The 60,948-nt window shown below is 41.7% G+C and overlaps 1 protein-coding gene across 2 annotated transcripts; it reads left to right on the top strand.

Moving 5' to 3' along the window:
* Positions 1–16,183: 16,183 nt before the first annotated feature.
* Cwc22 (CWC22 spliceosome associated protein) lies at positions 16,184–56,866 on the top strand. Of its 2 annotated transcripts, XM_075984766.1 has the most exons (21): positions 16,365–16,446; positions 22,633–22,767; positions 23,995–24,093; positions 26,087–26,154; positions 27,251–27,361; positions 29,433–29,672; positions 31,787–31,915; positions 34,971–35,139; positions 35,462–35,515; positions 36,472–36,607; positions 36,697–36,903; positions 36,984–37,046; positions 41,284–41,391; positions 42,519–42,600; positions 47,312–47,372; positions 50,623–50,700; positions 51,494–51,646; positions 53,190–53,317; positions 54,063–54,164; positions 54,245–54,462; positions 56,078–56,866. In XM_075984766.1, the coding sequence occupies exons 2-21, from the start codon at positions 22,753–22,755 to the stop codon at positions 56,641–56,643; spliced, it is 2,787 nt and encodes a 928-aa protein (XP_075840881.1). In that variant the 5' UTR covers positions 16,365–16,446; positions 22,633–22,752; the 3' UTR covers positions 56,644–56,866. The 2 variants fall into 2 exon arrangements, with proteins under 2 accessions (XP_075840882.1, XP_075840881.1); XM_075984767.1 differs by lacking the exon at positions 23,995–24,093 and having other exon boundaries at positions 16,184–16,446.
* The last annotated feature ends 4,082 nt before the right edge of the window (positions 56,867–60,948 follow it).

A 60,948-nucleotide genomic window follows, 5' to 3' on the forward strand; every position in this document is an offset into this window, starting at 1 on the left:
ATATATACCTACCTGCTGTCAAACCTCCCCAGAGTGATGGGTTCTTATACCTTCAGAACAGAAGTCCAGATAAACTCTTCCTTCTACAAGTTGCCTTGTTCATGGTAATTTCTCACAACAGAAAAGTAATGTCTATTCTTGTCTCTCCTTTCATTATTTTTCTACTTTTTTGTTCATTCATACATTCATTCATTCATTCAGTAGGTATTGGTTACGAAAAGTAAGACTTATATAGATTCTATCAGGTCTTAAACACTTTAAAATGTCAGCAAAATGTGAAGCCATCCTAGTTGGCCAAAAATCCTGGTTTACATTAAAATTACAGAATGAATGCCACTGTGGAAAATGTTTTGATTCCCTGCTGCTATGAGGAAATATAACTTGATGATGTTATATGTATGTCATTTATTATATTGTGGTTTACAACTTTTAGACCTGAGGTCCTGACTTGGACAACTTATTCAAAATCGTACAACCTATAAATGAGGTATAGGTCATCCAATCATAGGACTTGTTGTATACAAAGTATCTCCTTTGCTATCTTTATCACTGGCCAAATTAGAAACACTAAGATAACCAAATTAAAGAATAATTTTCTATACCAGATCCCATTTCCCAGACATCCACATATTTGCCCCTTAATTGTTCTTTCTTGACACAAAAAAAAAATGTTTTCTCTTAATAAGAACTTAATAAAAATGTGTTAATTTCTCAGTGGTTTATCCTATAATATCATCCTTATTCCTTCATAAAGAAGTCCTCAGCATATAGCTGGTTTCAAATAAAGAATTACTGTTAGGAGCTTTGAGATGAAAGCTGGAACCAAAAGTTCTAAAAAAAAAAAAAAAAAAAAAAAAACACCAAGCCAGGTGGTGGTGGTTCACAGCTTTAGTCCCATCACTGGGGAGTCAGAGGCAGGTGTATCGCTATAAGTTCAGGGCCAGCCTTGTCTACAGAGCAAGTTCCAGGACAGCCAGGGCTCTCTCTCTCTGAGAAAGAGAAATTCTGTTTCAGAGTTCTTAAAATCAAGATGTGAGTCCAGACAAGTATACGCAAGCCACTGATGCTTTCTTTTTCTTTAGTCTTCTTTCATATAACACATTCCAACCACACCCTCCCCTACCTCCCTTCTTCCTCTCCTCCCAGCCTCTCTCTCCCCTAGATTCACTGCTCCTCTGTTTCCCTTTGGAAAAGAGCAGGCTTCCCAGGGGTACCAACCAATCACGGCCTAACAAGAAGTAATAAAATTAGGCACAAACCATCATACAAGAGCTGGGCAAGGCAAGCCAGTAAGAGGAAAAGGGTCCCAGGAGCAGGCAAAAGAGTCCGAGATAGCCCCATTCCCACTGCGAGGAGTCCCACATAAAACCCTAAGTCAAAACAACCACAGCATGTTTGCAGAGGGCCTAGTGCAGACCCATGCAGGCTGCATGATTGCTGCTTCTGTCTCTGTGAGCCTCACTGATTCTATTTACTGAAAGTACTGTGTATATGTCTGTGGGCAAGGAATGATAATCAAGAGACAATTGAAACCTTGGACCCCAAACACTTACTTTAGAAAGTCTGCTATATAATATATAAAAGTCAATTAAATGCAGCTCCATGCTACATTAAATGCAGCATATTGGCCATGCACAGAATACAAATGCCTTTTTATGGTTTTGTTTTGAAATTATTTAAATTATTGGCCTTGATTTCTAAAGGATTATTGTGGATCCTGGGGAATTATCTTAACATGAGAATAGCATATTCATTTCTCTCCAGAGTGATGAAATTGTTGTTGATATTAAACTTAATGATTAATGAAGCAAATGTAAGATTGCTTTTTAGATATTTAGTTGTGTTTTATGCCTATAACTTTACTTTTGAAGACAAAAACTGATTTCTAAATGCTGCTCTCTGAAATATTGCCGCATACCACACAACACTCTCATCCTGAGTGTTTACGTGTACAGTACAATGGTTCATAGCACACCCACAGGAGATTTGCAATGATGATAATGGTCAAATTTAGGTCAGTGTTGTCAGGAGAGAAAGCAGCACTAGTGCTCTAGCTGGTAACCCTCCAATCCTGTCGTCTATTTCCCAGCCCTAGGCCACCACTACCCTACTTTCCATTTCAACAGATTCTCTCATTTTCAATCTTTCATTTGAATAGAATAACATAACAGCTTTCGTAGGTGGCTCTGTCTCATAGTGCCATGTATTCAAGATTGGGCTGGGTTGGGGTGTACATCAGGTTCATTACTTGTGCTTGAACTATGTTCTACTGTATGTGCATACCACGTTTCTGCCAGTTGTCAACTGATGGGCCTTTGGTTGTTTTCTCTATTTTGGTTACTATGAACTATACTGCTATACATGTCTCTAGCTATGTGAATACTGGCTTTTTGCCTGTTTGTTTGTTGATTTTTGTTTTTCAAGACAGGGGTTCTCTATGTAATCCTGGTCTGGCCATCCTGGAACTCACTCTACAGACCAGGCTGACCTCGAATTTAGAGATCCACCTGCCTCTGCCTCCCAAGTGGTGGAATTAAAGATGTATGCCACCAACGCCCAACTTGTTTTCAATTTTTTGAGGGGTTCATACAAAGAGGATTACTATATTGTTATATCCCTGTGTTCAAATGTTTGAGGAAATGCTGGAGTCTTCTAAGGTAGCTGCTTAATTTTCTATTCTGGCAGCAGTGTCAGAGGGAAAGATTGCTAAATCTTACCTCGGGCAATACTTCTGATTCTAATCTTGAGTAGATGTAAATTGGTACCTCATTCTGGTTTTGATTTGCATTTCTTTGATGATTAATGTTGTTTTGCAGCTTTTCAAGTGTTTACCAGCCACTTGTACATCTTTCTTAGTCTACTTAAAAGCAGGAAGTATTTTATAGAGTTGCAAATGTTCTTTGTATATTTTGCATGAAAGTCTCCTATCACATATATGAATTGCAAAATTTTTTCTCCTATATTGTCACCTTCTTAACAAAAGCCTTTAAAGTATAATAGTTTATAATTTAGTAGTCTGTATTATTTTTCCTTTCCTTGCTTGTGTGTCTGAAGTCAGAGCCAAGATTATTTGCCAAATTCAAGGTCATGGAATTTGCCCTTTGGTTTCCTTTAATACTGTAGTTCTTGGACTTCATAACACTGCCACCTTCTAATTCAATTTCTCATGTTGTAATGACCCCAACCATAAAATTATCTTCATTGGTGCTTCACAACTGTAATTTTGCTACTGTTATGAATCGCTGTAAATATATGATTTACAACCCCTATGAAAGGGTCATTCTAGCCCCCAAGAGGTCATGACCCCCAGATTGAAAACCACTGCTCTAATAGTTTTGTAGTCTTAACTCCTTGATGCATTTTAAGTTGATTTTTGTATGTTATGAGGAAAGGATGAGGGTTCCGTGTGGGTCTGTGGTTCCATAGTAAACCCAGTACTGTCTGCTGAAGAGGCCACTTTAAATGGTCGCAGTACTCATAAAAAGTCACTCAATTATGGAATATTATGTTTTCTGGACTCCAATTCTATTCAGTCACTATCAGCCCCCATCCCTACATCTGTTGAGAAATTCTGATACATTTATGATAGCTCTGTTGTCATAACAGCTTGAACTACAGATACTTAGGACTCTCTTCATATGGCGCTATGTCATCTGTGGCTTTTCATTTCTTTTTCATAGCTCTTTTTCTTGACTCAGTGACTGTCTTAGGGATTTTATTGCTGTGAAGAGATACCATAACCACAATAACTTGTATAAAGGAAAACATTTAATTGAGGTGGCTTACTTACGGTTTTAGAGGTTCGGTCCATTATCATCATGATGCATGGCAGACATGGCACTGGAGCTGAGAATGCTACATCTTGCAGACAGCAGAAAGTCAACTATCACACTGAGGGAAGCTTGAGCGAAAGAGACCTCAAAGCCCACCTCCACTGTGACACACTTCCTCTGAAAAGGCCACACCTCCTAATAGTGCCATTCCTTTTGGGGGCCACTTTCTTTTAAACCATCACAGTGACCTTCTTGGAGGCTTTTTAGTCCAACATTGAATAGATGTGTCAAGTCTATACACTCTTTGTTTTTATCCTGTCTGTTATAGCTTATTATCGTAAAAGGTGAGGTGTATATATACATATATATTTTTTTTTCCTGACGTCAAGCTCCTAAAACCTCCTCTAGATAAGGGTGGTAAAAGAAGCTTCTCTTCTCTTTTCTCTTAACTTCAGTTCTCAAAACAGAATTCCCGAGACCTGCATTGTTTCCTCATAGCAAAGGATGCTGTGATTTGAATGCTGGTGTTCTCTCCTAAAACTATTTTAAAACTCAATCCTCAATGAAACTGTAGCCACGGGTGTGGCCTTTGGGAGGTGACAAAGACAGAGGTTCCACCTTCTTAAGCAGATTGGGAGTGTTTTAAAATGTCTGGGGTTGAAGGGAAATGTTCTTCCCTTGCCTGCTCCTTGGTTCTTTTGTTTTGGGCCACAGAGGATACGGTAAAAACGTGGGTGACATGGCTATGCTGCTCAGTGACAGGGAACATGTTTAGCAACATGAAACCCCAAATGGGAACCCCAGCAGCACACATACAAAATAAGGCCTTTACCAGACATAAATCCTGGTGTCTTCATCTTCGACTTCCAGATCTTCAGAACTGTGAGAAAATAGTCTGTGGTATTCTGTGATGGTAGAACAAGGGAGCTAAGGCCAGACAGCTGGTACAGGTCTCCTAATCTCTTGGGAGTTTTCTGGTGATAGGAGTACATTCATGCAAGGCTTCGGGTGCTAAAATTCATCCCTATTTTAAGTTATTATGAGAATTAAAAAGGGTTTCTGATAATGGTGTGTTTAAGAGGAAGAGCCTTTGGGAAGTGATTAAGTTGATATAAGCTCATTAAAGCAAGATCCTCATGATTGACTCCTAGTGGCTTCATAAAATGAAGGAGAAAGCTAAGAGACCGACACATGTGACTCTCTCTCTCTCTCTCTCTCTCTCTCTCTCTCTCTCTCTCTCTCTCTCTCTCCCTATCCCTATCCCTCTCTCTCTCGCTATGTGATGTTCTCCATCACTGTGGACTCTATCAACAAGAAAGCCATCATCAAAGAAGGTCCCAACAGGTAGGGAATCATGAGCAAACTCAATCTATTTTTATTTATAAAGTAGCATGCCTCAGATAGCTCATGTATTCTAGTTTTCAAAACTTTCACAGAGTATCTCATTTGCTTCTCACAATAACTATATAACTGAAGTACTGTTATTATCCTTGCTCTGAAGGTTAGGATGCTTGTTGTTTGAATGTCCAAAGTAACCAATTCAGAGTGATACCAAGTAGCTTTGACTAATTAAAATTGAATCATAAGTGGCAGAGGCAAAGGCTGAATTCTGACAGCCTTGCTCAGGCCAGTAGCCTTAGCCTCTACCTATCCCACAGGTTTTTATTCCATAAGGCTTTTCAGAACTGGTAGGCAACCTGATTAAAGATTCAGTATGTCAGTCTTGGGCCATGCCTACTGTCAAAACTCCCAACTATACAGAAACTGTGAAAGGAAAAAGCAATCCCCTCAGTTTCATATTCCTTATAGTGCCTCTCTGCCCTGTGCCTAATGATTTCTATATATAGGTCAAAACCATAACATGTTTTTTTTTTAATCCTGAAATGTCCTGATATACAAAACAGTAATGCTTTAGCGAACATTTCCGAGAGCAGTCTGACAAAATCTTGTGATCTTCTAATATAGAATTAATGAGTTTGCTGACTATAGATGCAGGACTTAAAACACACTACCAAATGATATTAAATTTTGACTCGATCTAAGCCTAAACCAGGTATCAAAATCCCCATTATTGCTTTTTCTGGATAAATTTATGTGACTTAATCCAAGGCTTACAGAGCACATACTGCAGGATCAAGTGAGATTGTAGGCATTTTCTCTCTGTGATATAGTCTGGTCATTTTCTTACGTGGTCCCAATTCTAATTTCTACCAAATTGCTTATTTAAAAAAAAAAACCCAACCCACAGGTCTCTTTTGTATGCTGTTGTAGTTTGAATGTAATTAGCCCCAATAAGCACACAGGGAGTGGCACTATTAGGAGGTGTGGCCTTTTAGAGTAGGTGTGACCTTGTTGGAGGATGTATGTCACTGTAGAGGTAGGTTTTGAGGTCTCATATATGCTCCAGCCATGCCCAGTGTCCCAAACCACTTCCTGTTGCCTGCAAGTCAAGATGTAGGACTCTCAGCTACCTCTCCAGCACCATGTCTGCCTGCATCCCACAGTGTCCCACCATGAAGATAATGGACTGAACCTCTGAATTATAAGCCACCCAAATAATTGTTTTCCTTTATAAGAATTGCCATGGTCATAATGTCTCTTCATAGAAATAGAAATAGCTGAGACATACGCTGTATCTGGTTTGATTTGAGCAGGGAGAATTCATAGTTTATCCAGTTCTCCTTTCTAGGGACTGGTCCTATACAATTTCCTCCAAATATTACACCTCTCCTTGCCTTCCATTTTCTTGTGGATCTGAGGAATGGGAGTCAAGGGGAAGAGATGCCTTCAGCTTCTCGTTCTGCCATATTTCTCCCCCCACAGCAATGATCAAAAGAAACAAGTTGTACGAGGGAATTGGAAAGACGATCTCTGGGGGGAAATGGTAAGTATTTTAAAAACAGCCTTGGAAGGGCCACGCTCATTATTTCGCAACCATTCTGTTGGCTCTGCTGTTGCTTCTTGTGCCTTTTAATGTCGTCGAAGCTGTTGTTTGCCTTGTTTTGGAATAAAGGAAATGAAAGCTTGGTAAATTTGTAGACAGCTTTTTGGACCACCAGTCCCCAAATTTTATGACATGGAGACTTATTATTAATTATGAATGCTCAGCTTTAGCTTATGATTGTCTCATCAGCTCTTATAACTTAATTTAACTTGTTTCTCTTCATCTGCATTTTGCCATGGTGTTTTTTACCTTCCTTTTTTTAAAAAAAAGATTAATTTATTTATTATGTATAGTGTTCTCCCTGCCTGCAGGCCAGAAGAGGGTACCGAATCTCATAATAGACGGTTGTTAGTCACCTTGTGGTTGCTATAAATTGAACTCAGGACCTCTGGTGAAGCAGCCAGTGCTCCTAACCTCTGAACCATCTCTCCAGCCTCCTTTACCTTGCTTCATTGTGTATGTCCTATTTTCCTGCTTCCTCCGTGTCTGGTTTGCTGGCAGCTGCCTGCCTGCCTGGTCCTTGGAGTCTCCCTCCTTTTTCTCCCTTGTTCTCTCCGAAGCCTCAATTCCTCTTCCTACTTATTCTCTCTGCCCAACATCCCTGCATATCCCTCTACTCTGTATTAGATGTTCAGATTTTTATTAGACTAATCAGGTGCTTTAGGCAGGCAAGGATAAATGAAACACATCTTTACATAGTTAAACAAGTATAACACATCATTACAGAGTTAAACAATTCTTCTGCAATATAAACAAATGTAACACATCTGTACTTAAACAAATACCCTATTCCACAACATGTTTCCTTACGTTTGTGGTAGAGGAGGCACCTGAGGGGCCATTCGAGTGGCCCTAGTGTCTTAAAGACTAGAAAAAGGAGAGGAAGGAAAAAAAAGAAAGAGGAAGGAAGGAAGGAAGGAAGGAAGGAAGGAAGGAAGGAAAGAAGGAAGGAAAGAAGGAAGGAAAGAAGGAAGGACAGAGAGGAGAGGAGGGAAGGGAAGGAGAGAGGAGAGGAGAGGAGAGGAGAGGAGAGGAGAGGAGAGGAGAGGAGAGGAGAGGAGAGGAGAGGAGAGGAGAGGAGAGGAGAGGAGAGGAGAGGAGAGGAGAGGAGAGGAGAGGAGAGGAGAGGGAGAGATGATGACAATGAGGATGAGGACACTAACTGGCTTTACTTACAACTCTAGAATCAGGGAACACGTTATCCCATGAAACAGAATGAGTACAGTGCTGAACTGAGCAGAAGAGGGCATCTCCGGATCAGGAAGGGCTGAAGAAAACAGAGACAAGGGGGAAATGAATCAGTCCTTTCAAAGTCCCATTCCTGTAAGGCTCAGACAGGAAAACAGAAGAACAGAAAAGTAACTGACTGCTTAACATCAGGTTGCTTCAGGTTCCATGAAACTAACACGTTGGGAAATATGAATGTTTCTTTCTTCTAAAGGTCGGTCAGTGGACAGTTTGACTTTGGTTTGGTTTGGTGGCTTCTCAGTATGAGTGACTTCATTTGCACTGTTTCACCAAGTCTGTCAAGGCTTTCTGGGGGAGCCCAGACCTAAACAAGAGCATGCTTTCCCTGTCATTTAATACCAGAACTCAGCACCAGCACACGGGCGTGCCAAGACTCCCGGAGCTGCCACCTTCAGTAAAGGTCCTGCTGGTCTCCTCTCCTTCGCTCCAGCCCTAGGGAGGACTTCTCTCCAAAGTTCCTACATCTGACAGAGAAGGCCTTCTTCTGAATAAAGGCAGCAGCAGCAGCGATAGCAATAAAGTTTAAAGATAAAATGAAAGCAGTTTCCTCCCCAAAATCTCGTCAAAGCCCAGAAAAGGATAAAGCATCCGAGAGGAGTCAGACTACATAGCATGGCCTTTATTCCACCGTGAGTTCCTATCCATGTTTCTCCCACAGCAGGCCAGCACTACCCTGGGAAGTACTGTAACCCACTCCTCCCAAGCATCTGTTCCTTCCTGTGGCTTGAGAAGATGTCTCCCCCTCACCCACCTGCCCGCAGATCTTATTTGAAGGTTTTTTCCATGCTGTGGGTTTTTCCCAAAGCATGTTTCTCCTCCTATTCTGCCTGCTGTGAGCTCATTACTCTTTAGACAGGGAGGGAGTCCTTTCACATACACCCCTACACCACCATAATCCTAACACAGACCATTGTAAAAATGGCAAGCTATCTCTGCTGAGGTTAAGCGACGTCCTCCCATCCTTTTCTACTGATTCATTCTGAGGAAGCGTCTATTTGGAATTACCTAGTAAGGGTTCTGCATTAGCAGCAGGGAGAAAGACCTTGAATAGCAGCCAGTGAGGGCCTAAGACCTGCCAACCAACACAGGAGGGAGCCCAGGGATGTGTCTTATTAGTCTCTGTGGTCTGCCAAAACCAAAATACCATAAGCCAGGGCATTTATAAAGAATAAACCAGTGAAAAGCAAAAAGAAACATTTGTTTCTCACAGTTCTGTCCAGCTTGTCGATCTAACATCAAAGAACTGGCCAGTCTTGTAGCCAGTGAGGGCTGTTCTCAGAGATGACACATTCAAGCTGTGTCCTTGGATGATGGAGGGGCAAACAAGACACCTCGGGCCTCTTATATAAGGTGTTAACCCCATTCCTGTGTGCTCTACTCCATGACATAGTCATTTCCTAACCGGACCAATCCATCTTCTAATGCCGTCACCTTCTGGGGTGCAGAATTTCAGCCTATGAAGTTTGTAGACAGGCAAAGATTCAGGCAATAGCCAGAAGCAATCTTCTACCCATCGGGCCTTGTGTTTATTGACACCCTCACTGACGCATTGATGGCAACCTTGGAGTCTGAGATGAAGACCCAGAGGACCTAGATAGGGTGTTTCTTGATTCCTGAGCCACAGAAGCTACAGTCGGTGATCGTTTTGTGTATCATGGGATAATGAGCCGTACAAGTGACAAAGTGACAACTCTGAGTTTAGACATTCTGGCCGTAGCCATCAGTAGGAACCACCACGCGCCACTGGCCCCTATGTCTTGAGTTGCTCCCCTGCCCTTTCTGTACAGAGGCCAACATCTGCAGACAGGCTTGGTTAGTAGGTTTCCTCCGGTTTCCAGTGACCTAACCGCTGCTGAGAGTTTGCATTTATCAGATCAACTCCCCGAGTCCTAAAGAGATTCCTTTCATCTCGGCACCGCGGCGATCAATCCTATGGCGATCATTGCAGCTGGACTCCTGCTCAGAGCTCCACACCGATCCTTCACTACTTTCTCTCCTCTCTCCTCGCGTTCTTGGCTTCTTTGAGCTCACCTTTGCTCGCGGGTTCCATTTTCCCTTCGCCTCCACTTTGCCTTCTTCAAACTTTTCTCCTGCCTCTGCTTTCCCTTACAGGAAAAAAAAAAGGCCCTGTTTACTTTCTGGAGACATCGGCATTTGTCTGCAAAGAACAGCCTTTTGGAAATAACATCAGAAAGCAAAACACAAGTGGGGGCAGGTTTTGGGGAGAGTTCAGAACCCTCTTCCGTGAAGCTTTTGTTTTGTTTCCACCCACTTCCCATATCAAAACATCCCCTGTGGCAGTTAAAAGCTGCTGCTGGCTACCCCAATTAAAGTGTTTTTGTAGAAGCTGTCAAAAATAGTTCCAGAAGCACTCTTAAGTTATTACATGGGGGTTACATAAGCACTGAGCACTTGTGAAAACATCACGCATGGGAGGTGCATTGAGTCACTCAACAGTGAGGCGAAGCTTTTGCTTTTCGGCGTGACTAATATGTTCATCTGAGATTTAGGCAGCCTGGACAAAATTATTATAAAAAATCGATAGAAGACTATTCGCTTTCAGGAATCTGTACTTGCTTTTAAAAACGGGACTATAACTATTTTGTACTTAGATTAAATGTGCTCTTAGGTGTAACCGTAATAGGACCAGACATATTGCAAAGTGGATTTGGGAAGCAAGGGTAAATCCTTTATGTGCTTAAACTTATCTTTTTCATGAGCCCCACACACTGGCTTGGGTAAGGGGGGGGTGTAGAAATCTATCCCTCTAAACCAAAATGGAGACCATAATTTAAATTTCTCATGGTACTCCAGAGGCATTAGGTTGGAAGGCATATTGATCACCCTTTGCCCACTCCCTTGCCCATCTCCTCCAAACAACCCACATCAGTCTCTTGGCATAGAGACAGTTTTAACTACCCTTACACATTTCCAGACCCCCATTAGTGCGTCGACTCTTCCTTCCCCTCCTCCCTCTGTAACCAGAGAATCTAAGTTTTGCTTGGATATTTAAGTTTTACAATCTGTCTACCTTCTATCTTCTTGACAAGCTGGAATCCAGCCTTCACTGGAGAAGAGAATACCGTGGATCTTCCTATCAGTTTAGCATTCTAAGGCAATGATCGTTCCTCATCTCTCTGGCCTTCACAGTGAACGTCAGTCAATAAAGTCATCCATGCGTGCCCTCCGCAGAAAACTCCCCCCTTGTTGGCATGTGTTTACATGAGACCTATTCGCAAAGGTAACCCTTCACATATAATTTCACTGCAGTATTGATTTGTCAAATTATATCCTGTCTAAAAAGGAGAAATGATTCATATGGATTTATGCAAAGATTATATCCCTGTGAAAGTAAGGAAACTTGATAAAAATAGCATTTTCTTGATTCGTATGTGTTAGAGAGAATTCAGTTCCTAAGACATGGTGTACTAAATTAAGGATTTGAGATAAATTGAAAAGAAAGAAAGAATGAGCTATCATGTATCTTCATAGAAAGATAGAACATTAAGGCCGGAAGTTGTCTGGATAAACAATCACATTGAAAACACACTTGTTTAAGTCGGCTATAATTGTTCTTTTCTTTCACTGGAGCTTGGTTCATATAGTAGATTCGATTAAATCTATCATCCACTTCAGGGCAGAACTGAACCTCAGAAGTCCTGGTTTCTTTGGGACAACCTGACATTTTTAAGTGACCCTATTACACGACATAGCCCACAGGATATCCTTAGACCAGAGGACCAAGTGGAGGTCTTACTGGGTTCTGAGACAGTCTAGGAAAGGAATACCAACACTACCCTGCTGCCCAAAGAAGAGTTTTCATTTAAACCTTAGAACAAAACAAATTTATTCAGAAGGAGGCCAAATGGCTGTGGTCAATTTAATACACTAGCAATAATATCAGAATGAAGTACAATTGTCTTTGCTGTTTCATAAGGGCTTTATCAATGTCGTCCAGGAAATAAGACCTTATTATAATTAGTTATTCTTCCTCATAGGACCACTCCACCCCCTCCCATCCCTGATCCCATTTAACCCTTCCTGTTCCGTTATTCCCCTTTCTCCCTTCATCTCCAATGTGTTCTTTCCCCCTTCCCTTAAAGCACCTCCTATGGCCTTTTAATAGTTTCCTGACTTCTGTGGGGTACCCCAATTTAGCATACAAATCTAAAGTTTCAAATCTAGTGCCCATGTATGAGAGGGAATATATATTTGCCTTTCTGGGTCTGTGTTACCTTACTCTGAGGGATGGTGTCCAGCTCCATCCACCTACCTGTACATTTCATTTTTCTTTACAGATAAATAATAGTCCACTGCGTATTCTGCATGTTTTATAACCCATCCATCAACTGATTGGCATCAAGGTTGTTCTCATTCCCAGGCTTCTGTGCATACAGCAGCGATTACATGGATGACCAAGCATCTCTGTGGTAGGAGGAAGAGCCTCTGGATATATGCCCAGAAGTGGTATAGCTAGGTTGTGTAGTAGATCTATCCCCAGCTTTCTGAGGAAGCTCCGCACTGATTTCCATAGTGACTGTACCAGTTTGCACTCCCACAGCGATGAATAAGGGTTCTCCTTCCCCACATCCACACCTTGTCGTTTGGTTTTTGGATCTTAGCTGCTCTGACTGGGATAATGTCAAATTTTTGAAAATGCCATATGGAAACTTACTACTGCAGAACCTTCTTAAAATATATGCATATACATGGGGTGTTGGTTAGCTAATTGTTACTTGACACAAGCTAGAGTCGTCTGAAAAGAGGGAATCTCAACTGAGAAGACGCCCCACCGGATTAGCTTATAGACAAGCCTTCGGAGACATTTTCTCGAGTGATAATTGATGTGGGACTGGGGGCAGTGACACCTCTAGGCAGGTGGTCCTGGGGTGTGTCGGAAAGCAAGATATATATAGGTAGCATAAAGTATGAGAGAGAATACGGAAAGCTGGGAGGGAAAAGTGCAGGTTGTTAGGGTTCAAACCTGGGACACACAGCTGAAGGGACTGCTTAACATATCAAAGCAAACCTCATCCAGCACCCTTCAGCCCCACCTGTTACAGGGTCCTCCTGGCATGGATACCCCATCTCCTACTCTAAATGTCTCCAGCCCAGATACTGGGCTACTTTCTCCCAGTTGCCCTTCCCTATATAATCCAACCAGTTTGGTTACCTAGTTTTTTGTTTTGTTTTGTTTCCTCATCTCTCTTTGGGGCCTCCTGGCTGCTGCACCTACCTGGTTTCCCCCTCTCCTCACATGGCTCAGGGTCCTGTCCACTCTGAACCCTCCCAGATGTCCCTGTCTCATGTCCACACGTCCCTGTCTCTTGTTGCTATGCTCCTCTCTCTCTCTCTCTCTCTCTCTCCCCCCTCTCCCCCTCTCTCTCCACACACACACACACACACACACACACACACACACACGCACACACACATGTATGTATAATGAACTTTCTCCTGCACCATACCTAGTAGCAGTCATGTTCTTTCCATTTTATTTATTTATTTTTTCAGTCAGGGTTTGGTGTGAGAAATATTGGAGGTGAAGGGATGGAAGTAGAATTGATATTCATGTGTGAAACTCACAATACAATACTAAGGCATGGCAGAGGAGTGGGTATGGGGAAGAATAACTATAATAAGCTCTTGCTTCATGGGAAGCATTGATAAAATATAAAATTGATAAGATAATTCTATATTCACATTATATATTTTTATTGATTTTTATTGAGATCTACCTTTTTCTCTGCTCCCCTTCCTGCCTCTCCCTTCCCATTCAATCATCTCCCAAGGTCCCCATGCTCCCAAGAAAAAGATCTTGTCTTTTTCTACTTCCCATGTACATTAGATGTATGTTTCTCTCAGGGTCCTCATTGTTGTTTAGTAATGTGAGAGTCCCCTCTGTATGCTGTGTTTACCATTAATGAATAAAGAAACTACTTTGAACCTATAGCAGAGCAGAACTTAGGCAGGCAGGGAAAACTAAACTGAATGCTGGGAAAAAGAAGGGCGGAGTTAGAAAGAAGCCACGTAGCCCCGCTGGAGACAGACACCACCGGAACATTAGCTGTGGCCATATACATTAATAGAAATGGGTTAAATTAATAAATGAGTTAGACAAGAAGAAGCTAGAACTAATAGGCCAAACATTTATTTAATTAATACAGTTTCTGTGTGATTATTTCAGTTTCTGGGCAGCCAGGAAACAAACAAGCAACCTCCTCCAACAAATTGGCACCCACGTGGCCAACTAAAATCTACTTAAAACTTGAGAGGGTTTGCAAAGGAATTCTAGATACTAAAAAACAAAGTTTAGCCACATTTTTTTTTCTTTTCTTATTTTGGAATGGGCTTTGCTTGCTGACGGCATGCTGCATCTCCTTTAGGAGAGGTTTTCCTGATTCAACAGTATTCAATAGGTATTCTTCAAACCTTTCAAAGACTACAGAATATGGCGTTTAAAATGTTTTAAGGAGTTAGGATTTTTCATGACATGAGACACATCTGTTTCTGGCAGCACAAATCTACTTCAAGAGGATGATGGGCACCAAAGAGGATCCTTATGGAGTTGCTAGGCATTTGGGCAAGAAACTGTTCTTGCCTGGACTGCTTTATGGTATGATGTATGAACTGGACATGCTGGACCCACAGAGAAATGACCACTGAACTTGCCTAAAGGTGAGACTGTCCTTTGGGGCTCCTGCTTCATGAAAGAGTCTGCTAGACATTCTGCAGGACACAGAAAAAAATGACTGACAAACTGCTAATAGAAGTGGAATTGTCTTTGAAATTTTGTGCTTCATGGAAAAGTCTACTGGATACCATGAGCCTGTAGGCTGAAGATGGATGCTCCATTCATACAGAAGAACTTGGGTAACTGTCCAGGCAGCGAAATGTCTCTGTCATTTCTAGAGTTTTGGAAGTTGCTTACAATGTGCTTCCTGTTTACTTAGGTAATATTATATTCTTCTGGAGTCTTTGATGGAGGTGAAGAATAGTTATAATAATATTTTGTTATGATAAAAGATAAAGTAGATTATCTTATAGCTGTAATTCTTGCTTGATAAATGTTTTATGTAATTTTATTTTGTTAAAGTTAAAGCCTTCTTTTTTATTTAAACAGAAAAGGGGAGGTGATGTGGGAGTCCCTTCTGTATGCAGTGATTACTATTAATGAATAAAGAAACTGCTTTGGATCTACAGCAGGGCACAACTTAGGTAGGCAAGGAAAAAACTAAACTGAATGTTGGGAGAAAGAAGGGAAGAATCAGAGAGAAACCCTGTAGCCCCACTTGAGATAAAGGCCAGAACTTTAGCCAGTAAGCCACAGTTATGTGGAAATATACAGATTAATAGAAATGGGTTGAATTAATATGTAATAATTAGCCAATAAGAAGTCATAGCTAATAGGCCAAGCAGTTCATTAATTAATACAGTTTCTGTGTGATTATTTCGGTTTCTGGGCAGCCAGGAAACAAAGAAATGGCCTCCTCCAACAGTCTAGGTTCTTTAGGATTGTGATTTGTAGGCTGGTTTTCTTTGCTTTATGTTTAAAAACCACTTATGAGTGAGTACCACCATGTTGGGCCTTCAATTTTTCTCCTCATTACATCATGTCAGTTATGATTAGATTGTCTTCCAATCGCTTGATTTTAAAATCTTGGAACTTAATAGATACTAAACATTTTGTCACTTACATTTTTTTTATTGCTAAACAGACTTTTGGCAAAGCTTTTGTTGAAAGCCTGAATGGGGTCTTTATTTTTTTTTCTTCTTTTTATTTTAAATCTTTTCTTCGCGGAGTGGAGGGAAGTTGAGACAGGGTTTCTCTGTGTAACAGCTCTGGTTGTCCTCAAACTCACTCTGTAAAACCAGGCTAGTGTCAAGCTCAGGAGATTCACCTACCTCTACCTCCTGAGTGTTGGGATTAAAGGCATTAGCCACCACTACCTGGCTGGGATGTCTAGTCTTTTTAAGATCTTTATGCTAACGCACTATGATAGAGTACTTGCCTAGTATGTATATCAACGTTAAGCATTAACACTGCTTAAAAAAAGTGACTATTAAAAGCTATGTTTTATGGTAATAGAAGATGGGCATTGTTAGAATAAGATGCATGCCTTGGAACCTAGTTCACAAAAAAGTTTCTCTATTGTGAACGCCTACCCCCATACGAACTACAATTCCCATGAAGCATCGCGGTTATCTTTGCTAGTTTATTCTCATTTCCGTCCGCGCTACCAGAGGGTGCTGGACTTTGTAGTTCACACGGACTAATATTTTCTCATGGTCTTGATAAGGCGGGACGGTGTGTTTAGCAGCATTGCTTTGCCTCTGGTATTGATATACGGTATTATAATTAATAGTATCGCATACTAAATAATCCATTTACTCAGGTTTTCACCAATTTCTCGCACTGCCTTCACCCAGGAAGGGGAAGTAACGTACTTCCGGTGTGATGGCGGCACGGTGGCGCTTTAGGTAATTACCGAACTCTGGAGACTCGGGATAGACAAGGAGCCAAAGTGGGGGCTGCGGGTTACCAGATCGCGTGTAGAGGACAGGGGCATGCGAGTGGGTGCTGGCGGGGTGGGTCTCCTTTTCCGCGCGTGGCTGCGCTGTCTCCACCCGCGGCCCGCGCGGTGCGGCGTGAGCGGGCTGGGCCTGGCGCCGGTGGCGGGGAGTGCGCGGTTGGGCTGTGGTCCAGGTTCTCGGGGCGGACACCTGACCTCGCAGTCCTGGTATCTGGAGTCCCCTGCTCATCCCCGTGCGTTGCTCCAGGCACTCGTCTCTTGCGGCCCTCGAAACCGCGGGACTTTCTCTGTCGGCTCCCCAGGACTTAGGGTTGGCAACAATAAACTGTAGTAACGCTCTTGCCTCATTATAGCTTAATAGCCCTCTGGCCAACTCTATTACGTTTTCATTTATGCTTCTTTCTCATTGACTTCACTGGAACTTTGTCGTGTGCCTTAGCCCTAGTGCTCCATGTTTCGCGTGGTGCGTGTTAATCCTAACTCTAAATGCCTGTGCTATTCTTAGGTCCCAAACTATAGATCCTCAGCCACTGCCCCTGGCAAGCTGCAGGCCCCATGGTACACTTTAACAAACAGCAGTGTGCCAGCTATTTTCACCTACTGTAATCGCGAGACGGTTTTGTCCATTACAGCCGCTAACGTTTATTTGACGTACGTGGAGAATGATTTTTGGAAAGCGTGAATCGAGTTATATAAAGCACAGTGAGCCGCCGGAGAGATAGCCCAGAGGTTAAGAGCACTTCCTTGCTCTTGCAGAAGACCCTGGTTTGGTTCCAAAAACCCTCATGGTGGATCACAACCATTTGCAAAACCAGTTTCAGAGGACCCGATAGCCTCTTGCTGAGTGAGCTCTGCTGGGACCAAAACCCTTACATGTAAAAATGAGCTACATCTTCTGTGAATTGTGCACTGTATTGCATAGACTGCATTTTATTTATTTATTTATTTATTTATTTATTTATTTATTTATTTATTTATTTATTTATTTATTTTTACCATCTTCAGCATCCCTATGTTGCTCATGACTGGCCTAGTTACTCAGTCGGGGTATAGACTAGTTCCAAAAGGAAGTGGCTAATAGTAATACAGTTGGTCGGAACTAGTGTCTTTGAGGGCTGTTCTGTCCGATTTCCCTTGTTTTCTGAGATTGCTAACGGGAGGGCGATGGAACACAAAGGCCTCTAATACAGATTTCAGCAAAACCCCCACCCCCGTTTATTAAAACTTTTTCGTACATCTCCCAGGTGAACATGGGATTAGGCGTTTGAATGCTTACCATAGCACAGACTTTGAAAGGATTTTCCTAAGAGTGAGCACATGGCCACAGGAGTGGGTTCAAAGGAACCTTTGCCTTTTGCGACACATCAGTAACTCCTAGTGAGCTAAAACAGCAAAGCAAGTATGGGGTGTCCTTTTCTAGGAACGCTCTGGTGATTGGAGAATTAATCAGCTAGGATGAGAGACCCAGAGTGAACTGATGTTCAATCTGTCTTTGACCCTAACTCATTAGTGGCTTAAGCTGGACAAAGCTCTGCCATCCCATGAGTTCTGTATCAGTTTATTAGAGTAGATCCTTCTAGACCATAGCTGCTGTGGCAGGTGGTAGTACTGTGTTTCTAGAGGCTACGCTGTAAGTTTCTCTACGGAGAGATTTCCTTTAAGCCGGACTATGCTGGAAAAAAATAAACAACTTCCAGTGATCAGAAAGTTCATTTCAGTGAATTCTGTAAGAGCTGGCAGAATGTATTCAGTCCTGCATTTAATCAGCAAAGCTGTGGACCAGTTGTGATTTGGGGGAGGGGAGGACACAAAATAATATCAAGGTAAGATGAAGGCCTTATACCACACTCCTGTACTTGTACCATCGGCATCCAGTTTCCTCTTGTAATGCCTCCTTGAAGGGCACAGCGCCTAAGAGGGCTGCCTTGGTGCAGATGATGACAGCTTGGTGGTGCCAAGAATGAGGGGTTTGATACGTTGTCAAAATAGCTTGAGGCCTTTGTAGAGCTAAGATAATTTTAAAAAAACATCCTCCCCCTTTCAAACTTAATTTTAGAATTGGAATCTGTTAAAGTGTCTAGTACTGTCTGTGATTGGGAATTTCACAGATCTGCTGGCTGTATCCATAAAAAGCCTTTCATGGTTTAGCTTCATGGGTCTCTATGGCCCATCTCAGTTTATCAGTTTATGTCCAGTTTCTGTGTGTTCTGTTTACTCGAGTGACGCGAAGTCACCGAGCCTGTATGCATGGAATCCCCTATCAGAATAACTTTTTTCTTTTGCTGTATAGCTAGTTCCTACTTGTGTTGCATATCTCAGGGATTGAACACACCCAGGTAACAGTGACAGAAGCGTTGTGCTCGCGGAGAGTCTAGTGGCTGTGCAGGCTCTCCGTTGGAGTATTTGCCCATGTTTTGAAGGTGTAATTACTGGATAGGTTGTGGTTCACATTTGGAAGTGCATCTTACACATGCTACTCCCTGTTGGCTAGTGGGCTGGAACAGGTACAGGTTGCTGAGGAAGGAAAGGAAGTAAGTACTCAGATGTGAATCCTACAAACTTCAATGCCAACCTGCCAGGTAGGATGTGGCCACTTGTGTAATAGTGACACTACTGGTATGGGTGTAACCAACCACTTTCGATTGTTTGAAGCCCACTGCAAAGGAGGAAACTCATGCATGAATGTGTAAGCCCAGTCAAGTAGCTGGCTGGAGAAGTCACGGGCCTTATTGGGGAACTTACTGTTTAGTTAAGCAGGTAATGTCATAATGCCTTCTAAATAGTTAATACTCATAGACAAATGCTACCGTCTACCGTCTCAGTTAGGGTTTCAGTTGCTGTAATGAAATACCATGACCAAAAGCAACTCGATAAGGAAGGTTTATTTCACTTAACATATCCTGATCACAGTCCACCGAGGGAAGCCAAGACAGGAGTTCAAACAGGGCAGCAAGCTGGACACAGGAGCTCATAGAGGGGCCTTAGAGGAGTGCTACCTCCTGGCTTGCTACTCATGGCTTTCTCGGCTGTTTGTTTTAACAAAATCTCAACTGTTCGATTTTCCCAATAAAGATCGGGAACCAGATGCTGAGGTGAAAGCCTGCTGGCTCAGTAAGAGGCAGAGAGAGCACCCAGTTGACCATTGTCCTCCACCAACACCCCAGAAGCCTCTCCCTTCTTTTATGCCATCTCAGAAAACTCAAACCCAATGATTCTGCCTTCTCCTTCCTGCGCATCTCTCTCTGTCCTGCTGACTCCCTGCTATTTTCTTAATAATCCTATGTTCACTACCTGTTAACTGCTTGCTTGTTCTGCCTCTTGATGTGTGATTGGTTTTATTTAATCCTGTTTGCAATAAATAGAAAGCTCTTGGATTAAAGGTGTGTGTTAGGGCTGAGCCAGAGCACAACTAGAACCAGGTTTTTCCGGTAAATAATGCAGTCTCAGTGTTCATAGTGTGATCAAATATCCTGTAACACTCAGCTTGCTTTCTTGTAAAACCAAGGATCACCAGCCCAGGGATGACCCCATCCACAGTGGGCTCGGCTCTCCCCTATCAATCACTAAGAAAATGTTTTACATTGCGTGCCTATACCCTAATCTTGGGAGTCATTTTCTCATTGGAAGTTCCCTCCTCTCCGATGACACTTGCGTGTGTTAAGTTGACACAAAAACTAGCCAGGACACCTACTTTTGGTTTTAATGAAAATACTCTGTATAATGAATAGGAGACAAAATCAGATCCTCGTGGCTTCCAAAGGTGCTGAGAGTAAGTGATTCTTGCGTACTGAGCCCTAAGGAAAGCATTTATACCTTCCCCTCTAAGACTTAGGAGCCTAGCCATCACAGAAGGGAGGTGAGAGACCATGGAATGCCGTTTCGTGCGAAGGGTGCTGGAATGAGTTACCTTTCTGTGCGCTCATGTTGGAAAGAGTGTTAGAGCAGATAACCTCTATTTCCAGCACTCACATCTTTTTCCAGTTGTATTCACTTATTTTAATACTGCTACAGTTGCTTTTACTCCTTGCATCTTTCAATTCTTTCATTTTTCTTTATTTCATTTTATTTTTGTGATTTCATTCTCATCACAAACTGAGTATGTAATTACAATAAAATTTTGATTGGCAGGTCTATATGAACATAACTACCAATTCTGTGTTGTAAGAAATTACTAAAATATTTTCAGCAGAAAAATAATAGAAGACATTAGCAGCTGGGTAGCTCATCAGTAAAAAACAAAAAAAACAAAAAAAACCCACTTGCCTTGCAAGCAGAAGGCCCTGGTTGACTTTCCTAGAACTCCTGTAGAAAAGCCAGGCACCATTCCCGCCTGTAATCCAACACACAGGAGGCAGAGACAGGCAGCTCTCTTGGGATTCACAGGCAAGCCAGCCTTACCTCCTTGGCAGTTCCTAGGCAGTGAGAGATCCTTTTTCAACAGGGTGGATGACGCCTGAGGAAAGACACCTGAGGTTGTCTTGTGGCCTCCACAGGCACGTGTGTACACATGCACGTATACACACAGAAGACATTTAGAGCAGATATCGTTCTTTTAGAATCAAATACTTGGTCTTTAAATGTGCATGTCATATTTGGAGCCCTATGCCTTTAGTAAAGCAGGTTAGGACCAATCTCAGTTTACCAAGTTATTTCCATGCGGAGTGCACTTCAAATGATGGTTCTGCACAAACATTGGCTCTTTCATTTGTAATTGATATGGAAACACTGGGCATTGTTTCCTTGGTTTATTGTTTTATATGTACAACACTTGATTATATAAGCGTAAGTTTTCCTTGCTGAAGCATTTCAATCATAGTGTTACAAGACCTCTGGTTTTAAACTGAGTTTGGTCCCTACCAGAATAAGACCTTTGTGGTGACATTTTGTTTGTGACTTTTGTGTTATTTTGTTTGTGCTATAATACATAAAGCCAGGCAGTGGTAGTGAACGCCTTTAAACCCAGTACTCAGGAGGCAGAGGCAGGTGGATCTCTGTGAATTCAACGCCACTCTGGGCTGCATAAGATTGAATTATTCTGAAAGAGAAACAGAGCCAAGTGGTGATAGCTCACACCTTTAATCCCAGCACTAGGGAGATGGAGACAGGAGTGATATGGCTGGGTAGAGAGAGGAATATAAAGCAGGAGGAGACAGGAGCTCATGACTTTCAGTCTGAGGATTTGTAGGGACAGGATTGCCCCTTTGGTCTGAAGATTCAGTAGAGGTAAGAACTATGGCTGGCTGTCGGGGACCAGCCCAGACATAAAACATTTCTCGTTCCAGAGTGGAGGTGTGGGAACAAATGAGGCACATTTCACAGGCTAGCATCGGGAGGGAGTTTTCAGGGATCATCCAAATCCTGAATTCACATTCTGAAAGTCACCCGCGTTTATTTTCCAAACAGCTTTTATATCAGGGTTAACTGAGGGGGCAGGTAACACGTCCTTAGGTCACATCTATACTTGTTGTCGTGCCTATGCCTAGTTTGTCACGTAGACTGAAAACACCTCTTCCCCAGGTGACCTCCTAATTTACAATAGAAGGAGCAGAACGACATTAGCATATCTGTACCAATTTTTAGGTTGGCATCAGGTTGTTAAACTATCAAAAAGCTAGGTGGCCACCTTCTGTGTGGCAGGTGCAAATTGCACCTTGTAGGTTGCTCAGAATTCTCTGACTACCAGACAGTGTAGGAATATGGACCTGCATAATTCGGCGCCTACAACTGGCTGCTCTTTCTTTGATTTTTCAACCTTAATCCCCTAATATCTGACTCCGGGATTTTATTAATAAGACCAATTAGAATTTGTGCTCTCTTGGTTTTGGACTCGTTTACTATAATACATGTTAGATTCACATCCTTTTGTGCTGCTATTTAAAGATTAAATTTTATAAACTTACTATGTCTGCTTTTTACTAATTAAGGACAATGAAGTGGTCGAGGCCTGACGTGTAGAGAGAACATGCCGTTGTACTGTTGACAATGAAGTGGTCGGGGCCTGACGTGTAGAGAGAACATGCCGTTGTACTGTTGACAGTGAAGTGGTCTGGGCCTGACGTCCACCTGACGTGTAGAGAGAACATGCTGTTGTACTGTTGACCATCATTAACAAGCTCTTGTTACTGTTTTTTAGGTGATGCGTGAAGACAGCAAAAGGAAACTGTCAAGGAAATCAGACCATTGAGTGTGTTTGTCTTGAACCAACTGGAGGAGTCGTTTATTTGGTCAGCTGACACTTGCAAATAAAAGTAGTATGGCCCACGTGAAAGTAAGTGTTTGAACCTAAGCTAAAGAGGTCAGCTATGGTCAGCCAGCCCTGCCCTTTAAATAACAGTGCTTTTGTAGAGCTAGACAGTCGTGTGGTAGAATGGTACTGTGCACACTGACACAGTTTTAGCGTGGAACAGGTATTGAGCAGAGGGGCAGTTGAGAAAACATGCTGGCTATCGTGTATGTGTGTGTGTGTGTGTGTGTGTGTGTGTGTGTGTGTGTGTGTGTGTGTACAGATATACGTAATTGCATACATCCAATTCTCCATGAATCACTTGACTGTGTACACCTGTAAAAAAGGATAACAAATAATGCAAACAGTGCTGACTAACATCGTTCTCAAGGAGCGTGCTTCCCTGAGTGATGCGCAAGGCAAGTAACTCCTTCCTTCGCTCAGTCTCGATTCCTTCATGACTGTCCAGTTTGTTCATGTGTGGACGTGGGCTTCTATGTTCTTTACTGTAGGCATTTGTTTATTCATCAAATGAAGCGTGAACTGAATGTTACAGTGACTCCTCCACGTGCTTTTAACAGAGTAGTGTTACACACCCTTCTTATCTGGGTGTGAGGAAGCAGTAAGCAGATCATCAAGTGTGATGTAACAAATGAGCGATGCACCGCGTTAGACAGTTGCTGTAAGGTTGGAGCTGTGGAGAGGAGACGCAGGGCAGGGTAAGGAGGTGGGTGTGCTGCAGCTTTTAGTAGGGAGGCAGGTAGGACGTGCTGTGAAGCAGGGCAGTCATGTGAGGGGTCTTCCTGGAAGCAAGAGAGTTAACCGTGTGCATATCCAGGGGAAGAAAGTGCCAGAAAGTGGGGACAGGAAGTGAATGGCCAGAGTCCGGTGTGACTGGAGCAGGTGTCGAGGAGAGAGTTGCAGAACGCGAGGTCAGAGCAGTGACAGGAACAGTAACTCACGAGCTTTCGAAGTCGGCCTGTGAGTGGTCTTGGAAAGACAGCAAATCACTGGACATCTTTCCCATGTGTGCCTGAACAACCAGTGTACTCTTTGCTGGGCTATGGAGTCAACGGGAGGATATATTTTTAATTATTACAAATACATGCACATGTCCCTTCCCTACTCCATTGTGTACCCCTAAACTTTCCTAAGAGAAAAGTGGCCTGACTCGTAGGCCTGTACAGGGCATGTGCTTGTCAAAGCGGCCCCTGCCGTCCTTTCCATCTCGGTGTAAGACCCTCTGGCCTCCTTACGCGTTTCCATTGCCAGGGCTGGACTAAGCTGACCCTGTCAGTAGATTCTTTCCTGTGGCTGTCTGCCGTCTGCTGCTTTGGGATCTGTGTTCATGGCTGCAGCACTCGTCTACAGGTAACTTCCTGAAGCCTCAGTAGGTAGTTGACTGAATGTTAAAAGCTGGCGTCAGCAGGAGAACGGGGACTCGTGAGAACTGTCTTTGAGCCTTCTGCAAGCACTCTTCTTTAGACTGGTACTCAGATGGGGAGAGAAACATGTAGCCATTCTCAGATGTTTCCTGCGTTCTTCAATGGACAGTAGACAGCATGTCCTTTAGGCTCAGTGGCCAGTTGTATTCTGTCTACCTCCATCCCATATTTGAATTAGCCGTTAACAATTCACTCGTGTGGCGGGAGCCATACTCCCCATCCTCCCTGCAGACATCAGTGGGCCTGCTAGAGATGCTCAGAGCCATGGGACTTGGGCCCTTGCTCCACCCACTTCTGCATTCTGCTCCCTATGGTCCTTACACTGAATGACTGAACATTGCCACCTGATTTTGTTTTGTTAACAAATTTGGAGATGGTTTTTCAAGATAGAGTCTCTCTGTATAGCTTTGGAATCTGTCCTGGAACTCACTCTGTAGACCAGGCTGGCCTCAAACTCACAGAGATCTGCCTGCCTCTGCCTCCCGAGTGTTGGGACTAAAGGCGCGCGTATCACCATTACCTGGTCAAATTTGGAATTTTTGAAAGTTTGACTGTATTCCTTTCTTAACTATTGTATTAATTTAAAACTATAAAAAGGGATTTTTTAATTTGGGTTATACCTACAGGTTTTTGTTTTTTTTTTTAATTTGTGACCTATCACCATTAAAACTCCATGCAAATCATGGTCACTCAGAGCTGTGGGCCACAGTGGTTGTTCCCTACTGAAGATCTCACGCTAGCTTTCCTGTAATGTGCCAGTCATTTGTTACTTGGTTGTATTTACATAATCCTCCTGATTCACCGCTTCTGTGTTTTCGGCTTCTCCCTCTTGTTCACAACAGCTGTTGCGGAGATGTGTTAAAAATCATTAGCACGGAATTGAGTCTATCTTCCTAATGTAATCAAAATAATTGCCTCACTTGTAAAAGAAAATGGGGATAGGATAGTTTTATTGTTATCTGTCTCCTCCTATGTCTCCTTTATTTGTGTTTTTTCTCTCTCCAATATATGGTTTAATATACAAATCTGTAAACACTCTCTAGAAATAACTCCTGAGTGTGAACATCTTCTGTTCCTTGAGTCTTTCCTGTGTTTGTGTCCTTCTGAATGACCACACAGGAAATGTTAAGGGCTCATAATAAGTAATTAGTAGTTATTATTACTAATTACTGTTGAATTTGGTGGATCTTGTAGCATGTATTTGGCTTGGGATGTTGGGGTATGGGCAGTTGCTGGGTACAGGTCCTCAGTCAAGCTGAGCAGATGCTCTGCAGTGGGCTACAGCTTCAGCCCTGGGCTCAGCATTTTGGTATAAAGTTTTATAAAACTGATATCGTACATACTGAGCTGTCTGCTTCACTGCTTTTTTTTTTTTTTTTAAGATTTATTGGTTGTGTTTGTGAGAGGCAGGGTCTTCTCTTGTTAATTCTGCCACTATGCTGCAGTCTGGCCTCTTCTTAAATCTCTGCCTCCCACACACACCATAGGAGTTCCGGAAGTACAGACGTGTACCACCTGCCACAGTCAGTGGTTTATTTATTTATGGATTTATTTTTTAATGTGGGTTTTAAGAATTGATCTCAGGCTGTCAGGCATACATGTTTATTATTTTTATGCCCTGCCCATCTTCTTCCTATGCTATATAAGCCTGACAGCCTGGGTTTGATCCCTGGAACTCTTGAAAGAAGAGGATCAGTTTCTAGATTTTCTTTTGACCTCCACATGTCTGTCATGGAACATGTGTGTCTACAGTCTCTCTCACACACATCATAGACATATATCCACATGATAGTATTTAAGTGAGATAAAATGTTCAAGTAATTTCTGAAGTACTGCTAGTTTGCTGAGACAGATAATGTATATATGTTTGACATAGCTGGTTTTGAAGCATTCTTTCTTCTTTCTTTTCTCTTGGGAAGCATTCCTCTGGTCATGACAGAAGGGAGAGCCACAATTCATACCACCGGAACTCCTCCCCAGAAGACAGGTAACTGCGCTGTGTGTGCCAAGTGGGAATTTCATGTGTTCATCAAATAATTTAGTTTTGGCTTTCTTTTCTCTTCTTTTATTTTCTTTTTTGGTTTTTCAAGACAGGGTTTCTCTGTAGCTTTGGAGCCTGTCCTGGAACTAGCTCTTGTACCAGGCTGGCCTCGAACTTACAGAGATCCACCTGCCTCTTGAGTGCTGGGATGAAAGGCATGCGCCACCACCCGGCTTAATTCTTAATTTTAAGGTGGACACTGAAGTGCTGCTTTTGTTGTTATGGCTTTTTATAGTTAAAATTTTATATGCATCATAGCAGAATTGTAAAATAGAGCAATCTAGAAATAGTACCAGTAATGTGTATCATGCATTTTTATTAGCCCTACCACTGTGTCACTGGGAACTATTAAAATAGTTCCTAAAAGAGAAGCCCCCGGTGCCTTGTGCTCTTTCCTCCTACTCCACTCTGCAGAGTGTCCCCCAGGGCCTCTGCTTCAGGGTCTTGGTTTGTGACCACTTACTCCCCTCACCTGTCACCTTGGCTCTGTCAGCATTGGACACACATAAGTCTGGGGTAATTGTAGATATGTCTATGAAACACCAGTGATATTACCATCTGGGTTATTATTTAACTTCCCGTGATGTTCTCTGACGTTATTGAGTTTTGAACTAATCAGTAGCTGTAACGTGATTCATCTTGTCTGTCTGTTCAGTGTTCCCAGCACTGTGGTTTCCAGGATAACATCCAGTGATTATAATGCTTGGAGTGGATTGACTAGAACAGTGTGGGCGCAAGGAAGGATTTGTAAAATAGCCTCCCCTTGCTGCCCATCATGTGTCATTTCCAGATACATCCCGTCACCACGGGCAGTGTGAAGAAGGATGAGTAGACTTGGTTCATTGCAGGAGTGTTTTTGCTGTGTCTGTGCTGGAAGCTTTTGTAGTTCAGACTGTGGATAGGTGCGGGCATAGTGAACCATTAGTTAGAGCACTTGGTTACGATGTTGTGCATTGTACGTTGTTTGGCATCACTAATATCTGACTTTCCAAGTATAACAAAGTTGCTTTTGATGGGCAATTTGGGTTTTCTTCTCTGTTAGGCATGCAGAACAAGAAAGATCCCCCCGGGATAGAGATTACTCTGATTACAGCCGGTCAGACCATGAGCGTTCAAGAAGAGGGTATTCTTACGATGACGGCGTGGAGTCACGGTGAGTGGTGGGGATCTTAAGAGCAGTTAACTTGAGTTAACTTTTCTTTATGTGGTACTCGTTTTGCTTTGGTTTAGAGACTGGGTCTCACAAAGCCAACTTGGGTCTACTTCCTGAGCTTTGGGATTACTGTCAAGCCCAGCTTGAGTGGTGCTGGGGATCTAACCTGGGGTGTGTACGTGCTAGCCAGTACTCTGCTGAGTAAGTTGCATCCCCAGTCCGAATTTTTCTTTACTTAGTATAGTAAAAACAAAGATTAAAGCAAGCAGTAGGTGCTGATAGCAGGCTTCTAGGGTCCCCGCTTCTAAGAAGGGCTTCACGAGAGTTAACTCTTAAGACAACAGATACATACAGTAGATAGTACCTGTTGTGGATGAAGAAACTCAGGCCTCAAAGCACTCAGTAATTTGAGGTTTGGAAGCATACTGGTGTCAGTGTGGTTTGCATGTTGTATTGCAGCATGGGTTTTTGGCTATCCAGTGTTCTTTCTACAGTATGGCAGAGGTATACTGAGAATGAAATTCCTAATTTATAGGTTTATTTTTCTAAGTAAATGAATTTTATTTGAGTCTTGGGAAACTGGGCTGGTCATCTGTTCTTCCAGCCAGCAAGTTTTCTGGTTGATAACTGATACTCAGCTTGATCAAATATTGACTCCAAAGCCCACACCACAGGTTTTCGAAACTCTGCCTGTGTTACTTCAGTACAGCTCCTTAGGTTTGGTCCAGTGTAGGAGTTCAGGTTTCATGTGGCCTCAGCCGTAAGTGAGGCATGCAGACTAGGTTTTACTTCAGATATAGAAGTTAATGGTTCAGAGGATTTCCCGAACGCTTCTGTTGGGAGCATCTGCACAGTGAGAGCAAGCTAGGTCACTGTAGGGAAGTGGCTGCCTCAGCTGCTGCTTCTCTCTGCAGTCCTGCAGAGCTGGGCACTTCCTGCTCCAGCTGCTCTGTGGGCATGCCCCATGCTGATCACAGGTAGAGTCTGCAGCAGCCTCTTTGCTGACCATTGGCCCTTACATCAAAATACTTTCAGGACAGTGTGTTTTCTGAAAGTTAAGGGAACAAACTGTTCTCTCAGGAGCAAACCATCAAGGCTTGTCTTTTCTAAGTTCTTAAGTTTGTAGAGAAAATAAAAAGGTGAGTTTTAAAGATGTTAAAGGAAAGATAATCACATATGTTGGAGGAAAGCGTAACTGAAGAGGTAAAGTGACCCTTTCCACGTCATTTTAATAACCAGGGGTTTCTGAGACTTCTAATAAAGCAGCAATTCTTTCAAGCGACAGTTTCAACTCCTAGGTTTTTATTAATTTATAAAATTTAAGTATTTTATTAATACTTAAGTTTAACATTATGAAAATAAACTTTTGTTTCTTTTTTGTACAGTTGATCAAATACATCACAGGCTAATTTGTCTTAATTTTCATGCCACTTTCTCTGACGTAGAAATGTATGTTCGTCTCCAGTATAAAAATTTTGAAGTATATCGGTTGGCTTTTTAGAGTTCAGTCGGATTTAAACATTGTGATTCACCTGCTGCCATGCTGGATTTTCACTCTTTCTTGACAGTGTCATTCTGGTCTCCATGCCCCTGCACAGTTTTGCAGTACCTATATTTTAGGTGAAAATGTCATCCTCTCTGCCTTTTGTTTTTCGAGACAGGGTTTCTCTGTCTCTGTATCCCTGGCTGTCCTGGACTCTCTCTGTAACCCAGGCTGGCCTCAAACTGGCAGAGATCTTTCTGTCACTGCCTCTGCCTCCTGAGTGCTGGGATTAAAGGTGTGCGCCCCTGCTGCCCAGCCGTCAGAGATCTTTCTGTCACTGCCTCTGCCTCCTGAGTGCTGGGATTAAAGGTGTGCGCCCCTGCTGCCCAGCTGTCAGCCTCTAACCAGTTTGCTTCCAGGCTGACGCTTACTGAAAGCCTTGAACCCTGGAACAAGGCATCTTTTCCTCCGGGAGGTATTGCTTCTCCATCCTGAAGCACTTTCCTCTCCTGTGGTCCCACTTATTTTGTGTTGTTCACTGTAAGAATGATTTTATGTCTTTCTACCCCCTCTACGCCATTTTTACAGAAGGGACCGAGAAAAACGCAGAGAAAGAGAAAGAGATGTGGATCGGAAAAGGTCCCGGAAATCCCCATCTCCTGGAAGAAGGAGCCCAGAACGAACTGTAACCCAGAGCTCTACTCAGGAAGAACCTGCCATGAAGAAGAAGAAGGATGAGCAGGATCCACTGCTCACCCGAACTGGGGGAGCGTATATTCCTCCCGCAAAACTCAGGATGATGCAGGAGCAGATCACAGATAAGAACAGGCACGTGCATGTACTGCGTCTCCAAAGCAGAGGCAGCCTCGTTGGCAAGGAGTAGAGTTCTGCAATTAGTGGTGATTTTCTAAGAATGTACCCAGTTTACTGTGATAGAGACCACAAATTACAGCCTCTTGTCTTGTTGGCTTCAGGAGTTCTTTGGAGTATTGTATACTGCTTACTCTGATATTAGTTCATAACTTTGTGTTTGTGCGCGAGCATGCGTGCACAGCTTTGAGTGTGGAGTGTTAATCCTCAGACACTGTCTTTTACTCATTTATTTTTTGGAGACTGGTTTTTTCAGTGGCCTGAAACTTGCCAAGTAGGTTAGACTGGCGGGCCAACAAGCCCCAGGGATACACCTGTCTCTGTATTACCGTATCATCACCAGTGTGTACTGCTGTGCCAGGCATTTTTTACATGACTCAAATTGAACTTGGGTCCTTGTGTTTCTCTTTGTGTGTTAGTGAACTTGACAGTGATCTTTAAAATGTAATATTGGGAAGGGCTTTAGTGCAAACTTCATCATCACCTAGGCTGGGGAAGAGTTAGCAGCCTGTGCGATTGTAAGCAGTACTAGGAATTAATTCGTGTACAGTAGAGATCTGTCCATGGTCGGAAGGTACAAGCAGAAATGGCGGGGACTTTATGGACTTTCCTTTGAGTGGATCCTTGGTAGAGTGGAGTACAGCTCCAGAGTTAGGAAACTCATTGTGCTGGAAGTTTCCAGTTTCCTGGGAGGTTGTGCTTACACGCTAGCACTGTTTTCCTAAGTCACAGATGTGTTTCCCTAGAGGAGGTGACGTGTCCAAGTGTGCGCAGTGGGACAGTGGGTCACCTCTGCCATAGGTATATGCAGTGCGCAGTGGGACAGTGGGTCACCTCTGCCATAGGTATATGCAGTGGGACGTGGGTCACCTGCCATAGGTATATGCAGTGCGCAGTGGGACAGTGGGTCACCTCTGCCATAGGTATATGCAGTGCACAGGGGGACAGTGGGTCACCTCTGCCATAGGTATATGCAGTGCGCAGTGGGACAGTGGGTCACCTCTGCCATAGGTATATGCAGTGCGCAGTGGGACAGTGGGTCACCTCTGCCATAGGTATATGCAGTGCACAGGGGGACAGTGGGTCACCTCTGCCATAGGTATATGCAGTGCGCAGTGGGACAGTGGGTCAGTGGGTTACCTGCCATAGGTATATGCAGTGCGCAGTGGGACAGTGGGTCAGCTCTGCCATAGGTATATGCAGTGCGCAGTGGGACAGTGGGTCACCTCTGCCATAGGTATATGCAGTGCGCAGTGGGACAGTGGGTCACCTCTGCCATAGGTATATGCAGTGCGCAGTGGGACAGTGGGTCACCTCTGCCCGGGTATATGCAGTGCGCAGGGGGACGTGGGTCACCTCTGCCATAGGTATATACAGTGCGCAGGGGGACACTGTCGTGACCTAAGACCCCCGAGCCCTGCCCCCACTGCTCTCCACACAGGATTCCGTGGGCTCCTAGGTAGAGTTCAGGCTCTCAAGTCCCGAGTCTGGACTGGAAAACATGCATTTTATTTTTAGTAGTCTCCAACTAAATTCTAGCATTTCTTTCTATTAGAAGTGTAACTGTAGTGGGTGGTCCCAATCCTGTTTTGTTACGGTTACTGTGAAACACTGTATATGGCCAGGCTGTTTGAAACTAAAATCAGTACTTGGCCTCCTACCGCTTCTCGTAATTTTATGTCTGAAGGCATTTAGAGCACACCGTGTCAAGCATGTTCTTCTCATGTTTTGAGGACTGTTTCAGTATCTGTTGTAATCTTTTGTTCTCATGCATGTCAGGAAGCCTGCTGGTCTCAAGAGAAGTGTATGGGGGAAAAGTTATGGATTTCTTCATCCAATGTTAATTTCCAAGAGAAATAATTATAAAAACCATATTCTTAGAACTTTAAAAGACCTGGGCATTATCAGGTTTAATGTAACAATCTAAGTGGGGCTTAAATGCCCCAATATAAGTTAAAAACCGTAGCTGTCCAGCTTTCAGCAGGACAGCCGCATAGACGGGGTCTTTTGAATGCTGTGTCACTGTCTCAGTTCCAGGGTCCCTTGTGACTCCCTTTTTTGGTAATTTTTAGCTTAGCCTACCAGAGGATGAGCTGGGAGGCCCTGAAGAAATCAATCAATGGTCTCATTAACAAGGTCAACATCTCCAACATAAGTATTATTATCCAAGAGCTCCTTCAAGAAAACATAGTCCGAGGGAGGTAAGTGCTGGTTATTTGCCTTGAGTTTCTCAAAGTAAGTTTTCAAAGAAACATCTCTGTGAACAGTAAGTCTGGTTTGTTAGGCTACTTCCTTTCAGAGGTGTTTGTGAACGTTTATTCAAAATGCAGTTCTTTTACAATATAGTTATTAAATAATTTACATCATGTTGTTCAAGGTTTATAGTCAGTGGTTTTTTTTGAGATTTGATTTTACAGCATAATTTTGCACAGACATTTAAATATAATTTAAATCTATAAGGCATAATAATAATTTTTTAATTTTTAATTTTAATTTTTTATTGATATTTATTGAGCTCTACATTTTTCTCTGCTTCCCTCCCTGCCTTTCCGCTCCCTCCATCAACCCTCCCCCATGGTCCCCATGGTCCCAATTTACTCAGGAGATCTTGTCTTTTTCTACTTCCCATGTAGATTAGATCAATGTAAGTCTCTCTTAGTGTCTTCATTATTGTCTAAGTTCTCTGGGATTGTGGTTTGTAGCCTGGCTTTCTTTGCTTTATGTTTAAAAACACCTATGAGTGAGTACATGTGATAATTGTCTTTCTGTGTCTGGGTTACCTCACTCAAAAATAATGTTTTCTAGCTCCATCCATTTTCCTGCAAAATTCAAGCTGTCGTTATTTTTTTCCTGCTGTGTAGTGCTCCGTTGTGTAAATGTACCACATTTTCCTTATCCATCCTTTGGTTGAGGGGCATTTAGGTTGTTTCCAGGTTTTGGCTGTGAAAGACAAAGCTGCTAAGACATAATAATTATTAAAATATGCTGTTTCAAACCACTTTGTTTCAGTTGACATACAATCTTCATGAATTTGTTACTAGCAGTGTGATGCTTTGATCTGCACATCCTATGTCGACACAGGTGTCAGGATTTCTTCCCTAGAGCTGAACAGTGTCCATTGTGTGCATGTGAATTGTCTTTGTTACTCTGTTGTGGAGAATGCTGTAGGGGTGTGGTGTGTGGCTCCGTGGCTTCATGTTTTCCCTGCCCTCTGCATTATTGCGTGTGCCACTTCACAGTGCACGCGTGTTCCCTGTTCTCTGCAGCCTTGGAAACACTTGCCTTTGTCGCTGTTCTGACGTTCATTGTACTGGGGATGAGATGGTAGATCCTATGGCTGTACTCTGTCTGGTGATAGACGATGCTGCATGGTGTCACCTGTGCGTAGTTGGAGAAATGTCCGTTTAGATGTGTCGATTTTATGGCTTATTCCTGTTGGCTTCTCTGATTTCCTTGTGTATTTTGGATTTTAGCTCCTTATTAGACTTGGCTTGTAGCTCCTTTTCTTTCCTTTCACTGTCCAGATGTCTTTTAGGATTAATGAGGTCTCAAATGACAAGTTTTCTTGGGTTACTTGTGATTTTGGAGTTATGTCTTAAATTGTATCAATCCAGACAAATATGGAGCTTCCCCAAGTAGTTGTACAGATTGTTTTTCTGTTTATTAACAAACAGTTTTAGGTTGCTTTGTGTTGCTTAAGGTTAAGGTACACTTTTTTCACATGTTGATGGCTGGTTTTTCTACCACTACTCTTGAACAGACTACCTTTATATTGTGTGTTTTGATGCTTTTGTGAAAAACAATTAGATTTAAATATGAATTTCCCTCTAGGTGCTCTGTTCTATTCTCTGTTGGCTTCCCTAGAGCTTGGTGCCCGTGCCCTGCTGTTCTGATGACTGTGGCTTGTGTAGCAATAGTCAGTTGTAAAGTGGGTGATGGTGCCTCCTGCTTTGTTCTTTCTGCTGAAGATTTCTTGGCTACCTAGAATCTTTTATAATCTGTGGTAATCTTAGGAGCTTCTTTTCCCTGTTAAAACGCCACTAGAATTTTGATGGATATTACACTGAATTTGAGTAGCTGGAAAAGCAACATAGCTTGTTGCTAAAGGAAGTGTCTGGCCTCTCACTATTGAGATTTTATTATGTCCTTTATTCCAGTTCCCATTCTAATTAAAGCAAAGTAAGAATGGAGATGACCGGGAAAGGGGAGCAATAAATTTGGAGCAAAATGAAGGGAATCATCATTTTCTATTTGATTCAGGCAATTGTCGACTTTTTTAAAGAATAAAGATAGGGAAATAAATATCACATATCTGTCTCTTCTTTTTAAATCTGAGTACTGTCTTGTCATTTCACATTGCCCTGATTAAATCATTGAAAACTGGAGTAAGCTAAGTAGAGCGTGTTGTTGGGGAGCAGAAGGTTGGCCGGTAGCCTGCCACCGTCCTTGAGCAGAGCTCTTTGCATCTTACCTGGAAAACAAGCAGGCAGGGAGACGAGGCCTCTGCTTATGTGCTGTGTATAGTCTGGGTTCACTCCTGTGTATCGTCTGGGTTCACTCCTGTGTATCGTCTGGGTTCACTCCTGTGTATAGTCTGGGTTCACTCCTGTGTATAGTCTGGGTTCACTCCTGTGTATCGTCTGGGTTCACTCCTGTGTATCGTCTGGGTTCACTCCTGTGTATAGTCTGGGTTCACTCCTGTGTATAGTCTGGGTTCACTCCTCCTCCTCCCCAGTGCTTCAGCAGTCCAGTGATTGTCACTCCGTTGCTCAGAATGTGTAAATGACCTTGCTCTCCATTTCTCTTTTCCTTACACAAACACTACAAACAGGCTGGTTTCAAACTCAGAGATCTGCCTGCCTCTGCCTCCGGAGTGCTGGGATTAAAGGTGTGTGCCACCATGTCTGGCATAAAAGCATTTTGTTGTTGTTGTTGGTTTGTTTTTGTTTTTATAGCCCAACCAATATTTCCCTGACCTCCTCTTCTCCAACCCCCTTCCCCTACCTCCTCTCTTTCTCTTCAGAAAAGGGTGGGCCTCCCATGGTTATCAGCCAGCTTTGGTATATCAAGATGCAGTGAGACTAGGCACCTCCTTTTCTATTCAAAAGCACTTTTTTATCGGTTGCCAAGGTGAACTTTTTTTTTTCCAGCAAAAGCACTAAAGATTTAGTTGTAAACGAGCTTTTATTCATGACGGAATAGTTCTCCTTGATTGTACGTGTTTTCCTGACTCTGCTTTTCTCATGTTTTGGGCAGAGGCCTGCTGTCCAGGTCTGTTCTGCAGGCGCAGAGCGCGTCTCCAATCTTCACTCATGTCTATGCAGCTTTGGTGGCAATAATCAACTCAAAATTTCCACAGATTGGAGAATTAATCCTCAAGAGACTAATTCTTAATTTCCGGAAAGGATATCGAAGGAATGATAAGGTATGTGTAGCTTTTAGCAGACTGTCACATGAGGTCAGGCCAGTAAATCAACCTCAGTGAAAGTTAGCGTGCTGGTTTGTGCACAGGAGCGCATTTACCATGTGCTTCATGAGAACTGCTCATTCTCCTACACATCCTCTGGCCACGAAGATGATGTCTGACTGTGTACTTAGCAGTTTTCATAGCTAATTCATGTGCATTACTGCTGGATAAAAATCATCCCGTGTGCTCCCTTACAGAGCATGGTAATCCACTGTAGATTTTATAGACACAGGAAAATGTTATAGTTGATGGTTTAACTGTCTTTACTTTCACTTTTCAGCAACTTTGCCTGACTGCTTCTAAATTTGTGGCACATCTTATTAACCAAAATGTGGTAAGTAATTGTCTTTAAAACCTGCTGGAATTCATTCTTTTATAGCAATGTGTATTCATACAGTTTTATTCCCACTCTACAAGGCAATGTGTAGAGGTGTTCATATGTTAAAATATGAACCGGGTAGGTAGTTTGAGCTATGAAGAGGAAATATACTAGGGCTGTACCTCAGTGGTCTTGTGCTTACCTGGCATGCATGAGGCCCTGGTTAACCTAAATGAGTAAATAAAAAGATACTTTTGTATGATTCATAATTTAGCATTGGTAATCTTTAAGATAGTTTATGATAAATATTTATATATTCTACTAAATAGTAAATAGTAGAATTTAGTAGAATTGTGTAGTAGATTGAATTGGGGAGCTGATATAAAAAGTGTGGTCATGAAAAAGATAGCAAAGAAAGAATTGGGGCTGGAGAGCTGACTCTGTGGTTAAGAGCACTGCACTTGTTCTTCCAGAGGACCTGAGTTCTGTCCCCAGCACTTACAACCATCTGTAGCTCCAATCCCAAGGGATCGGATTTCCTCTTCTTAATAAATAAGTAAATAAATCAAAATAAATCTTTTTTTTTTTGATTTTTTTCGAGACAGGGTTTCTCCATAGCTTTTGGTTCCTGTCCTGGAACTAGCTCTTGTAGACCAGGCTGGCCTCGAACTCCCAGAGATCAGCCTGCCTCTGCCTCCCGAGTGCTGGGATTAAAGGCGTGCGCCACCACCGCCCGGCAATAAATCTTCTTGTAGACATAAATGAGATGCTTCTTTCTGTTCAGTTAAATGAGTTAAGATGTTAAAAAGATGATCTATAAATTTTTGATATATACATGATAAAATTTATAGAAAATCTATCATGTGCATTATACTCATGATAGAATACTAATTTATGTTTAAGAGCTTGTCAGTAGCAGGTTAATAATATAAAACTATTTTGTCTCTCCCGTGTGCCTGGATTCTGTTAAGGCACACGAGGTTCTGTGCCTAGAGATGCTCACCTTGCTGCTGGAGAGACCAACAGATGACAGCGTTGAGGTAGCTATCGGCTTTCTCAAGGAATGTGGCCTCAAATTAACCCAGGTGTCACCAAGAGGCATCAATGGTAAATGCACGTCCTTGGTTCGTATGGTCTTATGTATTCTTACTCTAGTGTTAGTGTTGTTTTTTTATTATTTTTGCTTTTAACTCCAGCTATCTTTGAACGCCTGCGAAACATCCTGCACGAGTCTGAGATTGACAAGAGAGTTCAGTACATGATTGAAGTGATGTTTGCTGTGCGGAAGGACGGGTTCAAGGACCACCCCGTTATTCTGGATGGGCTTGATTTAGTGGAAGAGGATGATCAGTTTACCCACATGCTCCCCTTGGAGGATGACTACAATCCAGAAGATGTTCTTAGTAAGCCTAGGGTGTGCAAAACAGGAGGTGGGACACCAGCGTGTGCAGGAAATTAACGCTTGACTTGTTTATTTTTTAAGATGTTTTCAAGATGGATCCTAATTTTATGGAGAATGAAGAGAAGTACAAAGCTATTAAAAAGGGTATGTAAAATTTGACAACGTAGCTTGGATCAGTAGAGGCAACCACTGATTCTCCCCAGACTGACGCTCAGCTCCAGTGAAGGCTGCTCCTTGCTTCCTCATGAATTAACTTTATTTGCAGTGCTTGCTCCTGGTGTAAATTCATTCGGAATTCTGAATGTCCCCTTCTTCCACCTGTCTTAAGAAACTCTCCTAGATTACCAGTGGCCTTTCTTGGGTATTTTTTTCTGCACCTCACTCAGGGCCACACAGCTGAGTGCTATTTGCTATTGGAAGTGTCACGGCATATCTTCTCTTGATGGTAGATCGCTGTTCTCCTGATGGCATTCACCACAGTGTCTGCGCTCATTATTCTTTGTATGTCAGTAGCGTACTGTAAGTTGGAACTTCAGACAGACTTTCAGTTGTGTTTCGTCTTTTCCATTACTAGCTAGAGAGCCTGGAACAAATTGTTTGATAGAAGAGTCAAGTTACTAGAGAAGAAATACTTTGTATTGCCGTGGATAGGTATTTAGACAGAAGTAGTTGTTTTTGTGTTTTCCCAGACGTGGGTATTTTCCTCTGATAATCTTTTCCAGGTCCTACTTGTGATGGTTGATGGTTTGTTTGCTGTGGGCTGTGATATTATCTGAGAACAGCTTACTACTCTGGAAGCTGCCGCATAGTGAGTCGCCGAGTTTTGTCATCTACTTTCTGTGCTCTAGGTGTATTCAGAAAGTCTTCTGTTCTATGCAGTATGCTAAAACTACAGTACCACAAACAGGTTTCTCTTTGATGCAAATTCCACTTTCCCCTGCCACAGTACCGGCTCCTTCCCCTTTCCCCTGCCACAGGACTGGCTCCTTTTCCACTTAGGCTTTCATTTCTTAAGCCAGTTCCTTGTTCTTTGCTTGCAGACTTCCTTCTCTATAGTTTCCCTGAAAAGTGCCAATATTTTCCCTGAATATGTAATACGGTTTCTTTCAATTTTAAACTTGGGAATCCCACTAGGTCTAGGCATTTAGCCAGTATATGGATTATACTTTTTTATACAGCAGTTCCCAAGTTCTGTGGCTTTGAGAGCCCTTAGCACTCTTTAAACTTAGACTCCACAGAGCTTCAGTTTATATGTGCTGTATCTGTTGGTGATTGAATATTTATGTATTAGCTCATTTAAAAATAATAAAATGGTAGATGGTAACATAAGCAACATTGTATGACATTAAATTATTTTCTCAAATAATAGGAGTTAATGAGAAGATGACGTATTTTATGTATCATGTCTACCCTAGTAGGAAGTGGGTGCTCTGTCCTGCATTCTGCCTCCTGTAGCTCACTCTGATTTCCTTTATAAAATGTAGTTAGATGAGGGAGGACTGTTGTGGTGCCCTTTGCAGATGAGTGTGTTTTTCCTCCTTGATACTAGGACAGCATTTGACTGTTAGTAGTTTCTTAAAAGTTAATTTCCATTTGAAATCTTGAATGTTACCTATGAATTTTTACACTCAGTTAAATCTTAAACACCTTTGGTGTATGTATCACTTCCAATAGATCATTAAGCCTTGCCTCATTTTGCAACATGACGTCATCCGGAACATCTTGCTTTACTGTGTTGTATATGTGTATCTTCTAAATATTAGCACATGAACATCTTAAAATCGAGTTAATGCGTTAGGACATTGTAGTAATAGGGGGCGGCGGCAGGGCTGCGTCCCCAAAACCCCAGCCGCCTGCTCCGGCTAGCTTATGCCCCGAAATAATTACACAGACACTGTATTCATTTAATCACTGCTTTGGCCCATTCCTATCTAGCCTCTTCTAGGCTAATTCTCACATATTAATTTAGCCCATTTCTAATCATCTGTGTAGCGCCCCTAGGTGCGCTTACCGGGAAGATTCTAGCCTAAGTCCATCCTGGGTCGGAGCTTCATAGCGTGCGTCTTCCCTGGAGCAGGTAGCATGGCGTCTCTCTGAAGGCGTCTGCTCTGGAGAGGAGAGCTGTCGAGTCTGAGCTCACTTCCTCTTCCTCCCGGCATTCTGTTCTGTTTACTCCACCCACCTAAGGGTGGGCCTATCCAATGGGCCTAGCAGTTTCTTTATTGCTTAGCCAATGAAATCAACAGATTGATATATGACACTCCCACATCACTTCCCCTTTTTCTGTTTAAACAAAAAAGAAAGGCTTTAACTTTAACATAGCAAAATTACACATAACGAAACAGTTATCAAGTAAAAGTTACAATAATCTATGATTGATATATGACACTCCCCCATCAGGACATTATCAAAACTCTCATTTCTTAATGTTGCCACTTGTCTCCTCAGAAGTTTGCCCCACTATTGGGAAGCTATTGAAACTCAGAGGAATAAATACAAATTTACAACTATTAGATTTGGTCTTACAAACTTAAATTGTATCATGGTGGCAAGTACTGGTTTGTTGCTGTTTTTAAAATGAAGAGTGTTACTTTGTAGCACTTGAAAAAGCTTGCTAAACACCTAATAAAATCTGTTGATAACTTTGACCTTGTTTTTCCAAATATTTAAATTTTAAAAAAAAATGTAAAAAGTTGCCACTTTATGGTAGACCCAGGCAGTTAACCCAGTCTTGTCCTTGAGGTTACCATGGCCCTGTCCAGCTGTCTAATAAAAATGCTACAAGTGCAACTATGGAGCTGTAATACTATTAGTGTTTTTTATCTTCATCAAGGACAGTTATTATCAAAATAGCCTTCCCCTCCTGCCAGTGTGCAGAAAGCAGCCTTGACTCCTGGTGCACTGCTTAGACTGCAGCAATCTTAACCCCCATTGCTCTTGTCTATTGTTGTAGATATCAGTACAGTGACTGGGCATATAAAACCTTAGGATCGTTAGGAAAGTAGTGTTGCCCTCATAGACCATCTGACAAGTCTCTCTCAAGTCCCCCAGGGAATCAGAGAACATTTGTTGAAACCTTTTATTCATCGAGTGAAATCCACTTGTCAGTACTTATGGAATTTTGGGCTAATTCTAAAGAAGAGAGAAAAGAGGATGCTCTAAACTATCAGACAGTTCATTTGACCTTCATCTTCAGTAAATTGTTCCTCTGGAACTGGCATAAAAAATGACCACAGCAGGAAGTGAGCACAGCTCTAGTAATTAGCACCTGAGAGTGACCCAGGTGCACTTGTGCATGAGGTCTTACAGCATTTGGGGAAACAGCAGGAGTGCCTGGCTTCCTACTTTTGAATGCTAAATAGTTTCTTCTTTTCAGAGTCTGTGTTCTGTTGCATAACCAACTAGACACTGGATTGTTTCATCGAGTTGCATTTGCTATAAATGTTTTTAAGATTTGTTTGTCAGGTGAAGGCTAAATGACAGCTCTACAGTGTTTGGGCATCCTGTTTGTTCTTTGTGTGGCTTTCTGGTCTCTCCCCCAACCCCACCCTCTTTCTCTTTCTGTCTCTGCTCGGATTTCCCGTCTAGTTATATTCTATCCTGTAATCGACCAGAACAGGTTCTTTATTAACCAATGGGAGGAGTCCATAGTCACAGTGCATAAAAGGACGTCTCACATCAGAAGTGTTTAGCTCTGACAGCATCTCTGGTGAGGTACAGTTGCGATCCGTACCATTTGCACTGTTGATGTGGTGGATGGTCCTATGCGACCTTTTATGCACATTCATTCAGATCCGAAGGTACGTTGTATTTTAAGTAATAATCATGGTTTTACCAGTTTTGTTCAAGATCTTTCAGCATCTATTTTAGTTTTATGCATGAAAACCCTTTAGATTGATTGTAATACTCTATTTAACAATTATATATTTTAAAAATTTCAATCTATTTATTTAAAGTGAATACAGTAAGTTGTGGAACTATTTCCCCTCCTATATCCTTCCATATTCATTCTTAACTCTGCATGCTTGTGTTCGGTGTATGGCCTTTTTTTCCATCATAGGCTACACTCTTTCTTAAGATAGCATTTGGATTTGACAGGCTAGCTTTGGTTTCCAGTGTTTTCCTGGCACTCCTGCCCACTCAGAAAACCATCACGTGCCTTTCCTTCCTTCTTTTCATCCCTTGTTTCCTGAGCGCATTTTATCTGACAGAGAGTGATGGCAGTGACCTTCCTAACATCAAATCGTTCTCATTGCGTTCTGGCTATAACTGTTGGCAGGTGAACAGTTAAAATTAGAATCAGCGAAATGAGACTGAACTTCTCAAGGTGAGGTACATGTACCTAGCTCATATTTTTTCCTTCTTAAACTTTGCTTTGTAGAAATTCTTGATGAAGGAGACAGTGATTCAAACACAGACCAAGAAGCTGGAAGTAGTGAAGATGAGGAGGAGGAAGAGGAGGATGAAGAAGGAGAAGAGGAGGAGGAAGGTAAAGTGTGGCTTTTCAAGTGTGCAGTAAAACACTCCCGGGTTAAGTGGATTCTGAAGTACCATTCTAAGACGGCTCTCTCAATTCACTGAAAAGGGATTGTGAAAAATGTCACTGGAGTTTAGCAGGTCAAGGCTTTTCCATGCCCTATAGGACAGAAGACTGCCCCCTACAACAGGATACCCACCCTAAAAGTTTTAAACAAGGAAATTCATTTTTACTAACAACATGATTTTGATTTGGTATTTTAGGCCTTGACTTCCAAAGGTGCATTCATGTTGAGGGTGTGTAATTTATATAGCCTTGGCAAGAGTGTGACAGATGTGAATGACTTAGATGTTTGCTGTCCTTTTTGGCAAAATAGGGTAGGGAGGCCACCGACTATTTTAGTACAGAAACAGGCTTGCTGTTCTTCCTCTTCAGCTCTGGTGACATCACTGTGCAGAAAAACCAGCTCAGACCTTTCCTTTGGTTGAGTATCAGTAATACAGCAGCATATATAAGCTGGCGTTATTTACATTACACATCTGGAAATAATAAAAGTATGGTTTTCTTTTTAGGGTAATGTAGGTCTTATAGTGAAATTGTTCTGTAACATTTTATAAAAAATAATATTGGCTTTTTCCACTGCTGTCTTTAAGTCATCTAAGTAGCTATATATTACATTTTTCTTTTAGAATTTCTTTGTTTTATATGGAAATACTATTTAAATACAAATGATTGGGTGTAAGAAAGTTTTCTTACATCAGTGAAGAGATTTTGAAAAATATACATTTGGAGAGAGCCAACCACCCTGCCACAACCCAGTGTTCTCTTAAGATGAGTTCCAGATTGTAGAGTTCATCCGCCTAATCAACATTGTGTATAACTCTAGAAATAATATTCCATGAAGCATCAGTGTGGAGTAAAGCCTTCTATGGTATCTAAATGAGTTTGTAATACAAAGACAAAAGTAGATTTTTGGCATAGTTGTGGACTCTGATCCAACAAAATGGTATGACAGAAGCTTACAGTAGCTCCCTTAATTTTGCACGTACTCATTTACAAAAGGAAAACAACATTGTTGTTAGTGAATTTGATCATAGAACAAATATATTTTTATAATTGTTATGTTTAATTTATTTCAGGACAAAAAGTAACTATTCATGACAAAACAGAAATCAATCTAGTCTCATTTCGCCGTACAATATATCTTGCTATTCAGTCAAGGTAAGACTTTCTGGTTTAATTGATCATTTATTTCTGTTTTGGGTAAGAGATGGATAGCCAGGGTTTTTACTTAGAGTCCTAACTGTGTTACCTAAATAGGTTCTGCTTTCTTTCAGTGTGCCATTTCTTGTAGTTAGATGTTAGTAATTAAACCTCAAAAATAACCAGCTCTGTATCAAAGGCTACCACTATATTTGTTAATGAGAATTTAATGTTTCTTTTTCTGATGTGGTTTTTAATTCTGATCTTAGTTGAGAGCTTACTTGCTGTGCAGATGTAGGAGGATAGAAATGGAATTGGGAATTACACTTTGGAAAGCTGTGAAGACCTTGTATAGTAGTGTTAAGAAGTATCAAGATATCATGAAATTGAAACTATTTCCTTTGAAACCTGTACACTTGATTTGAGGGAACATATCCAAAAATGTTAAGTGCTTAGTCCGTCTGTTATTTTGATGTGAATCAGCGTATTGATTTACTGGGAATGTGTTTATGTTCACACAGGAGGAGGGATGTTTTCTCAGTTGGGTTGTTGCTAGGGTCTGTGTTTCCATTGACTATGGTGAGCCATAAGTAGGAGTCATCTTGTTTTCGTTGTCTGAAAACTTCAAATAGAGGAATATCTAACACTGATAAAAACTTTGTTTATCTTGACCTATGTTTTTATCATTCAAATGAAAAAGCTGCTAGTTTTTCCATGCAACTTAGAAGATGAGAATTTTGTAGAGTTTGAGGCCCTGCTGTCCTCTTCAGAGCTGCAGCCTTGTTCGGGACAGAAGAGATGACTTCAGTGTTGCTCTCAGCGCTGTGACTGGAGGAGTTGCGGTGCAGCTGAGTAATTGTGTAGAAAGAACCCTAAGTTCCCTTCACTTTGCTACTATCTAAATCAGAAAAGGTACCAAAAACAAAAGCATCGAGACACAAGGAAGCCACTCCTTTCTTCTTCTTTTTTCTTTGTTTGTTTGTTCTTTTGTTTTTCAAGACAGGGGTTCACTGTGTAACCCTGACTGTCCTGGAACTCAATTTGTAGCCGAGGCTGGCTTTGAACTCACAGAGATCTGCCCTTCTCCACCTCCTGATGTTGGGATTATGCTCAGCTTAGGCAGCCACTCACTCTTAGACAGTGGCTTCTCCTTATTGTGCCTGCAGACCTTGCATAATAGCATTAAAAGAATACCAGCCCATACATGGCAAGTTTTTTTCCCAATTATATATGAAAATGGTTAGTAGACCTATAAAAACCCATACAGATGTTAGAAGAAAATCATAAGTGCCCAATATACACATTGGAGGACTTAGGAACGAGACTCTTTGGTGATGAATGTTAGTCATTAAATATCTAGGCAAAGAAATGCTGTCATTGGTCATCAAAAGCAGAAGTAGCTTTTTTGTTTTGTTTTGTTTTGTTTTGAAGCAGTGGTACTAGATCTTGAATTTTATTAGATTCACAAAACATTATTGTAGGTAAACTCTTTACAGAAAGCCTTTGGGAACATGAGTCAAGGGCTTTTCCTCCGTGGCAGCTGGCCCTTTTTCATTACTGTAATTACACAAAATTGTCCATTGCAAAACAGTGAAGGGAACAAATTGTAATCACTACATGGTCAAATGTCTGGTTTATGCCTCCCTTGAGAACTGAGTTGATCGTGACTTGTTAAGAAGTAGGAAATGCTCAGATCCATGTCAGTTTGGAGAAGGTTAGTAGACCAGGCAGTAGACTGCTTGTGTGGTCTTCCTTGAAATCAGGCTAGGCAGCTCAAGAAATGACACATAGTAATCAACATCGGATTGGATTGAAGATCTGTCTGTCTGTCTCTGTTTGTGAGTGTGTGTCCAGTGTTTTCTTTCTGTTGTCTGAAGTTTTTATACAGTTCAGGTTAGAAGCGATGAAGTGACTGGCTGAGGTGGTGTGGGGTACTTATTTACAGACCTGAGATTGAACACAGGACCCTTCTTAGGTAATCTTATGCAAACAAGTCCGGTTGACTCCTGAACTGTGTAGGGATTGGCGCTTTTATTTTTCTTCTGACTAGTTTGCTAGTCTTTCCATTTTCCTGCTGCTCTGAGATTCCTGTGGCTCTAAGATTACTCTTTCATTATACAAAACCTCACAGTAAGCAGTTGGCTTTGCTGTTGAGGCGGAAGCTCCCTCCTTGTTCCTGCTTCTTGATGATGGTCAACGTTGTGGTAGCAGATGGAGATGGGCTGCCGTGTCTCTGATGATAGTGCAGTCATCTTTAAATACTGCTTAAAACTGGCATCAAGTCAAGAGGACAGTAATTTAGTAATGCAATTATATAACCGTACTTCAATTATTAGTCTTTTAAAACGAATTATTTTTGCTCAGCCACCTAAGACACCTAAAATATTGAGCAATGTTAGCTCATGTGATATTTATAATTAGTGCCCCTTCAGAATTACCATATGCTTTAAAAGAATGCAAATATATAAATGCATAAGCTCATACAACTTTTTCTGATAAATAAAAGTAGTAAAATTTTCTTATTACTTACTTGGCTTTCTTTTAATTATCAAGTCCTCCCCACTCCTGCCATGTATTTCCTTTTTTTTTAACAGTTCATATGTTTAATAATACTCATTGTTATTGCTATAGTACTGAAAATGTGTCCATTCTAAGCACCGTGTAGTATTGCCTGTTATCTGCTACCTGGAAGATTGCTTTTTTTATTTTAGCTTTCTTTTTTTCTTGCCTTACACTGTGCTGGATGGTTGCCCAGGTGTGCTTATGAAACCTAATAAGTAATAGAAGCTAGAAATAACAGGTGAATTGCAAATACTTTCAGAATCACTGCATTGCATTGGGTGGCTATTGGGGGGGTGGGGTTAAGACCATCTGAAATGGTTTGGATATAGCAACATTATTCCTGAGTCAAGTTCATGTTGAATTTGCTAATTATCTTGTGTTAAGGATATTATAAAATTATCTATATAAACACTGTAAAAATGTGCTTTTGCTCCTTATAAGTTGCTTTGCACCATTTACTAATGTTATAGTTATTTCTCATAAATGGGGAAGCCCTGTGTTTGGATATAAAATGAGATACTTGTAGTGTATCGGATGGGCAGGCTTTTGCAGCAGGTCTCACCTCGTCCTAGCTCAGCACTAGTGACTGGGGACAGACAGTGCTGAAGAGGTGTCTTAAGGTTTGCGGTGTGATAGAGGATCATTTTCTCTTCTATACTGAGGTTTGTAATACTGGAAGCATAAGAAATTGGGCCTGTTTTAATTAGAATGTCTTTCCTGGTTTCTCTAAATACATAATACACATTTCAAGAAGCTTTTTAAGTGCAGTACTTATTGTAGCTTTCCCATTGAGCTAGAAGCGAAAGTATTTTGTGTTTATTCTTAACTACTGAGATGTTATCCAGGAGTCTGACTCACAGACACCTCTGAGTCTTGATTATCTACTCTGTAAAACAAGAGAATCACATCAAATGTTGCTAAGTCTGAGATGTTAAAGTTGTGTGCACTCAGGAACCAGATGTACTGATTAAGGTGTGGATGTAGGATTGGCAACTGAAAATACATTTCTTAAGAGAGTTAGTTAGGTATAGGTACCATGTGGAGACACCTGCACTCCCAGGAACTGGAAGTTGAAGGCAGAGTCGGGAGTTTAGGTCTTCCTCAGCTACGTGCAACCTTTTCTGAAGCAAACAAAACAAAAGCCAAATACTTGGTAACATTTTAAACTTTAGTATATTCTTTATTGTTAAGCATTCTACCTGTTATTTTACCTAAAATTTTGAGTAAAATTACTAATACTTTTTTTGGACTTAATTTACTAAACAAATACTGAAGAAATGACTGACATTCAGTAGATCTTGAGCAAGAGTAGTTAGTCTTTGCCTCCCAGGACCAGGTTCCCCATCTTTAGAGTTCTCTGTCCTTTACTACTGGGACATCAGTATAAAGCAGTTCATGACTTCCTCCCAGGGCTTTTATCCTCCGCTAGTGTTCCCGTTTCTTTCAGAATCTCATTCTAGCCTAGGGCCCCCAAACTCAAAGTCCTTCTTGCCTCAGCCTTCTGAGTACTGGGTTTATAGGAATTAGCCACCATGTCAGCTGTCTTCCAGAATTTAAGGAAAAGTTGATGCTAGGGCTTGAGAGTTTACAGCTGCTGTGCTTCATTGAGAAACATTGCTGTGCTTCATTGAGAAACACCCTTCCTGTATGTGTCACGGCAGGCTGATGGGTTTGAGAGAGCGATAAAGATCAAGACATAGTCATTCTCTTTATTTCTTGTATATCTTTTTAAAGTTTATACATATACTTGTAAAATTCATATATATATTCTTATGTACTATAAAATTTATCCTTTCTTATCTACAGTTTGTTGTTTTGGAGTATTTGCAAAGTTGTCCAAACATTGCCAAAATATTTTTGACGTTGAAGAATGAATTGTTTCCATTAGCCATCATTTTGGTCCCATAAGCTTCTCTCTATATATGGATTTGCCTGTTCATTATATTGTGTGTGGCCTTTGTGTCTGACTTCTCTGCACCATGGTTTAAGGTTCCTTGTGTTGCTGTATGTGTGTACTTTGGTGTTTGTAGTTAAGAGCTGCTCTCTGTGTGCTGGGATATTATGCATATTTACAGTTACGATAGTAACAGTAGTATTTGGACAGGTACAGAGCGCTGTAATTTACTGCTTCAGACTTTTAACATATTGTGACCATCTTGTCTCCTAGTTTAGATTTTGAAGAATGTGCGCACAAGTTGCTGAAGATGGAGTTTGCGGAGAGCCAAACAGTATGTCCATGCCTTTCTTTAAATTAGTGAACATGCATTGCTAACTAAAATGCTTAAGATGAATAGGTTTTGTGAATTGAAATAATAATACTCAAGTAGATGTAAGTTTTGTAATTTTATTCTAAACCAAGGCTTAAGGCTCTGGGTCTTTGGCGTGTGCTCTAGTAGAGCGCAGCGTCTGTGTGAATGCATCCTGGCGTGGTCGTCTCCAATCGCAGTGGTTACCTGTGAACAGATTGCCCCTTAGGAGGAATCTGATCCCTGTGCAGTGAAGAATCCTTCTGGTAGGAGCTGTGGCAGTCACAACATGTATGTTTACACTGCTAGGTTGTATATGGAAGGATTTGTATTACTCTTTCATTCATTAATTCATTCATGGGGAAAGATTGATTATAGACTTTCGTTAGACAGAGCCTCAGGGATTTAGTTACTCACTAAGTTCCTAAGGTCTTCTGTTAGCCTCATGGGCTCATCGTCTCCTAACCGTTGCCCGCCATATCGGAGCCCCAGTGCTAAGGAGAATAAGCACCAAGCTGTGTAAATAATTTTGTAATTTTTTCCTGGTTGTCATCATATAGTCATTTTAGGTCTTTGGAGCCTGAGCCCAGGCTTTGGTGGAGCCCTTCCTCACACCTTGATGGACGAGTGACAGACCTCATAATTGGAGTAGTGAACATGCGTTCCGATAGGCTGTTCAGTGTCCGGTCTCTTGGTGCTGAGCTGGGTCAGGATTAGAGGATCATTTGTAGGGATTGGTACTGTGCCCCGACCCATTTCCTGTTTTCATAAATAAAGCTTTATTGCAGTAAAATCACGCTCTCGCTCACTCACTGATCTTTTCCCCTGATTTCATAACATAGTTGCAGAATAAATACCTTTGCCCAGCACCACACTAGCCCTAACCTGGAAAACATGTAGTATTTGGGCATTTGCAGGAAAAAAATCCTTGATTTTTTATTGAATCTATTGTAAATATGTATATACATACTGAAAATTTTATAAAATTTGCAAAAACAAATTATTTTCAAATTAGAAAGTTGTTTTCTTTTTCCTAACAGTTGCTTTTTATAGTCTTGACCACAGTGGATATGTCATCCTTAGAAGGAAATAAGTTAGTAAATTAACCTTTAAAACTAGAATTAATGCTGAATTTTCTGTGTGACCACGTTACATTTGAGGAATATAATTAAGTCATTGCAACTTTATTGATGCTAATCCAAAGGGTTAGAACTTTCCTCAACATATTTTGATTAATATTTGAAAATATCTTAATACATCTATTTTCACGTACTAAAGACTCCTGAAATTACTCAAATATTTAATTGACATGTTAAAATATTTAATTATCACAAGCCATAGATGATAGTACTTATAATTGCACCTGGTCTGGGGGAAAAGTGATATGTTTTGCAGATGGTTCTGAATCCGCAGCACCGTTGGTGTATTACTGCATGTTGCTTAAAATAGGATTAACATATCATAAACTCGATGCAAAATTTTTTGAGAGTGAATTTTGCACATCAAGTTAACCTAACAGCATAATTTAGAAAGGATTCATTTTAAGTTTTCAGTACCAGTGTTAAGTTTTGCAGAACTTAACACGTTTATAAACATTTTACTTATTTGGGTTAGCTTATGACTTGTTTTTCTTTTTCTTTGTGTCTAAAGTGCTCCCATGTTTTAAAGGGATGCTCTGGTAAGGTGCTTCATGGTAGACCACCTGTTTCTAGAGCAGCGCTGTGCAGTAGAGCTGTTCAGGGAGGAGATGAGCGTGCTGCCCTGGTCAGGGGAGCAGCAGCTAGGCACGTACAGCTTTTGATGAGCACAATATGAATGTCCTGGCTAGGGAGCTCAGATTATAATTTTAAATGGTTTATAGGGACACCGCTCTCATGTTGGATTCCCCAGGTTCCTTCTAGTCTGTCGTCCTGGCTAGGGAGCTCAGATTATAATTTTAAATGGTTTACAGGGACACGGCTCTCATGTTGGATTCCCCAGGTTCCTTCTAGTCTGTCGTCCTGGCTAAGGAGCTCAGATTATAATTTAAATGGTTAACAGGGACACGGCTCTCATGTTGGATTCCCCAGGTTCCTTCTAGTCTGTCGTCCTGCACTTGCAGATTGCTTACATAGATACAAACGCTTAATTTCCTCATTTAAAAATGTTAACAGTTTTTTCTTAGATCACACCTCAGTTAGTGAAAATGGCAAAGTTTCATGATAGTTCATTTAAATTTTAAAAGTAAAAATTAACTGAAGTTTAGTTTAAACTTAAAAATTAACACATTTAATTTGTATAGACTGTTTTCTACTAGAGGAATTGACTACGTTCAGGTCACTGTTTGTAAAAGTGGTAGACATTCTAATGAGTGACTTAAAATGTGCACGACGGCGGCCTTCTCATTCTGTCTCCGCTTGCGGTTTTCCTGAGTCACTGTCTCAAGAAATCACTGTCTGATCCACTTGGGTTCTTTTAGGAATTGTTAAATCATATATGCCGAAAAAATAGATGTCAGTCATTGTGAGAGAGGTTTTCTGTTAACCTAGCAGCATAATCAGGAGTTTATTTATTCCAAAACTTCTCATGGAGATGCTTTTCAAAGCAGTTAAATAGCTAATTGGGTAGTACGTTTCAGCAGTTACTGGATTGGCCCATCCATCTTTAGAGATTCCCCTGTGGGTAGGTCTACAGAGAACATTTATTTCAGGACTTAGGAAATTCGAGTCATGAATCTGTTTCTATTCATTTATTTATTTATTCATTTTTCTATAATGTCTTCCTTTACCAACTGGAAGGTCACTGAAGTTGGAACTGAAGTGTCCATTCATGCTTCTGTAACTCCTATTGTGCTTTTCCCTACTATCTAAGCATATCCTTTAACAGTTGAGTTCATATCTAAATTGTCAGGCATTGGTGTTGGTGAATGTAAATTTAAAAGAATTTCACACAGATGTCTTTAAAGACAGAATATCCAGTTATGCCTTGACCCTCTTCACTAGATTGTTAGAAATGACTCATACTCATGAATTTAGAATTTCATATTTAATGAAATTATCATAAATAGCTTTAAATGTTATCAGTCAGACTAAAGGCTTTCAAAAATGGTAAGCTTGACATAGAGTTTTTTAAAATAATTTTCAAAATTTTTAGAAGTCTAGTTTGAAAACACAGTCACTGTTTGATCGTAAATTGCCATATAGCAAAGCTCCACTGTGTTCTGTGCTATTAACACCGTTTTTCTTTCTGACAGAAAGAACTCTGCAACATGATACTTGATTGCTGTGCCCAGCAAAGGACCTATGAAAAATTTTTCGGCTTGTTAGCTGGGGTGAGTTACAGCCTTGCTTTTCATGTCAAGATTTAATAGAAGGATTAGAAGCTCCAAAAGAATTCCCGACAATAATATAGCGAGTTAATGATTGTGCTTCGTAGCCTGGTCTACCCTCAACCAACAACATATGTTCTTTTCTGAGAGCACAATGTTCCTCCTTCAGTACTCATCCCTTCAGTACATTAAATTACTATCATGTCTCTACAGCTTCTTGAAATTACAAAGACTTTGTAACAGTTACCAGTCCAAAACAACTAATTTCTTCAGAAACTCAAAGCAGTTACTAAAGTCAGGAACCTCCTAAGCCAACACAGGGTAATCATGATTTTAAAAATTTTTGAAGGTTTATTTTTATCAATTTTAACTATATTTGTATGTGTACATGTCAGGGTGTGTGCACATGAGCACAGGTTCCTGCCGAGGCCTGAGGTGGATCTCTGGAACTGTCGGAGCTGCCTGCCTGGTCCTCTGCAGGCCACACTAAATACTCTTAACCATTGATCCGGCATCTTCCAGTCCTTAAAATATTTGTAAACTGTTCATAAAGCACAGTTATGTAATACAAAATGTATGTCTGTAGGATCAACTATATGTATAATTTTATTTTAGCATATAAATCCAGATAGAAACTATAGCTGTAACGTCGTGAACATCATTTCACACAGAAAGGTTGAGTGATAGATGATTTTCGAAGGTGTTTACAGTTGTTTAGTAAATTTAGGAACAATGAGTTCAGTTGTATTGGCATTCAGTTTCTGCTGCGGTTGACTTTCAGTTTTCTTATCTCTAGCGGTTTTGCATGCTAAAAAAAGAATACATGGAATCATTTGAAAGTATATTCAAAGAACAGTACGATACCATCCATCGCTTGGAAACAAACAAATTGAGAAACGTTGCTAAGATGTTTGCTCACCTTCTATACACTGATTCACTTCCATGGAGTGTAAGTAATTGCATCAGTATTTGCTCTTCATTCCTGGTCCCCTGTTGCTCTGAAATATGCGTTTAATTATGGCATGGCCGTGCTTATCCTATCAGTAAATACAAATTAGAATGAAGCACATAGTGCAGTTTTATGTTGTCTTTGAAACATGTTCATGTAGCATGGAATCAAAAGACTAAGTCAAATAATGGACGTGGGTAAGAAATACTATTGTGGATCATACATGCCCCCCCCCCCAACCATGCTGCTTTGTGGTAACGCCAACTAGCAATATTTTCAGGGAAAATACTATGTTTTTTCATGTTTCACATCTTTATACGTGTTTGTGCATACTCACATAACCAAGGAGAGACATGTGACCCCTCTCCTGGTGGTACTGGTGCCTCAGAATTACTGTCTGTATTTCCTAAGAGAGCAGCTTCTCCAAGGTTGCTCTTACTAAGACTAAGGATTGTTCAGGAGGTGGTAAGGGGCCATTTTAGCTTAAGCTATAGGGAGGAGATCCTGTGATCTTGTTTAGAGCAAGGAAAGGCATCCTCAGTGGGGAAATGTGCACCAGATTGAACTTTAAACCCATATTTATTATATAATTGCTCACTGCACTTCCACATGATGTTTGCTCCCAGCTGCATGTCCAGTCACATGGTAGCGGGCAGTCGAATATTTTATGTGGTCCCTGCTTTCAAGAATGTTACCATGGAAGAGAAAAGTGTCTGACAGTCACATGCCATAAAAAGTGTTATACTCCAAGTGAAGCAAAGTTGCTAGAAGAATTTTAATACAGAGAAGTCACACCCAAGAAGAGGAGGACGATGTTGTAAAATACCACAGACTGGTGGTAGAATGAGCTCCGCCCATTGGGAGTGTTGAATATGTTTGTAGTACGGAAGTCCTAAGTATATCCAACTACACTCAGTGGGCACAGCAACCCAGCAGCTAATCACAACCCTTTGCTTCATTTCCGCATTCTAAAAGAGGAGTTTTAAACAGTTGGCTAAAATAGGCTCCAGAGTATAACCCATGAAAAGCTAGATTTTTTTTTTCTGTTTATCTTTAAAATCTGTGTCCATGATTAGTTTATAAAGATTGTCATCTTAGTTTTCAGGATACATCACCCATCTGTTTTTGTCTTTTACCTTGTGTATGTATGCCGAATAGAGCTAGCATCCTGCCCTGGCTGGCATTTATCTAGCCCCTGTGTACAGCCCGTTCTGCCGGGGGCGGGGGAGTTTGCAAGCAGTCTTTACTTTGGTGTTATGTGCTCAAGACAGGATTTCTTCTCTGCTATGAAAAGCACCTTTTTCAAGAAAAAGAACACAACCATTTCTGCACCATCTTAACATTGGGAAGTTAATACAGAGATGCAGTCTTCTGTGTGACCAAGAAATAGCACATGTCAGCATGGGAGGTCCAGAGATGCTGCTGAGGGTGGGGACTCCCAGGCATTTTGAGAGGACTTAAACTGCTCGGCTACTTGTCCTTGTCTTTTAAAACAAAAGTAGTTTTCTTTTTTTTTTTTTTAATTCTCTCTTTTAATTTTCAGGTTCTTGAATGTATAAAGCTCAGTGAAGAAACCACTACATCGTCTAGTAGAATTTTCGTCAAAATCTTTTTCCAAGAACTGTGTGAATACATGGGTCTTCCTAAACTGAACGCGAGGTTAAAGGATGAGTAAGTTGACTGTTAACAGTTCGCTCTTCCTGTCTCTGGGACAGCCAGAGTGCAGGCTTCACTCTGGTCTCATGCTGTGTGCTTTATCAGGCTCATCTACCAGTGTCACAGAGCTGGTAGGGCTGCTGTTACGTGCACCCATACCCCTGTGACTGCAGAAACTGTGACCCTCTTGTTGATCTAAATGCTTAGTCAGTCTTCCTAGAATTTACCCTTTGCTGTAAAATACTCATTGCCTATTTCCTACTCTTTCCCAGTGCTTACTGAGATGTGCATACGTACACTAAGGCCTTTAGTATTTTCTGTGCATGTGTACAAAATACACTTGTGAATATATCCTGTAGACAGTATGTGTGTATGCCATCTGTGTATTCTGTGTGTATCCTAGTGTCCATATGAAAAATTTCTAAATCCATATTGTATAGTTACAGAAATCAAGTCTAAGGGCCAGTGAGATGTCTCAGTAGGTGAAGGACACCAAATCTGAAATGAGTTGGATCTCTGACACCCACATCTCCTATATGCTGTCTTACGCATGTGCACTCACACACACAAACTATAAAGAAATATTTAACTTCAGTGAATTATTTCTTATTACTGATTATATTTAGATAGCCTAACCTATAAATGCATAAACCACTTTCTTATACTTAACTTACTAATTGAATATTTGGAAATCTGGTAAGTGGGTACAGGAGTTTTCATTTTTCTCTTTCTGTGTTTTTTCTTTTCTCTTTTTTTTCAGAACTCTGCAGCCATTCTTTGAAGGACTGTTACCTCGAGACAACCCACGGAATACCCGCTTCGCCATCAACTTCTTCACTTCCATAGGTCTTGGAGGTTTAACGTAAGGATCATTTGCAGAATTTTAGCTTTAGCTGACAAAGTCGTCTTACAAGCTAATGTAACACATTATATTTCTGTTAGGGATGAACTGCGAGAGCACCTAAAAAATACACCCAAGGTCATCATGGCCCAGAAACCAGAAGCCGAGCAAAAGAAACCCGCCCTGACCTCGTCGTCTTCAGAGTCCTCCTCGGAGTCCGAGTCCTCTGACTCAGATTCCGACAGCAGCGAGAGCAGCTCAGACTCCTCCAGTGAAGGAGGCGGCTCCTCATCCTCCAGCAGTCAGAGCTCCGTCTCAGGTATCAGGCTCATCTAGACTTTAGCCTGCTGTTCCTAACAAGAGCAGGGCTCGTGGTGTCCATACTGAGGGCCAGTTTCAGTTGCTGCTTACTTATTGTGGTCATCATCTTTTTTTTTTTTTTTGGATTTTTCGAGACAGGGTTTCTCCATAGCTTTTGGTTCCTGTTCTGGAACTAGCTCTTGTAGACCAGGCTGGCCTCGAACTCACAGAGATCTGCCTGCCTCTGCCTCCCGAGTGCTGGGATTAAAAGCGTGCGCCACCACCGCCCGGCCAGTGGTCGTCATCTTTATTAATAGAGACGATCATCTGTTATTGACACTATGTTATTTCTGTCTTAGAAGCCTCCTCGTGGACACAGCTGGGGTTTAGTGATGCCTGAAGTACTCACGTTTGCATTCTAGTTTGTAGGTGCCATCCTGATGCTTCATTGTCAGGGCACTTAGGGCTGTATTTGTGCAGTCGAGCGTTTGTGACTATTTAACATCATCTTGTTCATTGTGTAGCTCACCTGGGGCTTTGCTCTACCGAGTTTCCCCCAGATCAAGAAGGACGGGCACTTCAGAACTCCTTTGTTGGAAGTCTTTCCTGTGCATCCTGTGCCTGCCAGTCCCCCCCCGCCCCCCATCTTCAGGGCAGCAGCTGTTGTGAGATGTAATTCCATCCTTTAGTCTTGTTGCAGCAAGCTCTCACAACATAGCCAACCTAGTCTCCTCACTACATAGCCCAGGCTGGCCTGGAGCTGCAGCCCCCCCCCCCCCAAGTGCTGGGGTTTCAGCTGTACGTCATGTCCAGCCTTTGCCTGGTGTGTTTGCTGTTGGATGTTTTGTTATTTGCTTTTTGGAGTCTTATATGCAGTCTAGTCTGTTAATTCATGGTTTGGCAGGGCTAGCCTTGAACCTGGTTCTCTCTGCGACTACTTTCCAAGTGCTCTGTGTAGAGGCCTGTGCCATAGTGCCTGTTTTAACTTTATAGTTATTAACTATGAACTCTTTTATTTAATATTTCTTTCATAATTGTGTTAATAAAATTCACCCATGTTATTGCGTTTATAGTTTATCCATCCACAGTGGTTGCTATACATACTCATACATGTCTCTGATGTCCTAGGCACATCTATTAATAACCATATATATATATATATGCGGATAGTCCCTGTCTGGTCATATTGTACTCTTGGTTTCCCAACTTTACACTGATGCAAAAGCTGTATAGTCAACAGAGATAGGCTTGGAAGTTTGGGTTCTCTCTCTTCCTGAGCTCCTGTGTGTAACTCTTCTGTGATTCCACCTATAGATTAATGTAAGCGTTCTGAACGTGCCAAGGTGGCTATTGTGATATGTTGCATAACCTCATCCTGCGTGTACATTCCTTTTTCAGTCCCGTAGCTACAGACGGCACCGCTGCTGGAGGACGCATTTGGTTTTAGTAAATACTACCAGCTTTCTAAGTGATTATTCCAAGCTACACTCCTGACAACTGCGTATTGGCCATATTTTTAATTTTAACCATCCTGGTTAATTTTCACAAATAAGTGTTCTTCAGTATGTCAGTAAACGTTGTTAAATTATGAACTTAGATTAACATAAAAACTAACTATACTTTTTTACACACAGCTAAAGATACAAGAAAGAAGAGACAAGGGAAGACCAGAAGGGAAGAAGTAGAGAAAGCAGCCAGGGGCCAGCAGACGCATGACAGGAGGCGAGAAGAAGGAAGGGAGGAGCAGAGGCACCAGGAAGGGAGGTCTGAGAGACACAGAGGGCATGACTCCCGAAATGCCGACTGGAGGGATCCTGTGGCAAAGCCCATGGCGGACAGAAGGCTTCCTTCCCAAGAAAATAGTTACAGTAGAGTTCGGAATGGCCGAGACCAAGACGTGCACAGAGAGCTGCAAGACAAGCATGGTGAGCCAAAGGAGAAGCGACGAGAGAGGAGAGATTCTTTTTCTGAGAATGAGAAGCAAAGACCCCGAAGTCAGGACAGTGAAAGTGTCAGGAGGAAAGATCGCTCCAAGTCAAGGGACAGGAGAAGACGACATTCGGGCCATAAGAGTGATGACGACAGGTATCAGAACGGTGCTGAGAGACGATGGGAGAAGTCTAGCAGACACTCTGAACATTCTAGAGACTCCAAGAGAAACCAGGACCGGAGGAGAGAAAAGTCTCCAAGACAAAGATGATCCTGATGACAGCTGCACACGCCTTACTTCTCTTCCGACGTCTTTTTACACTGATGGATTTTATAGAGAACTCTGTATAAAGGACCTCTTTGTATCTGTATATTTTGAAGATGTTTTCTTTTTGACATGTTTTATAATTGATGTATCTCAAAGTCCTCAGTAAAATCATAAAGGGTCTCAACAGAGGGACTTACGTTTTGTGAATAAAAGGAACAAATGCTCATTGAGTCGCTGATTTGTAAAACAGTTTTCTATGTGTCTAATAACTTTAATAATTATTAGTAGCTTTTATATATAACCGAAGACCAAAAATAAATTTCCATTTATTACAATAGGGTATCTGACAGAGTTCAGCACTGTAGCTTTCTCTGTGGTGTTTTGGGAAGTGTGTCCTCCTCTTGAGAGATGCACTTGGGAGTAAGCCACGGGCAGCCTAGTCCATCTCTTGAGCCTGCAGGAAAGTTGATAAGATCCTTGTGGTTAGTGCTTACCACCTTAACATTCTGTCCAGGTGAGCTGATGTATATGTTTAATTTTAATTGGATTAGTGAGTCATTTAAAAAGCATAGCCATGGGGTACATGAGCTGCCTGTGAAGCAATTCCATTTTTTTTTATTTGAATTGGAAGGATTTTCTTTATTGTAACTTCAGAATGTAGAAGCATAATTACTGTGGAGAGAGAACGTTCCCTTAGGTGGGCAGGTAGGTCTGTCTGGCACCCGGTGCTCAATGGGCTTCTTGCACTTGTTCACCTTATAGTACATTGGGCCCATTCCAGCCAAAGTGTGGGTATTTAGAACAGTGGGACCACTGTGGTAGTGTTGAGCTTCTGGGCATGCGCTGACTCAGAACGCCTTGTTTATTATCTAGAAACCTGAGCATGAGCAACGATATAGCCCATGAAAATGCATTTCTCCTTCAGAAAAGTGTTACCGACCCCGCAGTATTCCGTACAAGGGATGATGGGTATCAGTAGCTACACATCATGAGAGCACCTGTCTCACAAAACCGTAGCTGAGCAAACTGAATTTGAGGAGCGGAGGTGTCCCTCTGAAAGGAATAGATGTCGTCCACTTCCTTCATCTGGACATTGCTCTTGAGTAGACAAAAACACTAGAAAACTGGGGGTGGGGGGATGAATTTTATTTTACTTCGTTTTAATTTTAATTCATGACTTTTAAATGTAATAATGAGAAGCATTCTTTTCTTTGAGTACTTTTTTTTCTTTCTTTTTTTTTGTTTGTTTTTATTTATTTTATTTTTTTATTTTTTATATTTATTTATTTATTATGTTTTTTTAATTTATTTATTTATTAAGGCGTGCTCACGCTAGCTGGCATCCAGCACAGGTACTGCAGCTGGGCATGCTCACGCTAGTCGGTATCCTGCACCCAGAAGAAATGTAGATACTTTGCACACATTACATTTAGTTTCTCAGCTGCCTCGCCTGGACCTTTCTGCTCCCTCTGTGTTATAGCTATGGCTGAAATCTCTTCCTGAAGCCTGCTCTGACCGCTGCCCACCCAGCTCACCTGGCTTCAGCTGCTCTCCTCGAAATGCTCCTCAGAGCCCCTCATCTGCTCGCTTGTTGGCACCGTGTCTCTTCATTCCCTTTGTTCTGCAGCCTGGTCCTTGGAACAGATGAAGAAATGGTGGGCTAGTTTAGCTCTTCAAAGCAACCCTTTGGGGATGGGTTTCGTCTCCCAGAAGAACAGACTAAAGCCCAAGAGGCCAGTAGACTCGGAGCTTCTAGTTGTGAGTGTTGGAACCAGGTTTTATCCTAGGCCAGCTTCCTTCCTAAGCAGACTGAAGGTGGCAGAACCTTTGCGGACTGTTGACCAACAGCTCCTTTGCCTCCCTAAGTGAGCCTAGGCAAACTTCCTTTCTCTCCCTATTCTGTAGGATCTTACGGCACTTACTTCACAAAGTTCTAGCCAGGAAATAACGGCACCAAGAACGCACTCGCCCCTCTCCTGTCCCCCGTCATCCAGGAAGGACTTGAAAGGAAAATGGAGCGCTTTGACTAGCTTTTTATGACCGCTGTCTTTCATCTGGCCTAAAATAGCAATGAGCCTTCCCTTTTTCTTTTTAAATGTTAAAGTAGCCATCTAGAGAGGGTGGCTCGGGGAGTTTGGGTGTGATGTGGGTGTGACAGAAGCAACTTCCCATCATTTTTCTTCTATTTCTTCTATTTTAAATCCATTAAGGTTTGGGGACGTTTACATCATTTAAGCTCAAACAACTTGATTCTTCTGCCATTTCACAATGATGCCAGAAAAAAACTTTTATAATTACCAGTAAATTTTTTATAGTATTTTCTTCTAGCTTTGAGATTATAATTACCTTACTCCTTTCTTCCCTTTCCTTCTAAACCTTCCAATGGCCCTCTTTGCTGCCTTTCAAAACCATAACCTCTTTTTTCATGTTATTGTACACTTCTATACACTTATTTCTAAATATAACCTGCTCAGTCTGAATAATGTTAACTTGTACGTGTTTTCAGGGCTGACCATTTGGCATTGGATAACCAGTTGGTGTGCCCTTCTCTGAAAGACTTCCTCCCAGTCTCGGTGTTCCTGTTTGCTTGTAGTGCCTTGTGCAGGGTTGAAGTCTCGTGGGTGCATCCATTGGCTGCTGAGACTTCATGGGCGTAGCCTCTGACATTGGTAGGAGGCACTGTCTCACAGCAAACTCCCTGGGTAAACTTTTGGTTCCTGACTTTAAAGTCTTATTTACATCCGCTGCTTATGCCATAGGGAGGAGAGCTGAGGGTCCAGTGTCACCCTAAGGAACATTCTCATTTCTGTGCACCGAGACTCTCCAGACCCTAATCACACAGGACCACACTGGCCTGTGTCCCTACTCTGACCCCTTGTCTCCCTGGCCTTGGGTCTGATACAGCATTCTTCCACTCATGGCTCCCACGTTTTCCTCCCAAATGTCATTCGAAGTTTTTGGAGCTTGTTGCAGTTCCCATTAGAATGCACGTTTTTTGAAGGTAGACATGGCTGCCATTGTTTCTGTTTACTGAAAACAAAAGCAAGGCAACCATCTCAACCACCGCCCCACCCGCCACATCCTGGGTACTGACTAGCTTTGGAGAAAATTGTTATACAATAGTCTGGCACAGGTTCCCTATCTGGGGTGAACAGATATTTCTTCAATCTCCCCAGAAAACGTCACTCAACACATGGGAATCCCTGTAATGGCTGCACTGAGCAACTGCCTTTCTTCAACCTGAGCAAATGATTCTGGTGAATCTAGCAACCGAAGAATTCACTGACTTGAAAACCCAGGTTCCCTGTGCCCTCTAACTAGTTCTGCAGTAAGGTGTGGTGTGACATGGGACATCCAGAATTCCTCACATTAGTTTTTCAATTTAGATCTTGAAACACAGGGTCTTGTTTAAGGGTGTGCAGAGCAAAATGGAAGCTCAGTGGATGATCATTTTCTGAACCTGAGGAAAATACAAGTTTGCCATGGAAGATCTGTAGCTCAAAGGGAAGTAGGCACCCTCGAAGGAGGTCCCTGTGTTGCTGGAGCCTGAACGGAATCATATCTAAAACTAGACTCTCCAGTTACACGAGTCAGTGGATTCTGTCTCTGCAGGAGCTGCTTTTCTTGGGATTTGTACCACATGCACCGAGAGCCCCAGTTTAATGTGAACTCTCACTGGCGCACAGATGGGGAGGATTTGGGTGGGAAGCAGAGCCGTCCCTTCCTTACTTTACTCTGTTTCTACCCTTCTCCCTTCCTTCTGACCGCGAGTGGGCGTCCGTATAGTGCTGGCTATGAAAACACAGCCGAGACCTCTGGGTGCCTTCCACTCCTGTATGCAAACATCCAAGTGAGTAATTCTGCACGAGGATAATGGCCTTGCTCGAAACCACTCTGCTATTTTTATAAATTACAGAGAACATCCTTCCTACAGAATTCTTCTAGAGCTTTGAAATGTACAGATGCAAGAAGTCAATTCACAAAACAAAACCTGCCTTAATACCAGTGAAGAGAGCTAAGTATGGATTTCAAAAGCTTTAAGGCGCAAGGTTTCGGAGCACAACGTCAACAGGTAGTGTGTGCCCCCATCTGCTATCAGATGAGCTGCTGAGGAGTAAAATTGAGCATTGCCAATGTCGCACAGTAGCAATGTCTGAAAAATCCCGCTCCACATATGCACATAGTCCTTTCCTGAAACGCAAGAAAGTCGGGAAAAGGGACTGGACCACCATCCCTCACATGGGAGAACATTTTTGTCCATGTCATTGTATTTCTGTCAAATGATGGAGTCCAGTGCCCATGGAAGTT

This window comes from Microtus pennsylvanicus, chromosome 9 (assembly GCF_037038515.1).
Source record: "Microtus pennsylvanicus isolate mMicPen1 chromosome 9, mMicPen1.hap1, whole genome shotgun sequence".
Classification (NCBI taxonomy): Eukaryota; Metazoa; Chordata; class Mammalia; order Rodentia; family Cricetidae; genus Microtus; species Microtus pennsylvanicus.

Coding starts and splice junctions, on each gene's coding strand:
- Cwc22 (XM_075984766.1), top strand. Junction 24,094..26,086: donor GCTGCAGCACTCGTCTACAG/GTAACTTCCTGA, acceptor TCTCTTGGGAAG/CATTCCTCTGGTCATGACAG. Junction 41,392..42,518: donor AGGAGAAGAGGAGGAGGAAG/GTAAAGTGTGGC, acceptor AATTTATTTCAG/GACAAAAAGTAACTATTCAT.